Below are 71,013 nucleotides of genomic sequence, written 5' to 3' on the forward strand. Positions count from 1 at the left end.
GAGCTCAAAATAGCATTTGTGGAGATTGTGGGATTAAGCCTAGATTCTCTGTATTGTGTAATAATCAGATAATATGTCAGCAACATAAATTCCTTTTACATTGGATTGTACCATCTATTGCATCCCAAACTGAATCATAATTCTGGAATAGAGTTTAGAAATTTTTTGAAGTCTTTCAAACTTACTCTATTTCTTTGTCCCCTTGAAAGAACGAAATAAGGCAAAAGAGACTATTGTGAAAAATGTATTAAATTCACAGTCAGTTCCTCTTTGAGTTTGGCACTATCTTTTAACAGCTGCAAACTCAAAATACATGAAGATATTTACATGTTACACTCAGTCCTCAATTTGTTTGGAATGTGCTGTAATGTTTAGAGCAATATCTTCCAACAACTATAATATTACGTATGGCACATCACACAGGAGATTGCAGAAAACTTAACAGGTTAAGAATTACATATCAACAACATGCCAGTTAAATGTTTGGCTCATTTGACTTTTGTTAATGTAATGTGGTACTTCAATTTAATTGTGGTCCCAATGTTGCACAAAGTACAGGGTAAAAACAAGGACTGCACAAATTACTGTTTTCACAAAAACGTCAGAAAAGTCCTCACTTGATGCTATTTACATTGTCTGTTCTCACATTCATCTGCAAGGTCTTCTCGGAGACTGGGCATTGATCAGATTGGCTGCTATTAACATCTTATGCCATTTCTTGCACATTTATTTATTGAGACACATTGTGATAATCTTGTCTGACAACATGATGTTCTTTTTGTTCTAGATTACCATGAGGCACATCTTCTAACCAGTGAGTAGAAACTATTTTTCATCATTTTGGGGAATATTGTTTGTTCATCCATATTTATCTCAATTATACCAAGATTATTTTGTGCTTTATTGACTGATTCATTCCGAGTATCCATATTGGGCTTTATACTGATCAACTTACAGTTGACTAGGTAAACAACAGTCGGTTGAAGTTAGCATATTGCAATTGTCTCACTTCTCCAGCAGCTGGTAAACCTGCCTATGTCCAGAGTGAATACTTGACATCTTTCTTGTCATTAATGCAGCAGATTTAGATTGAATAATAATTAATTTTTGAAATCCATTTTCATGGGACCTCCCATTGTTCCTGGCAATTCTGGTTACTATTTCAGCAATAGAGTCTTGATCTTCCAATACATCTTCAGTATGTTTCTGTGTGTGGAGTAAACTGTTTTCCTCTTTTTCCACAGCTTTAATTCCACTTTTAACTCCAGCAGAGGAACCAAATCTGACTGCCTACAATGTGACATTTATTATAAGTAGTCCATCATTCCAAGATATTGAATTAAACTCTTCCAATCAGACAAGCTTGATTGAAAATGAGGTGAGATAATTCAACAAATCTATTTGAAGGGGAAATTTTTGTTTCACGTTTCTTTTGCTTCTTGATGTAAATATGTTTGATTTCATTTCCTGTAGCTCAATGATCTGTTCAAAAACAGCAGCATAAATGCTACGTTCTTCAGTTGCAGATTTCAATCGCTCAGGTAAGAAATATTACAACTCATATGCAATATTGAGAAGGATCTTGCACATGAGTCTTGCACTCAGAACATTACAGTGACTGATAAATTAATAGTTAACCAGAAGGAAGAAGTCATTGTTATTATACGGCATGGATGTGTAATGAAATGTTGATGGCAAAGAGTTTTCTTTGCTGACAAATGATTTATCTATAAAAATTTCCCTCCACTGAAGTCATCATGTTTATTTTGGTGATGTGGTAACTACATCAGATCAAAGTTCCTCCCTTTGATACTAATCTTCTTTCAATGATTTGCAGCATGGTCGATGGTGACAGCAGCACAGTGACGGCAATGTGTTCCTTCAAAAATGACTCTACCATTCAGGAAATTGATAGAGTGCTTGTGTATCATGTGTTTGAAAATAAGTCGAAAGATGCTTCGACATTGGGGCCATACACATTGGACAAAGACAGCCTCCATGTAAATGGTAGTTATCCAGTCAATATTTTGCCTAACAGTTTGTTTATCTCACATTGTATGCATTGACAAATAGGTAAACAGAGTCTCATGCATCATACCAACCACCTCTTGCAATGGAAGGGAATTTGTGCATAGTAACATTTCAAATCCCCTAATATTATCTCAAGCACCACTTGCAATGGAAGGGAACAGGTGCAAAGTCACAATACAAATCCCCTAACATTAGTTGATCAGAAGGACAGGGTCTATGTAGACAAAGAATATCTAGTCTCAAAATTGCAACCATGCAGATTGTGGAATTAAGCCTAGATTCTCTGTATTGTGTTAATAATTTGACAGTATGTCAGCACCATAAATTCTTTTTACACTGGATTGTAACATCTATTGCATCCCAGAACCAATCATAATTCTGGAATTCAGTTCAGAATCCTTTGAACTCTTTTAAAAGAGTGTCAGACAACTTCCTTCATTTCTTTGTCCCCTTGAAAGCAAGAAGACAAAAGAGACTACTATGAAAAATGTATTAAATTCTCAGTCAGTTTCTCTTTGAGTTTGGCACTATCTTTTAACATCTGCACATGTAAGTATTTATATGTTACACCGAGTCCTTAATGCATTTGGATTTTGCTGTAATATTTAAAGCAATATCTTTGAACAACCATGATATCACACATTGCACATTTCACACAGCAGATGGCTGGAAACAATGCAGATTAAAAATTACATTTCTACAACATGCCAATTAAATGTTTAGCTCATTTGACAACTGTCAATGTGATGTGGTTCTTCAAATTAATTGTGGTTCCAACATTGCACAACTGACAGTTTTCACAAAAACATCTGGAAATTCCTCATTTGATGTTATTTATATTGACTGTTTTCACATTCATCTGAAAGGTCTTCTCGGAGACTGGACGTGGATCAGCTTGGTTGTTATTGACATCTTACATCATTTCTTGCACATTTATTTAATGAGACACATTTTGATAGCTTTGTCTGACAGTGTGATGTTCTTTTTGTTACAGATTACCATGAGGACCGTCTTATAACCAGTGAGTTGAAACCATTTCTCTTTTTTATTTTGAAATATTGTCTGCTTGTCCACATTTATCTCAATGCTCTCAACATTGTCTTGTCATTTAATTAATGATTCAGTCAAAGTTTCCAGATTATCTTCGGCATTATACTGATTAATTATAGTTGAATAGGTGAATGTGTATTGTTTAAAGTCAGCGTGCTGCGATTGTAAGCATTTATGTGGTAGCCGGTATGCTTGCACAAATTCAGGGGCAATGATTGACATCCTTTCTGTCACTAATGCAGCAGATTTAGATTGAATAATAATTAACTCTTGAAATCAATTTTCATGTGATCTCCCGTTGCTGCTGATAAATCAGGCCACTCCTTCTCCAATAGGCTCTCGTTCTTTCAATACATCCACAGTCTGTTTCTTTGTGTGGGATAAACTGTTTTCCTCTTTTTCCAAAGCTGCAATTCCACTTGTTACTCCAACAGAGGAACCAAAACTTACTGACTACAATGTGACATTTACTATAAGTAGTCCATCATTCCAAGACATTGAATCAAACTCTTCCAATCAGACAAGAATGATTGTAAATGAGGTGAGATAATACTACAATCTATTTGGAGGTGAAATTATACTTCCAAACCTCTTTCGTCTCTTTACCTAAAGTATGTTTTGTTTTCTTTCCATGTAGCTTGAAGAACTATTCAAAAACAGCAGCATAAATGCTACATTCTCCAGTTGTAGATTTCATTCACTCAAGTAAGAAATATTGCAATTCATATGTAATATTTACAACGATCTTCAGCTTGCATCTTGCAATCTGAAGATTACATGAATGCTAAATTAACAGTTATCCAGAAGGAAGAAGTCATTATTATGACTTGGAGTGGATGTGCAATGAAATGTTGATTACACAGAGCTTTGCTGACAAATGTTTTGCCTGTCAAAACTGTCCTCCATTGAAGTCATCGTCTTTATCTTGATGACGTGGTGACTACATCAGATCAAAGTTCCTACCTTTGATGCTAATCTTCTTTCAATATTTTGCAGCATGGTCGATGGTGACAGAAGCACAGTGACGGCAATGTGTTCCTTCAAAAACGATTCGACCATTCAGGACATCGATAGAGTGCTTGTGTATCATGTGTTTGAAAATAAGACCAAAGACGTTTTGAAGTTGGGGCGATACACATTGGACAAAAACAGCCTCTATGTAAATGGTAGTTATCCAGTCAATATTTTCCCTAACTTTGTTTATCACACTTCCTATGTATTGATAAATAGGCAAACAAAGTCTCATGCATTATACCAAACACCTCTTGCAATGGAAGGGAACATGTGTAAAATCACAGTTTAAATCCCCAAACATTAGTTGGTCAGAAGGATAGAGTCTATGGTGAACCATGCAATGTTTTTGCTGGCAAAGGATATTGTTTATGCAACACCTCTCTGAGTTCAAAATTGCATTCATGCAGATTGTGGGATTAAGTCTAAAATCCCTCTACTGTGCTGACAGTATATCAGCACCATAAATTCTTATTAAACTGGATTGTAACATCTATTGCATCCCAGAACAAATCATAATTTTGGAAGTGTGTTCAGACAATGTTTTGAACTTTTTCAGAAGTATATCAGACACCTCACTCCATTTCTTTGTCCCCTTGAAAGAAAGAAGACAAAAGAGACTATTGTGAAAAATGTATTAAATTTTCAGTCAGTTCCTCTTTGAGTTTGGCACTACCTTTTGACATCTGCACACACAACATACATGAAGGTATTTATATGTTACACTCAGTCCACATTTTGGGTTTTGTTGTAATATTTAGAGCAATATCTTCAAAAACCATGATATCACACATTGCATATTTCACACAGGAGATAGCAGGAAAAATTACATATTAATAATAACATATCAACAACATGCAAATGAAATATCCGGCTCATTTGATTTGAAATTAAATGCGCTCTCAACACTGAACAAGTAAACATGTCCACAAAAACATTTTACTAACCTCCTCAGCAATGTTACTGGCACCTTGACAGTTTTTAGTTTCATCTTAAAGCTCTTCTTGAAGTCATTGACATGATCCGATTGGCTGCTCTTTCAGTGTTAGTTCAGTTGTTACATGTTTAATTAGCGAGATACATTATGCTAACCTTGTGACTTTCTATTGTTTCTAGATTACCATGAGGTACAACTTCTGACCAGTGAGTAAATACATTTCATCTTGCTCAGAAAGATTTTCTGCTTGTGCAAATTTTTCTTTTTCTGTTTGGGAAGTAGATGGTGTGATTTAATGAATGATTCATCAGGTGTATCATCAGGTTACCTTGGCCTTAATACACATTAACCTGGAGATGAGTAGGTAAAGTACTATTGCTTGAAGTCAGTGTGTTGAAATTGACAGTACTGAAGAGGTAGCTGGTTAGTTTCAATGAATTCAGGGAGGATGCTTGTCATCTTTCTTTACATTAATGCAACTGATTTAGATTAAATCATAATTAACTGTTGAATTCAATTTTTACGGAATCTCTCATGGATCTTGTCCACTTAATCTGTCCACTATTTCAACAACAGGCTGTCACTCTTTCAATATATTCTCAGTTTGGTTCTTTGTGTGAGATAGATTATTTTCCTCTTTTTCCACAGCTGCAATTCCACTTGTTACTCCAACAGAGGAACCAAAACTTACCGACTACAATTTGACATTTATTATAAGTAGTCCATCATTCCAAGACATTGAATCAAACTCTTCCAATTTGACAGGCATGATTGTAAATGAGGTGAGATCATTCAACAATGTATTTGAAAAGTAAATTATAGTTCCAAACCTTTTACGTCTCTTTACTGAAAGTATGCTTTGTTTTATTTTCCTGTAGCTCAATGAACTATTCAAAAACAGCAGCATAAATGCCACATTCTCCAGTTGCAGATTTCATTCACTCAAGTAAGAAATATTGCAATTCATATGTAATATTTACAATAATCTTGAGCTTGAGTCTTGCACTCAGAACATTACATGAATGCTAAATTAACAGTTATCCAGAAGGAAGAAGTCATTGTTATTACACAAAATGGATGTGCAATGAAATGTTGATTGCACAGAGCTTTGCTTTGCTGCCAAATGATACACCTGTCAAAATTCTCCTCTATTGAAGTCTTTATCTTGGTGATGTGGTGACTATATCAGATCAATGTGGCGACCTATGGTGCTAATCTTCTTTCGATGTTTTGCAGCATGGTCGATGGTCACAGCAGCACAGTGACGGCAATGTGTTCCTTCAAAAATGATTCTACCATTCAGGACATCGATAGAGTGCTCGTTTATCGTGTGTTTGAAAATAAGACCAATAATGTTTCAAAGTTGGGGCCATACACATTGGACAAAGACAGCCTCCATATAAATGGTAGGTATCCAGTCAATATTCGGCCTACTCTTTGTTAATCTCATATGCTATGTATTGATGAATGGGTAGTCAGTGTTCTAATGCATTATCCCAAGCACCACTTGCACTGGAAGGGAACATGTACAAATCCCTGAACATTAGTTGGTTAGAAGGAAAGAGTCTATGTTGAATTATGCTGACAAAGAATATCATCTATGCAACACCTCACTGAGCTCAAAATTGCATTCATGCAGATTCTGGATTAACCTTAGATTCTCTGTATTGTGCTAATAATCTGGCAGTATGTTAGCACCATAAATTATTTTTAAACTGGATTGTAACACCTATTGCATCCCAGAACCAATCATAATTATGGAAATGTGTTCAGAATTTTTTTTGAACTCTTTCAAAAGTATGTTAGACAATTTACTCCATTTCTTTGTCCCTTGAAAGAAAGAAGACAAAAGAGACTACTGTGAAAAATGTACTAAATTCTCAGTCAGTTCCTCTTTGAGTTTGGCACTATGTTTTAACATCTGCACACACAAGATACATGAAGGTATTTACATGTTACACTCAGTCATTTAGAATTTACTATAATATTTGGACCATTATCTTCTAAAAACCATGATATCATCCAATGTACATTTCACACAGGAGATAGCAGGAAACATTTCAGATTAATAATAACATCAACAACATTCTAATGAAATATTCAGCTCATTTGACTTGAAATTAAATGTGTTCCCAACACTAAACAAATTAATATGTCCTCAAAAAGGCCTACAAACCTCCTCAGCAATGTTATTGGCACTTGACAGTTCTTAGTTTCATCTTAAAGATGTTGTTGGAGTCATTGACATTGATCCAATTGGTTGGTCTTTCAGTGTTAGTTCAGTTATTACACATTTCATGAACAAGAAACATTATGCTAACCTTGTGATTTTCTATTGTTTCTAGATTACCATGAGGCACAACTTCTGACCAGTGAGTAATTGCATTTCATCTTGTTTGGAAAGATTTTCTGCTTGTGCAAATTATTCTGTTTTTGGTTAGGAAGTATACATTGTGATTCAATGAATGATTCCTCAGATGTATCATCAGATTACCTTGGCCTTAATTCTGATTATCTTGTAGAGGAATAAGTAAAGTACTATTGCTTAAAGTCAGTGTGTTGAAATTGACTTAGTCTGTACACAAGTTCAGCAACAGGCTCTCACTCTTTTGATACATTGTCTGATCATTCATGAAGTAACTTTCGAGTGAATAATAATTAATTGTTGAAATCAATTTTCATACGATCTCCCATTGCTCCTGTCAAATCTGGCCACTATTTCAGCAATAGGCTTTCGTTCTTTGTGTGGGATAAACTGTTTTCCTTTTTTTCCACAGCTTCAATTCCACCTGTAACTCCAAGTGGAGAACCAAAACTGACTGACTACAATGTGACATTTGTTATAAGTACTCCATCATTCCAAGACATGGAATCAAACTCTTCCAATCAGACAAGCATGATTGCAAATGAGGTGAGATAATTCAACAAATCTATTTGAAGGGGAAATTTTCATTTCACATTTCTTTTGTCTCTTTGCCTAAAGTATGTTTTGGTTTCTTTCCTTTAGCTCGATGGATTATTCAAAAACAGCAGCATAAATGCGACGTTTTCCAGCTGCAGATTTCATTCATTCAGGTTAGAAACATTGCAATTTATACACAATATTTACAATGATCTTGCACTTGAGTCTTGCTCTCAGAACATTTCAGTGATTGATAAATTAATGGTTATCCATAAGGAAGAAGTTATTATTATTGCAAAGATCAGATGTGCAGAGAAATGTTCATTGCACAGAGCTGTGCTTTGCTGACAAATGATGCACCTGTAAAAGTTGTCCTCCACTGATGTCATCATGTTTCTCTTGGTGATGTGATGGCTCCATCAGATCCAAGTTCCTACCTTTGATGCTAATCTTCTTTCAATATTTTGCAGCATGGTTGATGGTGACAGCAGCACAGTGACAGCAATGTGTTCCTTCAAAAATGATTCTACCATTCAGGACGTCGATAGAGTGCTTGTGTATCATGTGTTTGAAAATCAAACGAAAGATATTTCGAAGTTGGGGCCATACACATTGGACAAAGACAGCCTCTATGTAAATGGTAGTTATCCAGTCAATATTCTGCCTAACTCTTTGTTTGTTACATATGCTCTGTTCTCATGAATGGGTAGACAGTGTTCTAACGCATTACACCAAGCACTACTTGCAATGGCAGGGAACATTTGCAAAGTCACAATTCATGTCTTGTACCATTAGTTGCTCAGAAGGACAGAGTCTATGCTGGATAGTGCAATTTTTTGCTGACAAAAAATAATATGTACAGAATAGCTCTCTTAGCCAGATATTGTATACATTCCAATTGGACGATTGAGGGAAGAATCCATGCACCATTTTAATACTGTGACAATATGACAGCAGCATAACTTCTTATTATGCTGGATTGTATCATCTGTTGCATTTCAGAAGAAATCATAACTCTGTAATTGAGTTTAAACATTTTTGAACAATTTCTGAAGTTTCAGGCATCTTATTCCATTTGTTTATGCCCTTAACAGAAAGAAAGCAAAAGAGATCACTGGAAAAAACATATTAAATTCTCAGTTAGCTCCTGTTTGCACTTGACATTCCTTTTTGATGTCTTCACACACAAAATAAATGAAGGTTTTTGCATGAGATACCCAGTCCACAATTTGTTTTCGATTTCACAATAATATTTATACTAATATTTTCTCAAATTCTTGATCTGGTTTATTTTACATTTTTGATGGAGACTGCAGGAAATGTTCCAAATCAATAATTACATTACACCAACATGCTAATTCAATGGTTTACTCATTTGACTGCTGTCGAGAATGTGGAGCTGGAAAAGCACAGCAGGTCAGGCAGTATCCCAGGAGCAGGAGAATCGACGTTTTGGGCATAAGCTTTTCATCAGGCCTGAAGAACAGCTTGTGCTCGAAATGTTGATTCTCCTGCTCCTCGGATGCTGCCTGACCAGCTGTGCTTTTCTAACACCACAATCTCAACTCTGATCTCCAGCATCTGCAGTCCTTACTTTCTCCTCATTTGACTGCTGTCAAGGTGATGGGGTTTTCAACTGAATGTGCTCCCAACATTGAACAAATAAAAGTTTCCATAAAATGTCTTAACATTCCTCCCCGGATGTTACTGACATTCAACAGTTCTTACATTCTCCATAAAACTGTTTTTGGAGTCGTTGTCATTGATTGGATTGGTTACTATTAGCGCATCAATTCAATTATTGCACCTTTAATTCATGAGAAACATTGTGATAACCTTGTGTAGCAACTTGATCATCTTTTTGTTTTAGATTATCATGAGGCACGTCTTGTAACCAGTGAGTATTGATACTTTTCTTATTGTCAGGAAATGGCTTAAATTCATGAAATTTATCTTTTTTTTGTAAAGATTGTGGTATAATTTTATGAATAATTCATTTGTAGCATCATCATATTATTTTGGCCTTAATATTGATGAATGTTTAGAATAGTAAGTCAAATACAATGGGTTGAAGTGAGTGTGTTGAAATTCCTCAATGCAATAGTTTAGATTATTTACAGTGTGGAAACAGGCCCTTTGGCCCAACAAGTCCACACTGACCCTCCAAAGAGTAACCCACCCAGACCCATTTCTCCCTGACCAATGCACCTAACACTATGGACAATTTAGCATGGCCAATTCACCTGACCTGCACATCTTTGGACTGTGGGAGGAAAACGGAGCACCCGGAGGAAACCCACACAGACATCGGGAGAATGTGCAAACTCCACACAGACAGTCACCCGAGGTGGGAATTGAACCTTTGTCCCTGGTGCTGTGAGGCAGCAGTGCTAGCCACTGAGCCACCATGTGCCCCATGGTTAGCTTCCATGCAACTTGGGAAGAATGCTTGATATATTTCTTGTCATCAATATTCAATGCATCAATTAATGCATCAATATTCAATTACTACTTGAAACCAATTTTCATGCTATATCCAATATATTGGTTAATCTGGCTAGTCTTTCCACAGTGGGGTATTCTTCTTCTCTGGTAAGTTTCTTTCCTTGCGTAGAATTAACAGTTTTCCTCTTTTCCTACAGCTGCATTGCCACGTGTAACTCCTACGGCGGAACCAAGTCTTGTTGACTATAATGTAACATGTATTATAAGTAGTCCATCATTCCAAGACATTGAATCAAACTCATCCAGTCATACAAGAATGATTGTAAATGAGGTGAGATCATTCTATAAATCATTTCTGAGAAGACATTCCTTCCAAATTTCTTTTGTTTTGACCTAAATTATGTTTTTCTTCCTTTCCCTATAGCTCGATGACCTTTTCGAAAATAGCAGCATAAATATAACATTCTCCAGGTGCAGGTTTCATTCATTTAGGTAAGTAATATTGCCACTTATACAAAACATTTGCAATGATCTTGCACTGGACTCTTGCACTCAGAATATTGCAGTTAATGTTTCAATATTAATGTGTGAATTAATTTGCCAACATTGACAAATATTTAGAATGAACAAGATGTCACTTACAAAGAATGGATCTGCAGAGAAAGGTTGTTTTTCTTTGCTGACAAATGACTTCCATCCTAAAATTATCCACTCCTAATTCTTGTCTTTGTTAGAATGATTATTATGTTGCATCAAAGTTCCTGCCTTTGATGCTAATCTTTGTTTAATATTTTGCAGCATGGTAAATGGTGACAGCAGCGCAGTGACAGCAATATGTTCCTTCAGAAATGATTCTACCTTTCAGAACATTGACAGAGTCCTTGTGTATCATGTGTTTGAAAACAAGACCAAAGATGTTTCTAAGTTGGGCCCATACACTTTGGACAATGACAGCCTCTATGTAAATGGTACTCATCCAGTCATTACTTAATTTAGGTTCTGTGTGGTCAGTTCATATATAGGCACAGTTGTTGTGTAGAATACTAAGCATCTCTTCAAATGTGAGGAAATGAATGCAAAGATTTTTATTACTGGTGTCACACATGCTGAGATACAGTGAAAAGTATTGTATTGCATGCCAACCAGATAAATCATACTGTACATAAGTACATCAGGGTAGTAAAACCGAATGCAGAAATAGTGTTACAGCTACAGAAAAAATGCAGAGAAAAAGCAACTCTAGTGCGTGATAGAAGAGAGTGGAAGAGAGTATCATATTTAACTAAATATTATAGTATTTAATAATTAAGATTATTTATGACATGACAATAAGATGAATTGTGGTACCTTCCTGTGACACTTCTATCTTTTTACATTTCTAGATTACCACGAGACACGTCTTGCAAGCAGTAAGTATGCTTAATGATGAATTTGTGAGGAATAATCAACATTCCAGCATAACTACTCTAATTAAAAATTTGTTTTATATTTGCTATGCCATTCTATATTAAACACTCCATTCATGGAAGTTATTTTGGACCGAATGACTCCAGGTTATTCCTGAATGGCAGGACTGATACACAGTGAGAGAGACTGAATCAATTGGGACTATATTCACTAGGGTTTAGAAGAATGATGGGGGTCTCAGGTAAACTTATGAAAGTCTGGCTGTATTGGATTGGGTAGATGCAGGAAGGATGTTCTTGGTGTCCAGGGAGTCCAGAACCAGCCATCACAGGCTGGGGTAAGGATTTGAGAACAGAGATTATTTTGTCACCCAGAGAGAGGTGAATCTGTGAAATTCTCTGCCAGAGTTCCTAAGTTCATTTGATTGTGGCTGATATGCTCCTCACCCCTATTTTCCTGCCTTCTCTCCATATCCCTTCAACCCATTACCAATTAAAAATCTGTCTAACTCCTCCATAAACTTACTCACTGTCCCAGTATCCATCACATTATAGGGTAACAAATTTCACAGATTAGCAACCCTTTCGGTGAAGTAGTTTCTTAACTCTGTTTTAAATTTTCTACCCCTAATCCTAAAACAATGACCTCTCATCTGAGAATGCCCCACAAGAGGAAGCATCCGTTCCATGTCTATTTTATCCATACCTTTTATCATCTTGAATATCTTAATTTGATCTCCTTTCATTTTGCTAAATTCCAGAGTGTATAGGCCTAAACTGTTTAATCTCTCTTCATATGACAAACCCCTCCTCTTTGGGATCAATCTAGTCAACCTCCTCTGAACTGCTTCCAATACCACTACATCTTTCATAAAATGAGAGGACCAAAACTGTGCACAATACTCCAGGTGCCATCTTACCAATATAGTTGCAACAATACTACCTTGCCTTTATATTCTTTTTCTTTAGCTATAAAAGCCAATCTTCCATTCACTTTTTTTATTATCTGCTGTACCTACATTCCAGTTTTCTATGACTCATGAACGAGGACACCTAGACGCCTCTGCACTGGAGCACCTCCCGGTCTCTCCCCATTTAGATAATAAGTCACCTTCCCATTTTTATCAAGTAAACTGCATGACCTCGCACTTATCCAAATTAAACTCCAACTGCCACATTTTGGCCCACTCTCCTAACCTACATATATGTATTTGTGAGGTTCTTATTTCCTCATTGCAATTTACTGTCCTGCCTATTTTTGTGTTGTCTGCAAATTTGGTTATAGTGCTTTCTATCCCCGCATCCAAGTCATGGATTGTAAATAGCTGGGGTCCGAGCCCTATGGCATCCCACTAGTTACATCTTGCCATCCAGAAAAATGCATTTATTCTGTCAGTCAGCCATTCACCTATCCAAGCTAATAAATTAACCTAAAACTCAGATGGTCCAACCTTGTGAATTCATCTTTTGTGTAGCACCTTATCAAATGCCAGAGAAAACATTTGAGGCCAAAACATTGAAGACTTTTAAGAATGAGTTGGGTGGAGTTCTTAGATTAAAGTGATCAAAGCTGGGGAAAACTTAGAACAGGGAACTGAGATGAATGATCAGCCATGATCATATTAGATTAGATTGCATTACATGGTGGAAACAGGCCCTTCGGCCCAACAAGTCCACACCGACCCGCCGAAGCGTAACCCACCCATACCCCTACATTTACCGCTTACCTAACACTACGGGCAATTTAGCATGGTCAATTCACATCTTTGGACTGTGGGAGGAAAAGGGAGCACCCGGAGGAAACCCACACAGACACGAGGAGAACGTGCAAACTCCACACAGTCAGTCACCTGAGGTGGGAATTGAACCCGGGTCTCTGGCACTGTGAGGCAGCAGTGCTAACCACTGTGCCACCTATTGAATAGAAGAGCTACCTTGAAAGGCTGAATGGCCTACTCCTGCTTATATATTGTATATATGATGAGAACAAGTGTCACCATGAATCAACTCTTGCAAGCACTGAGTATAAGTAATTAGAATATGTTTCTGTTCAGTCACAGAGCATCCAAGCATTATATCAAATAAAACATGGAAGTACCTTTAATGTGAGATGTCCAAGTATAGAGAAGTTTTGGGATATCCTTTCTCCACTAATTTAAAATAGTTAATGCTTCTACTTGGTAAAAATACGTACATTTAATTATTTTTGTATTTGCTGAGAACTGAACTATTATTTTTTTCTTCCACAGCTGTGATCCCTGTTTTAAGTGTGACAACGACTCCAGAAAAGAAACTGAGACCTATTGACTATAATGTGACCTTCATAATAAATAGACCAGGATTCCAGCAAATTCAGTCAAACTCCATTTTAGAGACCGTGAAAATTGGAAAAGTGGTAAGTAAGAAAGGTAGGAAATTTTTGGCAGTATCTTCTTGGTAACATCTTAAGCTCCTGCATTTAAGGCATGTTTATTATTTTCTTACAGCTAAATGAACTATTCAAAAACAGCAGCATTAAAGCGACATTCTCACGTTGTTCAGTACATATGCTCAGGTAAGAATTGTCAGCGATCATCGAATTGAACCTTTATCTGTTTGAATCTTATTTCTATAATGCGGAGCTAATTGTAAAATTCACACCTAGCCATAATGTTCAAAGAGTATCACTTAAAATAAATTTGTATATAGGTATGCAGGCTTGGAATTTCTGATATCCTGACAGTCATTAATTCAGTATTGTTTGTAATTGCGCATGGGGACCCTGCACAATCCACACTTTAACAGATTCCAAAGGAATTACAGGAAACTGATTCCATTATGCTTGGAACCCTCTGAAACCTTCCACAATTGGAGACTTTGGACAATTCTAATGAAATTAAGTAAAATAATTACTCAGAAAATGTTGGACTACTAAATACACAGTCTAATTCCTGTGGAACTACTGAACAGGCCCCATATTTACCTCAGGAATCCCCAATTTCAGCTCCACCAGATCCTTTACAATCCCAGATCTGACCGCTTTGAACTGATCCCCTTTCCTGTTTCACTGCAGGGTCTGGCATCCCTCTGGGGATCCAATGCCCCTCCCTGATTTGCATCTGAAACCCCTGTCTCACTCCATTGCTGCAGGTGGACCCAACCCCCTGACCTCCTCCATTGTCACCAGACCCCCAGCCCTGCCAATACTTACCAGCACCTAAACCAGGACCCAAACCCAACACCACATCAGGCCCTCCCTCTCTTCACACCAACCCTGACTTCTGTCACTCATCCCAATATAACTTAAACATTGCAGTGGCAAGGTCCCCTTACACCCTTACATCATGGAATCCTACATACCTTAATCCCTACACACATGCTATCCTACCTCCTACCTAGCAGGCATTCTGCCCAGTTTCCATAGTATGATTATTTTCTTGACACCATTTCTCACCTATCCCTTAGTCAGCTGTCACCCTATTTACCTGGCACACTCCCGTCTAACCACTTTTTACAAATTCATTCATGGGATGAGGCCATCTCCAGTTCTGCCAGTATCCCAAATTGCCCAGAGGGCAGTTAAGGGTCAACCACATTGGTGTGGGTCTGGAGTCACATGTGGGCCAGACCACATAAAGATAGTAGTTCCCTTCCCTAAAGGGCATTAATGGACCAAATGGGTTTTTCTTGACAATCAACAATGGTTACATGGTCATCATCAAACTCTTAATTCCAAATTTTAATTGATTTCACTTTCCACCATCTGCCATGGCAGGTTTTGAACGCGGGTCGCTAAAACCTTACCTGGGAATCCAAATTAACAGTCTAGGGAAAACATCACTAGACCATTGATCCCCAGCCACCACACCCCATGTCAATCTACCAGCATTTTACACCCTACCCACCTGGAATCATCCCTACCTGGCACCTTGATTATCTGGCACACCATCCCCTCTACCCAAATAGCACCTCACCCTCCAGCCAAACATTACAGTTATCTTACATACTTATCTTTTATCAGCAACTGTCAAAGTGGCTGTCTGAACATTTACATTGCAGAAAACAATGATGAAATATAGGCATGGCTGCCCCTCCTCTTCCAGCTCTGTACTGGGAAAGAAGTGTCAGAATGGAAGAATGGCTCTGCTTTTCTGGAAGGGGCCCTGACCAGTTTGTTTGTCAGAAATGTGAAGCTGCTTCCTTTCTGAGAGATTGCCAATCTTTGGGAAATCTACAACATTCATTTCAGCAAGGATCACTTCAATTTGCCTACCAATCAGCTTTGCTTTCATGATCGTATCAACTATATTGTTTCCAAGTACTTCCTGCTAAAATTGTACTTTTGTTTTTCTGCAGCATGATCGATGGTGACAGAGGCAGAGTGACGGCAATCTGTGCATTCAAGCCTTATCCGGAAATTCAAAACGTTGACAGAGTACTTGTGTATCATGTGTTTGAAAACAAAACCAAAGACATTTCTAACTTGGGACTCTACAGATTGGACAGTGTCAGCCTCTATGTGAATGGTATTTCATTGTTTTTTGGAATAACTCTTCATACATCCTTTGTAATTGTATATGCATCATTACCAACAATATGGCTAATATCTAACCTATGTTGCCCCTAATGTTCTTTGAGAGTGTGGACCTCTGAAATCCATGCAATGCATTGATTTCAGCAGAATATTCTGCAGCCATTCAGTGACATCCTGGATTCTAGCATCGGGTAGGAAACATGCTAATCTGAATTGCTAATGAGGCCTGCCAAATCCCTTCAGAACTGAATCCCCAACTCCCTGCTCACACTGTCCAATTGAGTCACCTGTGCTGCCATTGACTCAGCACAGGCTGCACTTCCCAGACAGACCATAATGCTCACTAGTATTGAAAACTGGGTTGAAATTTGGATTCCTGCACTACTCGTGTGATCTTGCATGACCATCTGGGTGTTTTTCATTTCCTTTCTGCCTTCAGAAACCTGGGACCACCTCCATAAAAATTCTGTCTACATAGCTCTTAGCTTGACAGGTATTCCACAGTGACTCCAGCTGTATTCCAGCTCCAAGCATCAGATTGGAGTTGCTGCAGCTGAAGAGATTCCAGGCATGACTTGCAGTTGTGATTTGGAGTTCCTGTGGAGCAAGGCATGTATTTTACAGAATTCCAGTGAGCTGTATCTATTGATCAGGGGGTTCATTAACAACAGACATAAGCTTTGAGAAATTAAAGAAAAACACTAGCAAATTACTGGAGATAAAGGAAATGGTTAAAAAAAACTCCTTCTCCCTCTGCTCTAAATTCCCAATTTTATCAAATTCCCAGCTTTGGCATTGTATTCGTCATATATTCAATGATTCTGGTTGTGCTATTCTTCAACTGCTTCTCATTCAATAGTCACAAATTAAAGTATTCTTGTTATTAAATGATTCAGAAACAGGTTATGGACTATTACCATTACTGTTTTTGTTTTATTTTACTTTATAGACTTAGAGTGAATTGTGTTATTTGTATTAATGATATTATCTTATTCTATTTCTAGATTACCATGAAGCACTCCCACTGATTAGTAAGTCTGCTTTTTTTCTTTAATTGTTGGGAAAGTAGTACTCATCCAGTACATTGTTGAAAATCTAAGCACACTATCTGCTCCTGGACTTTGGTTCAACAAAATTGTTAATGCTATTTTGAGAAATTTTGAAGAATTATTGCCATGAATAGGATTTCTGGTTATTCTGAGGACTCTGCCGGACCAGCTGCATGATGGCTCAGTGAATGCTTTATAGTTCTAGCTTTGTCAACATAGCTTCAATTTGAAAGAATATGCTGATGCAAAATTATCAATACAAACTGATGAAATGCTCTTGAATAGTAATTCCTAACTTCCCAATGGCAAAATGTAGTCATACAATGTTTATGAATTCTTATTAGATCCCTTTACTCCATTTATTTAGGATTCCCCTGCAGACATTATTGTCCTTGATGTGGAGCTTGGAGTAAGTTCTTGGTATCATACTGTTGGTATCATACTTGGTATCAGTCTGTTTGACTGTAATTTACAACGCTTAACAAAAAGAGCACTTGTTTTCTCTTTAATTTTTTTCCTATGATTAAGAGAGGTAATAGGACCTACAGTACAGCAATATTTATGTTTAATCATGTGTTCATCTTCCTTTCTAGCGGAACCACCAATTGTGCCTGTAACAAAAAATCCAATTCAGAGCCAGAGACCATCCAGTTTTAATGTAACTTTCACCATTGATAATTTGCCATTTATGGAGCAGCTACACAATGAAAAATCAGAACTATACAAGTCTGCATCAAATATTATTACTCATAAGGTATTCTGGGGAAACAATAATTATTAACATGTTTTGGTTATTATTTACTATACTCAGCCCACTGAACTCTGAACATATTTGCATTGCAGCTGAATGAATTATATCGTGGTAGCAATATAAAAGCAACATTTTCAAAATGTACTATTGGATCTTTAAGGTGAGTACTATCACTTAATAAATAGTTGCATTGTAATCATGGAAATTAATGGTTTCTATTAGTCTTCAAACATTATGTGTGAAACAAGATTAAATATTTTTATTAGTAATATTTAGTTTATTATGTAATGGATTGTTCCTAGAGCTGATGTCGTCTTCCTTGTTCTGAATATGCTTTTGTTGCCAATTTCGAACTTTTAAGAGATAAATACAACAAGACCTTACTGCTGATGCATAATTGGAAGAGATTACAAATTGTGGACTGTGATATCTTAATTAGGTACTGAGTATTCTGTCTTTGTAAAGCTGTTATAACTTGATGAAGCTCATAAATTATTCCCCGCAGACATAATTCTAGAAAATCAGGAAACATATAAATATTATTAAATATATGAAGATTTGTTAAAAGAAATGCCATTGATTTCTAATGATAATTAATATTATTATAACAAATAGTTAACAAAGACTTTTTTTTGATTGCCAGTGCGACAACCAGTCAGAAGACCAAAGTGTATGCAATGTGTTCTTTCAACAATAATTCTACTGCAGGGAAAGTCAATAGAGTTATTGCATACCATCAGTTCAGTTACAACACGATGAACATCACTACTTTGGAACCTTATACTCTAGACCCGAACAGTCTCTATGTCGATGGTATGAATTGTTGGGATATTTATAAAATATCGTACCCAAGGTGATGTGAAAGTGAATTAGATAATCTGTACGCAGATATTGTTGTGCTATGTATAAACAGAGCTCTTCTTGAACTGAGCTTCTCCAATGGGATTATGGCACAGCAATCTTATCTTTTGACTCTAATGTTAGGCCCTAGCATTACTTGTATTGCAATCTGGGAACCTTGAAAGGAGCAAATGGTACAGCTGCCAACCATGTCCAGCACAGCCTGTGTGCCACCTAGTGTTGGGAAAGGGTAAAAGCACTGGCATACTCATCTTGTGCTGGTAGCATTGCAAATCAATCAGCTATCCTGGCTGACTTAATGTACATCCTTAAAACTCCTCAATACAGACTTTCTTTATCTGTGCAGCTCTCTTCAAGAGGGACATTGAGTGAAAACCAGCTGGATCACACTTTAACTTTGCATGCTGTTTAGTCTCCTGGTGACGAAGCAGCCAGACATCAGAATGGCTCCTACTTGACTGCACACTAGAATCAGGCAAATGAAGAGGCACCAAAAATTTTGCATGCTGCTTATTTTAACAAGACATGGCACAAGGGAGATGGGAATTTTAATTATTTGCTCCATGATCATTCTGGACCAATTATTTATCCCTGGTAACTTAAGGTTTTACCTGGATATAATGCCTAATGCATGAAATATTTCATAGATTGAACAGAGTCCAGTTAATTACAATGTGCTATTTTATTTTCAGATTATCATGAATCAACACCTACAACCAGTGAGTTTTTTAATTTTAATTTGTTAAAATTCCTATTCTATCATCTCACATTTACTCTTTATTATTTCAACAAAGTGCTTCATTTCTATTTGGTACTACAGTGATCTGGATTCAATAAATAATTACTATGTTCATATTCCATGCTAGTCAATTATTTTGTTGGAAACAAAATGTAATAATTTCAATTAAATGTTGCAAGATGCAGATTTTGTTTCTTGTCCTTTTTGTTTACTATGAAATTTGTATAGTACAAATAGAACTGTATAACAGATAAGTAACTGAATATATTAGTTGTTAAATTATATACTTCTCATTCTTTCTAGCACAAGCACCAAATCAGAACCAAGAGTCTGGATTTAATGTGACCTTCACAATTATAAATTTGCCATACATGGAAGAATTGCATGTCAATACATCACGCTTGTACAAATCAGCATCAACTATCATTACTTATAAGGTATACCATTCAAGTTGACATTTATTCAAATGATAATCTGTTAATTTAGTATATTTTTTTGTTGTAACATATAATGCTTTCCCTGCAGCTCAATTCCACTTTTAAAAACAGTGATATAAAAACTGCATTTACAGACTGCAAAGTAATTTCCCTCAGGTAAGACGGTTTTTATATCTTATCTTAATGTTTTAATTGTACCATTAAATCACGGAAGCTTCAGTGCATCCTCAGTCATGTTCTCAGGTTATATCAATTCTGAATCTATCTGCCTGTAGATAGTTTCCCTGCTCTTCCACAACATAATTTAACAGCTTTCTTTCTCTGGTAAACATTTCTATATCTGGTAAATGTCATGATCTTTTCACCTTTCGTGCTTGTTTGTGGTAAGACCATGTACTTTTTTGCTTCAAAATGCTATCACAGAAACCTTAACTGGGCATCACTTTTAGTTTCTGATTCATCAACCAATTGAAATAATTTGTCACTACCTGTATTTGCTATTTGAATCTTTTCAAAACCTGCATAAAAAGTCAATGTTTTATCTTTGAGAATCTGATGAACACAACTCATCATATATTGCCCTGTGAAGAAATATATCCAAAGGGAAAGATTTTTTTAACTTGCTGCCTGACCAATAAACTGGCATTGTCAACCATCGATTATGGTATTACCTGCATTTTATTCCATTAAAATTAATGGAGATATAAATGAAATAGTTTCTATAAAATCAGGTTACAAACTGAAATGTTAACCTTATGCCACAGAACATAGAGTCATAGAGTCCTACAGCATGGAAACAGGCCCTTTAACCCAAACCAGTCTGTGCCAACCAAAATGTCCATCAATGTTAAACCCCCCACTTCCCTGCACTTGGCCCATATCCTTCTAAACCTTTCCTATCCGTGTATTTGTCCAAATGCCTTTTAAATGTTGTTAATGTTCCCGACTCAACCACTTCTGCTGACAGCTCATTCCATACATATGCCACCCTCTATGTGAAAAGGTTATTACTCAGGTTCCATTTTATTCTTTCCCTCTAACCTCAAGCTGATGCCCTCTAGTCCTTGATTCCCCAACCCTAGGAAAAAAGACTGACAACATTCATCCTATCCATGTCTCTCATGATTTTATATACTTCTATCTATAGGCGGCACGGTGGCACAGTGGTTACACTGCTGCCTCACAGCGCCAGAGACCCGGGTTCAATTCCTGCCTCAGGCAACTGTCTGTGTGGAGTTTGCACATTCTCCCTGTGTCTGCGTGGGTTTCCTCTGGGTGCTCTGAGATCGTCCCACAGTCCAAAAATGTGCAGATTAGGTGAATTGGCCATGCTAAATTGCCCGTAGTGTTAGGTGAAGGGGTAAATGTAGGGGAATGGGTCTGGGTGGGTTGCTTGCTCTTCGGAGGGTCGGTGTGGACGTATTGGGCTGAAGGGCCTGTTTCCACACTGTAAGTAATCTATGTAAATCTCTATGTATAAGATTCCCCCTCAGTCTCATAAACTCTGAAGAAAAACATCCTAGCTTGTCCAACCTCTCCCTATAACTCAGGCCATTGAGTCCTGGCAATGTGATCAATTTCATTTCACAGTCTAAGGATAAATCTATCACCTGCAGGTAAGATCTTTTAACACCAATGCACAAAGTCATTAACTTCATAGTTAATTGCTATCTGAGGAATTGTATAGTGAGTGCAATAAATTTTACATTGTCACTAGCCATTTATGCTTTGGCTGAACATGATAAATAATGAAGGCTCTATTGTTGGTTTTGGCTCAAAAAGTAAGTATTTATTTTGTGAGACACAGGCAAGGAATCTTCCTCTGATCTATCAATGCCAACCTGGGACTCCGCAGATTCCTACCTCTGCCCCTCCCTTCATAAACCTCACCTCAGATGTTTCCTTTTCTGTTTCAGAGGCTGCAGGCACCCTCCCTTCCCACCATTATTATTGTGGCAGCAGGTAGTCTGAGCAGGCACTTACAGATGGAGGGAAGACTTTCCAATGGGTCTTGGGTTGTGATTGTAGTCTTTTATGAACACAGTCCACTCCAGGGAGAAAGGAACATTAGGTTTAATGGCTTCCTGGTCTGCCAAAGGGAGACCACCTCTAAGAAGGTGGCAGCATTCATTTGCTAAGTACATGTGAAGGCCACAGATTTAACCTTAACTCAGATTTAACCAATAGGTTTCCTGCTTCCTTGGGAATATCACCAGAAGGTAGGAATAGGCTGGGAAACTGTTCCAAAAAAAGCATAACCTATTTTTCGAGCCTGCCATCACAGTAGCAGGAAACTTATTTCTGGGTGGTCTGGCAGGTATAAGGCCTCAAAATCTCACACACTTTATGAATTTTAATTTTTGTTTCTTTTAAAAATATGTTTTCCATCCTTTTAAATGTTACATTTGAGTAAATATCAATATTCAGTTGAACTTAACTCAATCGTACTTCAACATTCAGTTATAAGATTCATTAGTTGTTTTGTTATTTCACCTTTGGCAGTGGGACAAGCAAGAAGATGACCAAAGTGTATGCAATCTGTAGCTTCAACAATAATTCTGCTGCGGAGTCGGTTGATAGAGTTACTGTATACCATCAGTTCAATTACAACACAAAGAACATCACTACATTGAAACCTTATTTTCTGGACAAGAACAGTCTCTACGTGAATGGTAGGTACTGTCTTGTTATTTTACATTATACTGGATAAGCAACATAAGAATTGAATTAGGGACCTGTGTCTACAGAGAGTGTGGACCAGATGATCTGCATTCTAATGTAGATAATATTGTCAGATTAGCTTTGAATGGAATTCCTTTTAATTGAGCTATGCACTGGAGGTGTGCTACTGCCTTGTTATCTTTGGTATTATCAATTATCATACACTTTCTGGCTTCAATACAATTGAAGAAACATTATGCGTTTTATACTATATTCAGAAAAAGATCAATTGATTGAATTACATTACACTTTTCAGATTACCATGAATCTACACCTCCAAATGGTAAGTGTGATGGCTTCTGTTTCTTCCATTTGTTAACAATTTTGGACGACCATGAAAACTGCCTTTTGACTAACTTAGGAAAGTGTGTGGGCTTCCTTATTAAATTAAAAATTCCTTGTTTAATTCAAGCATACGCTGTTCTGAACAAAACAATGTAAAAGCTAACATTTCATGCCAATATTTATATGTTGCAAATATTCCTTTTATTTTGCATGACTTGTACAACAAATGGAACTATAAAATAGATCAGCAATGTAGTTGCACTATTTATTCCATAAAATAACTCTGTTTTTATTTCATACAATGTACAGTCTCTATGTAAATGGTATGAAAAACCTACTTATTTTATGTTATGTTGTAAAGAACAGTGTAAAATCTCATTGAGATCTATGCTCCTTGGGCTGAATATGGGCTGGCTAATCTGTTTGCCAATAGATTGACATTAATCATTGAATGAATATTGTGAATTCAGCTTCTACAATGGCAATGTAGCGCAGTAATGTTAATATAGTGTCTCATTAAGTGTGCACACTACCTCTGTCTCCAATCAAACAAAAGCATTAAAAGAATTTTGTATCAGCTTCAGAAATTTGCCAATTGATGAAACTACTCTATTCTGTTTTCAGATTATCATGAATCAACACCCTCAACCAGTGAGTATGATGGTTTCAGTTGGTTTTATTTATTAACATTTCTCTTGTCACTCATAACCTGCAGCCCCTGTTATCTTATCAGTATTTACTTTTCTTTTTAATTCTATATTCGCACAATTTATTCTATAATGTAGTAGATTCAAATGATTATTAGAACTGCCTCCTTTCCACACTGAGCAAAGATTGATACATAAATATGAATGTTGGTAATTCAATTAAATGTTGCAGATAATTCTTTTGCTTGTGGCACAAGTGTAATTGTAAATTGGAGCAACAATGGAGCAGCATTATTTATCTTAGTACCTAATTTGTTATGTTTCTAGCGCAAATGCCAACTCAGAAATCATTGCCACGTGGGTTTAATGTGACCTTCACTGTCACCAGTTTGCCATTTGTGGAATCGTTTAATGACAAATCATCACAGCTGTACCAATCAGCATCAGCTGTTCTTGTTAATGAGGTACATTATCAGAATAATATTTATTACAATTAATTGCTGATCATTTATATTTCCATTTTTTGAAACACTGCAAATACATTTCTTTCAGCTCAACTTAATGTACAACAGGAGTGATATAAGTGCTGAATTTACAAACTGTAAAGTTATCTCTTTGAGGTAAGAATTATTTTGTGTCATTTCCCATCTTCAAGTTTTCATTGAATCTTTGAGCTTTTGCTCGAAATGCCTCCATTTGGCTCTTCATCCATATACTTGTATGATTTATAAAGCTATCAATCTCTTTTACATTCACACATATAAGTTAGGGAAAAATTTGGGCCCTTCCAGCCTGGTCTTCATTCAATAAAATCATGGTGAAAGTATTTGGGTTCTGAATTCCACTTTCCCATCTACCTCAGATAACCTTTGATAACTTTGCCGAACAATAAACCAACTATCTCCACTTCAAAAATATTCAATGACCCCACATGCATTGTTTCAATGTCACTCAGCCCTACAAAGAGAAACGAGTTTCCCTCATCGCTGTCCTAAAAGGATAACCCCTAATGTTAAAGCAATGTCCCTTAGTTCTGGATTCGCCCACAAGAGGGAACTTGCAAACCATATCCATGTGGTCTGTGCAGTTCAGGATCTACACACTTCAAACAAATTACCTGTCAGTCTGCTAAACCCCAAAGAAAACAAACCCATCCTCTTTCCTCATAGGATATACCTCATATACCTCAATATTCCTCATATTGAATGGCGGTGCAGGCTCGAAGGGCTGAATGGCCTACTCCTGCACCTATTGTCTATTGTCTATTGTCTATTGACAACCCCACTCTCCGGGAATCACTCTCGTAAAACTCATCTGAACCATCTCTAATGCATTTATATCCTTTCTTAAATAAGGAGACCAAAACTGTACATGGTATTCAAGATGTGGTCTTACCAATACCCTGTTTAATCAGACTCCTCACTTTTATGTTTAATTCCTTTCATAATAAAGAATAGCATTCCATTTCTAAATCACTTACTGCGTCTGGTTGCAAACCTTTTGTGACTCATGCAGTGGAACACATCTTGATCTTGCTGTACCTTGGAATTCTGCAGATGTTCTCTATTTAATGAATAGACTGCTTCTTGTTCATTCTTCTATCAAAGTGAACAACTTCGCAATTCACCATAGTCTATTACATCTGGCAGATATTTGCCCATTCACTTCAACTATCTGTATTGGTCTACTTCATTTGATATGTTAACTTCACAACATACTTTGCTACCTATACACAGAATGTAGAACAATACAGTACAGGCCCTCCAGCCCTCACTGTTGTGCCAACCTTTTATCCTACTCTAAGATCAAACTAACCTACATATCCTACATTTTACTATCATCCACTGCCTATCCGAGAGTCACTTAAATGTCCTCAATGTATCTGAATCTACTACCCTGCTGGCAGTGCATTCCACCACTCTCTGTGTAAAGCACTTACCTCTGACATCTCCCCTAAACCTTCCTCCAATTACCTTAAAATTATGCCCCCTCATGATACCCATTTCCACCCACGGAAAAAGTCTCTGGCTATCCACTTTATCTATGCCTTTCCTCATCTTGTACACCTCTATCCAGTCACCTCTCATCTTTCTTCATTTCAATGAGAAAAGCCCAAGCTCACTCAACATTTCTTTTTAAGACATGCCCTCCAGTCCAGGAAACATCCTGGTAAATCTCCTCAGCACCCTCTCTAAAGCTTTCACATCCTTCCTATAATGATGCACAGAACTGAACACAATATTCCAAGTGTAGTCCAACCAGGGCTCTAGGGAGCTGCAGCATTACCTTATGGCTCTTAAACTCAATCCCCTGGCTAATGAAAACAAACACACCATATACCTTCTGAACAATCCTATCAACTGGGGTGGCAACTTTAATGGATCTATGGATGTAGATGCCAAGATCCTTCTGTTCCTCCACACTGCCAAGAACCCTGCCTTTAACCCTATAACCTGCATTCAAATTCGGCCTTCCAAAATGAATCACTTCACACTTTTCCAGGTTGAACTCCATCTTCCACTTCTCAGGCCAGCTCTGCATCCTTTCAGTGTCCTGTTGCAACCTACATCAGTCCTCCACACTATAATTTAACTTCACTGAACATACCCAGTAAGATTTGAACAGAAACACAAAAGACAGAAATTGCTAGAGAAACTCAGCAGATCTTGGCAGCATCTATGGAGAAAAAAACTGAGATGATACTTCAAGTCCAGTTTGAAGAAGTGTCACTGCACCTGAAACCTTTCATTTTGTTTTCTCTCGACAAATGCTGTCAGGCCTGCTAAATTTCTCCAGTAATTTTTGCTTTTTATTCCAGCATGCACTTTTCTTTGTTTTATTTTAACATTTCAACAGTAATCCATTTCAAATAATTATCTCATTTTTCTTGAAAAAATACTGATTGCCATTTGGCACATTACTTCCTGTTGTCTCAACTAGGTTCCCTTCAAAATATCTCTGCAAGCTGCTTTCTTTATAGTTTTGTGCTATTCCTACATTGATGATTACCCTTCTTTAATGATTCATCAATTATTAGACATGCATAATTTCTCATCCTAAACTTTTTACAAACCTTTCAGACTTCCACTAAACAAGAATTTATGTTTCTGGACAATCATTGCGAATACATTTAGATTCCTGTATCTCCACTTTCTGTATGCAACATTGCTGTTCTAAATCATAGAATGTTATTCAAATGATGGTATATTTTTGTGGGTAATGACTTTCTTTTCTCTGCAATCTTTCTTTTGAAAGTATAGACAAAATTGCATACTATATGTTTGAATGGCATTCATGAGGTGGTATTATTCTGTAAAATGATATAACCTGACCCTGTAGTTGGATGTTTTTAAATAATGATTAATCACTGGTATGTCACTGACAGGATTTTGCTATCTCAGTCATTGAACGAACCTTGCAAAAAATTGTCACAAGGGATAACATTATGTTCTATATAAATGCTTTGAATATTTTAAAGGATATTGCTTCAGTAAACCCGCTGGTTCAGATCTTTGATAAATAAATATCAGTTGTTTTTGGACAGTCGTCACTGATAAATCTAGATGTCTGTTATGGAGTCTTAGAGAAGTACAGTACAGAAACAGTCCCTTCAGTCCACCTCATCCTTGCCGACCGGTAGCCTAACCTAATCTAATCCCATTTGCCAGCATTTGGTCCATATCCCTCGAAACCCTTTCTATTCACATACCAATCCAGATGCCTTTTAAATGCTGTAATTGTACCAGCCTCCACCACTTCTTCTGGCAGCTCATTCCATACACGCACCACCCTCTGTGTGAAAAGGTTGTCCTTTAGGTCCCTTTTATATCTTTCCCCTCTCACCCTAAATTTATGCCCACTAGCTCTGGACTCCCCAACCCCAGGGAAAAAAAACCTTGTTTATTTATCCTATTCATGCCCCTCATGATTTTATAAACCTCTATTAGGTCACCCATCAGCCTCTGGAACTACAGGGAAAACAGCCCCAGCCTGTTTAGCCTCTCCCTGTAGCTCAAATCCTCCAACTTTGGCAACATCCTTGTAAATCATTTCTGAACCCTTTCAAGTTTCACAACATCCTTCCAATAGGGAGGAGACCAGAATTGCAGTCAATATTCCAAAAGTGGCCTAACCAATGTCCTGTACAGCTTCTTCACATTTTACTGCAAACAGTGACATGCTGTATTACAAAATGCGAATCAGTTGATTATACATTTCTGCTGATAAATATTACTTCACTCTAAATTTCTGCTATTTAAAGGCTGCACATAACTTTGCATGTTACACATTGTAATGCAATTTATAGGATTATCTCAATGTATGAATAAGGGATACTATGCTCGCTTTGCAGTTGCAGCATATTTACATGAGAATTAATATCAGGCAATATCAACACTCTGTCACTGGCAGGATTTTGTTATCTTAAACATTATACGAACTTAACTAAAAGTGTCAGAAGGAACATGATCATGTTCAATATAAAATTTCAGAATATTTTGATCCTTATTTTGAAAAGTTATTGCTTCAGTATAAAAAAAAATCTCTTTAGGCATTTAAACAATGAATTGATATATTCTTGTGAAAAGCTTTGTATTTGACTATCGTCAGTGTTATGTCACAGTTCTATTACATATTGCTTTAATTCTTTCATTCTTTTTATCTTTCATCTTTGACAGTGCGACAATCAGTGAGCTGACCAAAGCTTACGCAATTTGTTATTTCAATAAGAAGTCTGCTGCAGAACAAATTGATCGAGTTACTGTGTACCACCAGTTCAATTACAGCACAGAAAATATCACTAAGCTGGGAATTTATTCATTGGACAGAACCAGTCTCTATGTAAATGGTATGAATGGCAAGCCTATTTTACATAATGCTTTAAAGAACAATCTAAAATTCCATTGGGACTGATGATCATAGGGAATGTGGACTGTCTAATCTGTATTCCAATTGAATGGAATTTATCTTCCACATGGACACTGTTATGATCAGTCCCTAATCAAGGTTCCCCAATTTGTTATAATTCTGGACAGGATACTCCCAAATGAGGAGAGATTATCTGCCTCCTCTTATTTCAACTCATCTCTTGTCTGTTCTCAAACCAGATTCATTTAAAATGAACACTACTTTCCTGGATGCCTTTTCCAAATCCAAATGAATTTGGAGTCAAAGTAACCAGGCTTTCTTGATTTAAAGAAAGATTAAATCTATGAGCCACTAAACGCTTGGGCAAACAATAATATGTGGCACACATTCGCATAGTTTACAAAAGTGAATTGAGTAAAAAGATAACATTTGAAAAAAATATACAGTTGTCTCTGGGTTCCATGAAGAGTAGATGGTGGAATGTTATTATCATTAAGCTGAATGATACCAGTAACACTGACAGTTGATTTCAAGATTCTTGGCTCTCCAATTATCTGCCAAGCCTTTGTCCTGTTTCCTTTTTGATAATAACTTCACTGGTTTGTTTGCCTTCATGTTTTATTGTGAGTGAGGTCTTTCTTCTACCTATGGTGTAAATTTACCTAATGGCTGTCCTCAAGCTGTGACCTTCACACTGGCACATCAGCCCTCTGATGCACACAAACCAGAACTTGCAGTATTTTTTAACCCTTTTTTTGTATATTCCTGGAAGAATAAAACACAAACATGTCTGTACTTTGGAACATAATCTGAAAATGATTGCTTTCTGCTGAGAGATCAGCTCTCTTTATTTCTTCCCTTTACGTCTCTCTTTTGAAGTTCCCTGATAGTCCATAGGTGTGACACTCCATGGGTTCACAGATAGCTTTTCCAGAAAGCCACTGAACCTACATCTGCAGTCATCCTTTGATTGTATGTGCTCTGTTAAAAACCACATGTTGTAATTAAAGTTCAATATGTCCATAAGCAATCCTGGGTTGTGATAACTTGATAATAATGTTGTAAATTTTACAAGAAGTCGCATCAAGTGCTCAAACCTTTTCTGCCATCATTAAGATTATTGTATCAAAAACATGACACATTTGGCATTATATTCAGATTTCCAAATGACTCCAACACATTATTCTATTTTCAGGCTATCACGAAGCAATACCTCCAACCAGTGAGTATGATCATTTCAGTTGGTTTCTTTGTTAACACTTCGATATTTGCAGTCATCATACAGCTTCAGTTGTTTTAATCCAAGTATTTTCTGTTTATCGTTCCACGGTTATTTCTGTAACATCAATTCTAACATTAACATTTCACATTGAACAATGAGCGCATAAATATGAATTTTGAGATTTCAGTTAAATGTTGCAAGTATCTCTATTTGTTTTGCATATGTATGGTATAACATAGATCAGCATTGGAATAGCATTGATCATTCCAGTCCCTAATTATTTATATTTCCAGTGGATACATCAAATCAGGACCAATCTTCACCTGAATTTAATGTGACTTTCATTATAACCAATTTGCCATTCACGGAAGCACTACATAACCACTTATCACCATTGTATCAATCAGCATCTTCGATTATTACTTATGAGGTACATCATCAGAATGAAATTTATTCAAATTAATTGCTGACCATTCATATTTTCCTTTTTTTAAAAAAACTGAAAATATCTTTCTTTCAGCTCAACCTAATGTACAGCAAGAGTAATATAAGTACTGAGTTTACAGACTGTAAAGTAATCTCCTTAAGGTAAGAGATTTCTTATGGTACTCAATCTTCAGGTTTTAATTGAATCCATGAAGCTTAAGCACAGAACACTTCCATTTGGCTCTTTATCGCTTTGTTAGTATTACATCCAAAACAGTCACAGGTTATTTCACTGAACATGCCCAATAGGTTTGAACAATATTTTGCTTCAAGTGATTATCTCAGTTTTCTTAGAAATCTCATTGCTATTTGTGACATTACTCCCCATTGTCTCATCTAATTTCCCTTCAAATTATTTCTACAAGCTGCTTCATTTATGCTTTCTATGACATTTCTACATTGAAGCTCTGCTTTCTAATGATTCAACAATGAATGGAAATTGTTCATCATTATTCACCCTTCGATTCTTAAACATCTTTTTGATAAACTCATCAAATAAAAATTGTTTCATTTTGGACAGTTGTTGCTGATACATCATTATTCTTATATTTTTACTTTCTATATACAAATATTTATGTTCTGCATCACAGAATGAGACTCAATTGATTGTACTTCTCTGCATTTTTTAAAATTTGCTTTCTTCATCTTTTATAAATATAGACAAACTTGCACAATATGTATGTGAAATTTTTTTTAACACATGGTAACTTCACAGAAATCAGTACACTACAATAATCCTGCAGCTGCAGAACATTTAAACTACTATTAATATCTGACAACATGACATGTCTGTTACTGACAGGATTTTGTAATTTCAGTACTTACATAAACTTTCCAAAAATTATGTAGCATTTTGTACAGAATAAAATTACTGAATGTACTGTTCTTTTTAAAACCTATTGCTTATGATGTTTAAAGAATGAATTAATAAATTATGGGAAGCAACACACAGTTGAGCAACTCCAGTTTTACTTCACCATTCATTCAGATGTTTCTAAATTGTCATTACTATTTTCCACTTTTGCAGTGCCACAAACAATCAGGAGACCAGAGTGTTTGCAAATTGTTCCTTCAATAATATATCTGCTGGACATGTCGATAGAGTTACTGCATATCATCAGTTTAATTCCAACACAAAGAACATCACTGAATTGGGACCTTATTCTTTGGAGAAAAACAGTCTCTATGTAAATGGTATGAATTGCCTTATTATTTTGCATTATACTGAAGAAACCACTGATGGAGTGAACTGGGGACCTGTGTTCACAGGGAGAGTCGGGCCAGATAATCCTTACATTTATATTGATAGGGTTTAGTTTATCTTAGTCACTTGGATGGTTGGTTTGTAATGCAGAGTGTCACCAACAGTGTGGATTCAATTCCTGTACTGACTGAGTTACCCTGAAGGATTCTCCTACTCAACCTCACCCCTGACTTGGCATTGTGACCCTCAAGTTAAACCATTGTCTCTCTCCAATGAGAGAGTGATCCTGCAGTGTTGTAAGACTATGCTAACTTTACCTTTACTGTAATTGAATGGAGTTCCTTTGAATTTTGTTCACTCTCTGTAAGTCTGACACTATTTATCCTGTCTTTTTTACTGCTGCAATATATTTACTGTACTTAAACATGACACATGTTGTACTATATTCAGAACAGTATCAGAATTCAATACAAATGCATTAAATTACACTACTTTCTTTTCAGACTACCAGGAAACAACTGGTTCAAATGGTGAGTATGATTTCTGCTTGTTTCCTTTGTCAGTGTTGAATAATCTGTACTTCCATTTTGTCACAATGAAGAAACTCAACACCATTCCTCTTGACAAAATTGCCCATTTGCTTGCCACACTGGCTGCCACCTTAAAAGTTAATTCGTTCAGAAATGACATACAGTGGCAGCAGAGTTTATGACCTCCAATACACACCGCAGCAATTCACCAAGGCTCCTTTGAGAGCACCTTCCAAACCTGGGATATCTACCACACAGCAGAGCAAAGGCAAAAGATACATGGGAATACCACCATCGGTAGCTTCTCCTTGAAGCCACACACCAATCCTGACTGAGACATATATCACTTTTCTTCCACTGACACTGGATCAAAATCACAGTTCTTCCATCCCATCAGCACTGCTGATGTACCAACACCAACCGGAGTGTGTCAAGGAGAAAGCTTATCACCACCTTCTCAAGGACAATTAATAAATGTTGATTGAGCTAATGATATCCACATCCTGTGAAAGGATACAACAAATGGTCTTGTTATATTTATTATTTTAACAAATCTCTTATAGTTTTCCTCATCATTCAATAATTATTCTGGAATATCATGAGGAATTGTTTTTTCATATTAAGTAATGTTGGTTTCACTGTCAATGCTTAATTAAATATGCTTGATGTGTGGGATGTCAGTGGTATAATGGTAATGTCACTGAACTATTAATAGTATAAAAAGGCCAACTGCTTCACCAATGTATTTTTGGAAGACTCAATCTATTATACTTTAAGTCCAGAATCTCAACAATGTGTTTGAGTTTAAAATACTCTTTCAGATGGTCAAGCATGCTGTTAGGTTCAAAAGTAATTCAGGATCAGTGTTCAAAATGCATAAGGATGGCAGGTGAATTCTCCCTCAGCGGTGGCCAAAATGTCTCGGAAATAAGAATTCTAGGGGTGACCAAGGAGATAAAGATTTTCCCCTGATATTGAACTGAGAGACATTGAAATCAGCAGCTACTCCACTCACAGGCTCTGAAAGCTAGTGCTTCCAATTAAACCTGTTGGACAATAACCTGTTGTTGTGTGATTTTTAACTTTGTACACCCCAGTCCAACACCAGCATCTCCAAATCCTTGCAAATCAATCTGCTTTTTATGTAGTGTGTTATTTAATAAGAAAGGCTTTGTTGCTCATTTATTCTTGCTGTCTGGTGTCACTTTAAGTATTAAGTTGTCACAGCAATTAAAGTTTCTCTTGTGTGTTGTGGCTTTAAGATTAATGGCGGTTTGATGATCATTGTGAAACTGATGAATTCATCTCAGTTTCATTCTGTGAATCTAAATACTCTATCTGTCAGCTCATATAGAGAAGGTAAAGGAGTTAGTGAGAATGCAAAATAGCCCTCATGAGATCTCCAGACAAATGTTCAAATTTTCTTTTGAATCTTGAATATTGCTTATATAGGACACAGTTTGGTGAATTTTTTTTTGCACTGCACATATCAGGACAATTCACAAGAATGCTAATTCAAGGGTATGACCAGCATTTATACAGCACAAGAGGACAACTGAATTGAATTGAATTGAATTTATTGTCACATGTACTGAGGCACAGTGAAAAGCTTTGCCTTGTGAGCAATACAGGCAGATCACAGAGTTAAGTAGCATAGATAAGTAAATAATAGGTAAACAGCAGCAAAAACAAAAACACAGGTACAAGCAAATGTTAAGAATTTGTGAGTCCATTCAGTATTCTAACAACAATAGGGTAGAAACTGTTTTGAAACCGGCTGGTAAGTGTGTTCAGGCTTCTGTACCTTCTCCACGATGGTAGAGGTTGTAGGAAAACATTGCCAGGGTGGGATGGATGTTTGAGAATACTGGCGGCCTTTCCTTGACAGTGGGCCTGCTAGATGGATTCTATAGATGGGACGTTGGCTTTTGCGATTATTCAGGCCGAGTTCACCACTGTCTGTAACCATCTCCAATCTTGAATGGTGCAGTTGCCATAGCAGGTAGTGATACAAACAGACAGAATGCTCTTGATGGTGTACCTACAGAAGTTGGCAAGGGTATTTGCCAAATTTCCTCAGGTGCCTGAGGAAGAAGACATTGTTGGGCCTTGGTAACCAGTGCATCCACATGAAGAGTCCAACAAAGCTTGTTGTGGATGACCCTCCCAGGAGCTTGACATTCTCCATTTGTTCCACCTCTGTGCTTTTAATGTGTAGGGGGGCATGAGAAACATCCAGCTAAAAGTCAATAATGAGTTCCTTGATTTTGCCAGCATTGAGAGCTAGTTTGATTGGTTGGCAAGTGGATCCTGACTGGCAAGTGCATTGCTATGACAGTGACATACAAACCTATAAAACTCTCATATATTACCAAATTACTATTCTTACTTTTGTTTGGAATGACATTGCTAGTGGTGTACACATCTCAAACATTTTTTTTGAAAAACCTGAGTTAATTTAAGAAAATGTTTTGTTTTCTCATTAATTTTATATTTCCCCAGTTAGTTATATAATTTATTCAACTGAGCAATCCTAAAACACAATGCTTTTCATGCTTAATAATAATTGTCAGAATTAATATTGACACTTGCAAATAAATGTTGTTTTGTTTTGAATGACTTGTTTATAGCATGATTGGAACTGAAAATGTATTATTATAGCTCCATTGTTGGTTTTGAATATAATTCTGTATACTTCTACTCAAAGCAGCAAAACTGAACCAATCTCCATCAGAATTTAATGTGACCTTCACTATAACCAGTTTGCCATTCGTGGAATCTTTGCATGACCACACATCATCACTGTACCAATCAGCGTCAACTATTATTACTCATGAGGTACACCATCAGAACAATATTTATTCAAATGATTTGCTGATCATTCATATTTTCATCTTTTGAAACAATAAAAATGTATTTCTTACAGCTAAACACCTTATACAATGAAAGTGAAATTAGCTCTGAGTTTATTGACTGCAAAGTAATCTCCTTAAGGTAAGAGATCTTCTGTATTATCCCTTTCATTCAAACTAAGCAATCTTTTAAGCTATGTGTCACTTTGTCTGCACAGGAAAGTATTATTTTCATTTCACTGATCTTGTCCCACATCATTTGATTATTTCCTTTTCAGTCATTCTCACATATCTCTTAAGAATACCTGATTGTCCCATTTGAGGTGTCTTTTTGTATAATCTACTGACTGTCTAGTACACAATATTACCTCAACTCTGTTTCATTTATGTATTTGCATCTTCCAAATGTGTAGCTTCCTCTGCAATGGTCCACCCAACCTGTCAAAATTATTTGTCATTATTTACTCTTGAAAACTTTTAAAACTTTCGTCAAGTAAAAGGTTTGTGATTTGTGACAGTTGCAGCTGACCAAATCAGATTCTAATTTATTCTATTCTAATATATTAACCTCTTCTGAATTCTAGATTTTGTGAACAATTATATTCCATATTACAGAAAGTGATTCAATTGTTTGCATTTATCTGGTAATAAATGCTATTTGTGTCTCCATCCTTTAAGAGCTACGCACAAATTTAATGTACTTCGTACCTAAATGTCACTTAAAAACTAATCTTCCAGTATAAACTAAACTTCTAACTTTTGGTTTGTGATCACAGCACACATCTTTTTACTTCACAGAAGTTTTAAAAGTTTTGAAAAGTTTGAAGAGTAAATAATGACAAATAACTTGGATTGGTTTGGTGAAACATTGGAGAGGAAGCTACACTGTTAGACTTGACAACGTAATAAAGCTTTGAAGGTAGCACAGAAGTTGTCTCAATGCATATATGAACCTCCTAATAAATTGTCACATAGAATTGCATTGTTTTCTATTCAGTTCTGATTTAGCAAAATATACATTCAAATTGGATCCAGTGTTACTTCAACATCGTGTTGCATATTTCTTTAATTGTTTTTTTTATTCTTTGGCAGTGCCACAAGCAGTCAATTTACCAAAGTGTATGCAATCTGTTCCTTTGCCAATGATTCTGCTGCAGAACAAATTGATAGAGTTATTGCATACCAGCAGTTCAATTACAGCACAATAAACATCACTACTCTGGGACCTTATTATCTGGACAGTAACAGTCTCTTTGTAAATGGTATGAACATTTTACAGTTTGCTTTTTGGGTGTGAACATCACTGACAACGATATATAGGTGCTGGTGTTGGACTGGGCTGGACAAAGTTAAAAATCACACAACACCAGGTTATGGTTCAACAGGTTTATTTGGAAGCACTTGCTTTCGAAGTGTGGTTCCTTCATCAGGTTGCTGTGGAGCAGAATCTTTTACTATAAATTCTGTGTCTTATGATCCAAGCTACGCGATGAAGGAGCAGCGCTCTGGAAGCAAGTACTTCCAAATAAACCTGTTGTACCACAACCTGGTGTTGTGTGACTTTTAACTTTTATCACCGGCAAAGCCAGTGTTTATTGTCAATCCTTTATAAAACCTTCTAGTTATTTTACATCATATTTAAAAGCCAATCTAGAATCTCCTGAGTGCAGTTGTGTTCACAGAGGGCATGGTTCATATTTTGCATTCTGATATTGTAATGCTGCCTCAAAATGGAATGCCTGTTGAATTCAACTTTTCTGCAGGGAATATGCCACTGCATTGTTCCTTCTTATATTGGATTAAATGCTCCAAAGATATTCAACTTCGTTTTTGCGCAAGGCATATGCACTATTTTAGGGGAATATAACAGGAAAGCTTCCATTGTGTTATACAGTGGATCTAATGGAGTCCACATCACATTAAATTCTATACAATCTGAGGATGTCTCCAATTCATTGGGAGGAGGCAATTGCAGCCTATTCTGAGAGGAGCTGTTGTGTTTTCCGTAGCTCCTGATAGTCCTTCGTGATTATGTCTAGCAAGTTAATGTAAACTACTTATTTCTATCAGGCAATATCTCTCATTATGTGAGGCAAGTGTCTCTTCAGTTTATACTCATCTGCAGTCTATCCTCCACCACTGATAGTGAGGTAGATTTTAGAGTCAGTTTAGAGAGAGGAGATTGCTGGCAGTGGACTACTCAAACCAGAATACAACAACTTCTAATTGACTAATTTAACTCTGATGTACTATTCTCTTACAGGCTATCACGAGCCCACCACTCAAATCAGTGAGTATGATTTTAGTAATTTTGCTCATTACTTCTCTAAAATACTCTAACATAATAATATCTTTAAGATCTAGTGATTTATTTCAGTTTACAAGTTATTTTAGGTAGGAAGACTGCATGTATGTTGCAGTATTTCAACACATCCATTGTTTTATTTCTGAGTGTGAAATGTCATATGGGAACTTATCTCCAATTTGAATATTGATTTCTGTGAAAACCTATGTTTCATTTAAAGTTGTTTCACTTAAAGTTATAGTTTTCATGAATCTAACTATAACTTAAGCAATTACAGTGATTGGAAAATTTAAATGACCTGACAATCAGATTGCAGATGTCCTCTTTCTTTAATGATCTTCACATTTTAGTTGCCCCATCTCACATAATTATGAAATACATCTACATGGCTATGAAAAGAATTAGAATAGATAGCCATTTCTCTATGCAGCATCTTACACAATCTTCACAAAATGGCTATAAACTCCCAGAAAGTGTTACGGAGAAGGAAAAAGTCCATGAACAGGAGTTGCAGGTCATGATTGAGGCCATAAACCTATTTTTTTGTGACCAGGCACACCATTGGGAGGGGCTCAAAGTAAACGTACTTTAGCAGAGTCTGAAGATGGAAAGTCACCACCTGGGTGCAAAGGCACATCCTGCCTTCACTGCGTCTCCAAGAAGGAGATGCGGTGCCTCAGCAGTGCAGCCATTTGTACCAGAAGATGTAGATGAGCGTCTTCTATATCTTTATGACAAACGCCAGAAGAGGCATCAAAGGGGCCAACCAATACCATAACATGGCAGTGGTCAGCTGGTTTATGGCCAACATTTGACTCCTGTAGGACAGCACTCACAGCAGTAATGTCCAGCGCCCTTGGTGAGTAACGAGTTTGGTTTCTGGCTTTTGCCAGTTCACCAGTCAGGATTCTACAGCAGGACTGAAATGGAGTAGAGGAGATGGGTAGTAATCAGGCAAAATGCCTGAGCTTATCAGGCTGACAATTCATCTAGCACTGACTGACCAGGAGTCCAAATCTCATCTGACTACGTTCTCTCAGTCCTTAGTCAAACAAAGCTCATACCTTGTGTTTCTTTAACAACATAATCAACTAACCATTAACAAAAGTTACTTGCTTGAACAACACAAGTGATGGCATGGAAATTGGGAAATGTACTCAAGCAGCAAATTCATAGAGTTAATTATCTAATGTCCACATCACCTGATGTTCAGGCTATTTCACAGTCTTTTGGCACCATCCTGTGGTGTTTCTCTTTCCAGGTTTATAGCTTGATTGGATTGAAAACTTGCCAAATGTAAACTTAGTCTTCTCTTATGTTGCACCTCAACTGTATCATGTTTATACTTTTAAAGACTCGTATGCATTGCTAATTCATGAAGATTTGTTAACCATTCTTATATAGTTATTTCCTTCACTCCACATGGAAATTATTTACATATGTATCAGGATGCCTGGAAAATAGCCCAATCCAATATTGAGTCAGATGTCTTTCAAGCATTCTTTATTAACATGTCAGCCCTCAAAGTTTTCTCTTGGTGTGCCTGTTTTAGAGTCAGCTTGTACCCTTAATATAAGTGAAGAATGGAGGGCTTTTGTGGTCATGACCCCTGAGCCAGGAGACTTAGGTTCAAGCCCCACTTACTGCAGAGATGTGCTATAATGTCTCTGACCAATTCTGAGGCAGGGTCACCAGACCTGAAGTATAAACTCTGACTTCTCTCCACAGATGCAGCCAAACCTGCTGAGCCTTTCCAGCAATATTTGTCTTTGTTAAAGTCTCGAACAAGTTGTTTAAAAAATATCTATAACAGGAGAACATTGCTAACATCCAAACTGTTATGAGCCAGCAGTTTTAAGGAAGCATTATTTCTGTAGCAATACTAATGATTCAGTTTGAACGTAAAAACTCATCAGAATCAAAATTTTGAAATGTGGAAACTAAGATTAGAAAACAGTGACATTTTTTCTCCATTTTTTACACATTGCTGAAATGTTCACACAATGGCTTCAAACTGCCTCAGTTTTGTTTCTATTGTAAAATGTAAAGAATAAAGATCTGAAATAAAGCTCTCAATGTATTTAATTCTGCGCTCGCTATCTTTCCAGATGAACCACCAGTCATGCCTGTGACACAAAATCCAATTGAGGGCCAGAAACCTTTGTGCTTCAATGTGTCTTTTGGCATCACAAACTTACCACTCAATCCAGCCCTATTTGATACCACTTCACCATTGTATCTGTCTGCATCAAGTACTATGATTCATCAGGTATATCTAAATAAGCCAAAAGAATATTTATTAAAAAAATTATCTTAAGTAATGTCAAGATCTTATTAAATCGTGATTTCTTTGCAGCTCAATAACTTATATCGCAACAGCAATATAAATGCAGCATTTTTAGAATGTACAATCACCTCTTTAAGGTAAGAAATCTTCTTTAGCTGTTGCAGATTTGATTGTAAATTGAAGAGTACGTAGAATTTAACTCCTTTATATCTTTTACCTTGTTGCTGATGTATCTCAAGAGCTTCTTACATAAACAACTTTTTTATTTTAAAATGAAGACTGGAATAAGAAATTTTTTATTTAGTGAATGGCTCAATGTTAAATTGTATGATTTGTTCCCACAATGTTGTTGTACAACCTGGCGTCCATGAAGAAAGAGTCTGTTTATAAAAAAGAAAATCACAAATACTTTTAGATTTTTACAGTCATGAATTTTTAAAAAAATGAAAACAATATTCACATAATTCCCTTTAAAAATCTAACTTTATAAGGTAAATATGGATCAGTGAAAATAAACATTTCTAATGTTATGAGACTGCATGAGTCATTTTTATCAGCCAAGATGAATACTTCAGGACCAGTGCAGTTATGCATAAGCAAAACATGGTTAAAGTTAATAAGAACAAGGAAAATGCTGGAAATACTCAGTAAAACTGGATTCTAATGAAAGGATATTGATCTGAACTAGTAACTTTTGTACATCTCCCCAGGTGTTACTGGATCTGCTGAATATTTCCAGCATTTTCTGTTTTTATATCAGATTTCTAGTTTCCTTAATAGTTTGTTTTTGTGAGTAGATTTGGTTTCTTTGAATGCATCATTCCAAAAGTGAGTTCATAACGTGTCTTAAGAACTATTCCATTCTATTCTGAGGAATATCAAGGAGGGATATTGACTGTTTATTTCCCTGATTTTTAAAAATTCAGTATATATGAGGATAAACATTCATTTGACTGGTATATGATATTTTAGGAATCACCACTAAGTATTTTAAAATATATTTGCCTAATCAAATCCTATCACTAAACCGTCATCAAGGAATGGGAATGCATTTTGATAGCAGCAAATTCATGTCTATTGGCCTTTACACTGTGTGTCATTGAGTTGGGTTTGAGTTTGAAATCAGTCCAAAGTGGTTGACTTATACCCCAAAATAGATCGAACATGATCTGACACTTCCAATAAAGTTCATTTTAAATACCTTTAAATTTCAACTTACTTCAATTCTTTCTGTTGATGATAATTGACAGTGGCCAATTGGAGTGCTCCCAACTGGTCTCTAGGCAGAATACTATTGTTACCTCTACTGGGTCAATCTCCTAATATCCTTTCCTGAAAGAATTTCAAAGTAAAATACTATGCAAACACCTGACCCTCCTGCATGTTGTGACAAGCAATTATTGACCAGCAGAGTTAAAATATATTTGCACTCTCTATTCAAAAGCAATAATAATTTAAGCCATAGAGTCACAGAGTCATAGAGATGTACAGCACGGAACAGACCCTTCATTCCGACTCATCAGTGCCAACCAGATATCCCAACCTTATCTAGTCCCAGTTGCCAGCACGTGGCCCATATCCCTTTAAACCCTTCATATCCATATACCCATCTATATGCCTTTTAAATGCTGTAATTGTACCAGCCTCTGCCATTTCCTCTGGCAGCTCATTCCATACATGCACCACCTCTGCAAAAAAGTTGCCTCTTAGGTCCCTTTTATATCTTTCTCCCCCCTCACTCTCCAACCTTCTTTTAGATATTTGTGATATGCATGTTAAAGTTAAAGTTATGCAATTCATTCAAATGGATTAACTGAAATCTATCTGAAGATGAATATTATTACTTATGAACTGTGATTACAAATATTTTTGTTTCTGGCAGTGCTACAAATGAGATTTACGTGAAAGTACAAGCAGCTTGTGCTTTCAGAAATGGTCCTCAGAAAGTTGATGAAGTTATTGTGAAGCAGGCATTCCAAGAAAGAACAAACAATACCTCAACTCTAACAACGTACACACTTGAAAGCAACAGTCTCCTGATAACTGGTAACTAACTATTGACAGTTTAATTTAATCTCTATCTTAACAAATGTCCTTCGTATATTTCAATCAGACTATCCATATCAGATACAATTTCAGCTGAGATAACTTGTGCGAGCAATGTTCATTTGCTTCGTCATTTATTGAACCATGTTCTCAACCAGCGAACTAGTATGTTTGTTAGTTGCTAAATTACAACATTTATTCATTTAAGAAATTAACTAAATTTATTTGTAATTTTTCATTACAATGCCAATGGGCAGTATTTGGAGAAGAGTCCATTGTTCCACTGGTCTCTATGTACAATTACTAACTATTGACCTACTGACCGCTGGATTATTATAATCTTGTTTTAGATTAATTTCACTGTTAGGTTGCTGCATTTAAAAATAAATCTTGTGTATTCTGACACAAGAGATGTTAGCATTTGGGATTGGAGTTTCTCCTCATTTTGAGCCAATGTATAAATAACCCACATTCCCTGGTCACAGGTTTTGAAGAAAAATGTTTCTTTTACTCTAACTTAATTATTAGCCCTGAATTAACATATAAGTATAATGCGTTTTGAGAAGATTTGTAGCTCAGGTTGAGGTTCTGGATCATTTTCTGGCTCAGCTGGAAGGATCATTTTCACACGTTTTGTCACCATACTAGTTAACATCATAAGTGAGCCTCTAGATGAAGCGCTAGTGGTATGGCCCACTTTCTATTTATGTGTTTGGGTTTCCTTGAGTTGGTGGTGCCATTTCCTCCAGTGATGTCATTTCCTGTGGTGATGCCAGTTCCTATTCTTTTTCTCCTGAGAAAAAAGATCAGGAAATGGCATCACCACAGGAAATAGCATCACCACAGAAAATGACATCACCAACTCAAGGAAACCCAAACACATAAATAGAAAATGGGCCATACCACCAATGCTTCATCCAGAGGCTCACTGATAATGTTACCTAGTATAGTGACAAAACATCTGAAAATGAACCTTCCAGTTCAGCGAGCAATGACATCACCAACTCAAGGAAACCCAAACACATAAATAGAAAATGGGCCATACCACCAGTGCTTCATCCAGAGGCTCACTGATAATGTTACCTAGTATAGTGACAAAACATCTGAAAATGAACCTTCCAGTTCAGCGAGCAAACCTACATCCATATGAGTATAATGCTGGAGTGGGGATATCATAATTTCCCTGATACAGACTGTCATTTTGATATCTAGTAAGAAATGGGTTCACATAGTCCAAAAGTTATTTTTAATAGACAAGAAGGAAACAATTTTTTAAATCATTTTATTCAAAGGCAGATCTCTCAAATGAAAGAACTGTCCGCAAACTCCGTTTCATTTTGTTCATAGTACAGATAGTTAATTTAAGACTTTGTTGCAATTTTATTATTATCAATTTACAGACACTCAGTTGAAAGAATTGATACATGTTACAAATAATACTTAATATTGAAAATTCTCATGCATGATTTTTATCCCTTCGCCATCTCACTCAACAACTTTGGAATCTTAAATGATGTATACAAATCATAGAATCCCTACAGAATGAAATCAGACCATTAGGCCCATCAAGTCCACACAGACCCTCTGGGGAGCATCCCATCCTGACCATCAATCCCATGACCCAGAATTTCCTATGGCTAACCCACCTAGCCTGCACATCCCTGGACCCAATGGGCACAGTCAATCCACCTAACCTGCACAGATCTTTGGATTATGGGAGGAAACCAGAGCAAACCTATGCAGACATGGGGAGATGTACAAACTTCACAAAAACAGTGCCCTAGGCTTTGGTTGAACCCAGATCCCTGGTGCTGTGAGGCAGCAGTGCTAACCACTGGGCCACAGTGCAGCACCAACTCAGTACTCTCAACATCTGTCCCAAGTGAATTTTGGGCACTGGATATTGAAAGACTATCCAACTGTAGAAGCCAATATAATTAGACCCAATACCACTTTCACTCAGTATCCAGGTATATAAATGTTGCTGGGTAGGGTGTTGACTACATAGACTTCAGTGATTTCTCTCCCTGTAGCATTAGGAATTTGAGACCATTTGTGGGACCTTCATCACAACTTAACTGAGGAATCACTTCAGGAATCAGTATGGGTCCTTTCCAGTTTGCGTTATATGACTGTTTGCAGAATAAACTCACAGTGCCATCAGGAAACTACAGCAAGCGAAGTGCTTTTTTGGCAACATTAATAGAATAGTTCTGCTAAACTGTTAAACTGACAAGATATCAGAATATAACTTCATCTTGTTTGTCTGCTTGAAAATCATGAATTATCTGAAAATTACGTAATTCATTGTTAACATAAAATTAGGTTCAACTTTAGAGTCCTTTACATATGCTTATATTGCAGAACTAGGGAAAACAAGTTTCTAATTTCAGCTTTAATTTTTTATCTACATTTATTAGTTTATTTAAAAGAACTGTTGGAGGCATTTATATTTAAATGTTTTAAAGATTTACTAAGCAAATCTTTAAAACATTTAAATATAAATGCCTCCAACAGTTCTTGATTTGCTTTACTTTCCAACTGGTCTTATGTAAACTTTTCCTACAGTCTTTATAGTCAATTACAATTATTGTTGCATGAGTTTTGGAAAACATTAAAAATGCACTTTCTTTTTAGGTTGTGAGCAACTGAAAACTACTGTGGAACCTGCTACACCTGTAGAACGAGAGCTGCCAGTAATGTCAGAAAAACAGGGAGATCTCACCTTTGAAGTTAACTTCACAGTAATAAACTATAACTTTACAGATGGACTCCAAATTCCAAGTTCTGCTGAATACAGACACATGACAACAAATCTTATGCGAAACGTATGCACTTTGTTTTTCACTAACAGCATTAACGTTAGAATATTTATTTAAAATACCTGTATATTAAATAATGGTTTCCAGAAAGCAAATTGTTTGCACTTGATTTAGTTAGTTATTCAATACAGACTTTGAAATATTTTTCAGTGTTACAAACAAAAGTAGAAACTATATTTTAAACTTGCTGTTCTAAGTTATTAATTGCTGTTTTAAGTATAACTTTATATGTTTTGAAAAGAGAAAATTTACAATTACTCTTATATTTCTTCAGCTCTCAAATTTATTTGAAAACAGCATGTTAAAGGACAGTTATAAATTTTGCCACATTACTAGTTTAAGGTAAGATTAAAAAAATTACTATTCTTATATAAGCTGAGTAAAATCATTTAGGTCAGTAATCCACTACATGAAATCTCATTATGGTCAGAGCAAAAATAAATGTATAGCCTAAGCAGTGGGAATGTGAGGGATAAAGAAAATAAGTTAAAATTATAAAAATAAAAGCTATATATCAGCAGTTACCAAGACTCTAAAGTAAGTATCCTTTATTCAATGAAATGTGAAAGAAGATCTAGTTTTAACTTCAGAACTTCAATAGTTTGTCTGTTTGTTTAATCCCTTCCTCAAAATACAGTGAATGCAGATTTTTTTAAAAAGGCAGAGGTAAATAGATTCTTGATTATCAAGAGGATGAATGATTCTCGAAGGTATGCAATAATGTAGAGCTGAAATCAAAACCATATCAGCTACATTCTTATCGAATGGCAGAGCAGGCCTGAGGGGCCAAGTGGCCTATTCATTTTTCTTTGTCATGTATCTTGGCATTTAAGCAAACGGCATAGAGCCTTTTGTTTTTTAACAGGGTAATCGCAAAAAAACGTTCAGAATTTGAAGCATTATAAACTGTTAGAAGTGAAGCATAAATGAAATAAAAGAAGTTTACTTCAAAGGGTCTTGAGTGCAGAATGGCAAAGGTCAAGATTTTTACGAATGGAGGATCAAGATATTTGGGGTATAACTTCTATTGAGATAGTTCCCTTTTGACCTGGCCATAAAAATACTGGGAGGGCAGAGGCACATATGTTGGCTTATTCAAGACATAAATTATTTCCATTCTGTTTTTAAAATTGTGATTATGGTGGTGAGCATCTTTGGTCTGAGGTTTCCCTTTAGGTTCTAAGAAAGCTTCAAACATTTATTAAGAAAAAGTAGTCAACTGTGGGAGAATAGTTAGCTTCAACAAGGTTCATGCCTCTTTTTCTGTTGGTGCACGATGTAAACAATTTAACAGTTTGTTGTTCAGATGCTTCTAAGTGTTTTGAAGGAAGGCAGTAAGGTCAAGTCCAGCAATTACAAACCACTCAGTTTTACTTCAGTGGTGAAGAAGCATATAGAAACAACTATTCAGCATAGAATTTATAGTCGCACAGAAGAGGTTGTGTTGATTAGGAAGAGCCAGGTGGATTTTTAAAAGGACAATAGTGTTTAAATAACCTGCTGGAATCCTTTGAAGAGATAATGGAAAGGCTTAGTGATGAATGTGATATACTTGGAATTCCAGAAGGAATTTAATATTTATGTCATACAACTGACCTATGAAGAAAGATATTGATTGTGGAATAAAAGGGAAACAAAATTGACTGAGTGATAGAAAGCAAAAACTAATGGTCAATGTATTTTATTTTGAGGTTGGCTTGTGCAGGAGTTTGCATTGGGGCCCTTGCTTTTCATGACTAACATTAATGATGTAGCGGACAACATCAAAGACAATGGATAATATAAGAATTGAAACTTTTACAAACTGTGTGGAGGAAAATATACAACTCCAGAAGGACATTGACATGTGGCTGGAGTGGGCAGACAGGTGGCAGATAGGGTTTTAATACAGTGAGCTGTGAGGAAGAACAATAGAAGATAAAGCAAAATAGGCAGTAGAGTTCTAAAGTTAAGGGGGTGGGGCAGTGGCAGTGGTGGGGGGGGGTGGCGGGAGGGGGTGGTAGGAGGAAGGAGCAGAGGGGCTTGGCAGGACAGGCTGAGATAGCCTCTCATGAAGCCAATGCGATCTTGGCTTTATTAATCAGGGCATAAAGTACAGCAGCAAGGAAGTGATGTTGAATTTGGATAAGATACATGTTAGACCTCAGTTGGAATATTGTATACAATATTGAGCGCCACATTATAGGAAGGATATGAATGTATTGGAGAGAATGCTGAAGCAATTTACAAGTACAGTTCCAGGGATGAGAAATTTCTATATGAGGATAGATTGAAAGAGTTGGGTTTGTTGTTCATGGAGAAATGAAAACTATGAGAAGGTCTGATAGATATTTTCAAAATTATAAGGGGTGGATACCATTGATAGAGAGAAACAGTTCATGCTTTCAAAAGGATCAAGAACCAGAGGGCATATATTTAAAATGATTTGCTAAAAAAACAAATGTGAGATGTGAAAACTAATAGTTAGGGTAAGGAATGCACTGCCTGGATTTATGGTGGAGGCAAGTTCAATTGAAGCATTCAAGAAGGCATTAGCTGATTATTTATATAGAAATAACATGCAAGAGTATGAGGGTAAAGCAGGAGATTGGCAGGAGGTAATGATGCATACTTGAAGAGCCATTGTGAACATGATGGATCTAATGACCTTCTCTGTGCCTTAACATTTGTTTCCAGAATTGCACTGGCTACCTGAGGATCCTATGTGATTAAACTCATTCCAAGACCCATCTGCCTGAGGACTCCTGTTCCACCCCTTATTAGACCCCAGATCCTTCTCTCCAACTTTTTTCTCACTAGCAATATCCCCAAAGCCCTCATAAAATTCTAGAACAAAGAGTGGGAAAATAATAAAAATAGAAACTGTTGGTCTGGCAGCATCTGTGGTGAGAGAAACAGAGTTAACATTTTTAGTCCCATGACATTTCTGTGAATTGTAATGTGGGATTGAAAGAGAGAAAAAATGATTTCATTTCTATATGTTGAAACACCAATAATAATTAAAATATAAAATAACTTCCAGTAGGTGCACACTTGCAGTTAAATGTGCAATCTGGAAAATAGCACGTGCGCACCTACTGGACATTACTTTCATGTCTATGTGTCCCAAATTACAATTTCCATTTTCAATTTTTAATTATGAGGCTTTCTGCTTGCAGTAGCATTATTTTTAACCAATCTAATTGTCTATGTTAACCATATATATATGCTGTGCAAAAGACTTCATTCACTATATAATTAAGATTTTATTTCTATTTTAATTTCTGGTCTGTTTCAACAGTCCAGGATCAATCAAAGTTTCCACTTCTTGCTACTTTGATCCTTCAAAATCAAACAGACCAATCCTTGCAAAAGAACTGAGATCAGAATTTGATGTTGGAACAAATGGATCAAGATGGCTTGGCAGATCATTTCAACTTAGAAGTGATAGTGTATCTGTGGGTATGTATCAGTCCTGCATTGTTATTCTGAATTGATTCACATATTTTATAATGATTTTTATTAGCAACGAACTGTCATTCTAATAAACATAAAGGCGTGCAATTTGCTGTGAAAGTTAATTGTGATGCATAAATTTATACTGTGCCTTAAGGTGGGATAAATTAGGAATATCAAATAAATATAAATGTTTTCTGCATTTTATTCTCATGCTACCTCCAAAATATAACATGGGAATTAAAGGATACAATATATCATAACACAGAACTATAATTTCATAGATCTTTGTTCAACAATTGTTCTAAAATGTGAATGTTTTCTAAAACTCCTCCAGTCTCAATTTGTATCAATTTGAACCAATGTTTAAAAGAGCCTAGAAAGAGTTTGTGGTCAGCAGGGCTACACATAGTTTTACACACTGGATGCACCAACAGGTTGATGCTTAAGTACATTATTGGGAGAAGGAGCAAATGCAAGAAGAAAATAGGACAGGCGATGTTCAGAGACCTAAGGAGACAGTTGGACTTTTAAAGGCTTGGTGGTATCAAAAAGTGCTGAGAGTGCCACATATATTTCAATAAAGATTAGGCATGAAAAACGTGCTTAAAATGAACATTGGTTTGTTGACTTCCTTTAACTGAAACATGTTGCTAAGCAGCACCTTCTGTGGAATCTAAAGTGATTATCCATTCAAATCTGATGGACCAGAGCCTTTCAGGTTTCAGCTTGGAGAAATGATTTGAATTCACTACTGCATCACAGCAAAAGCAAATTCCCTCATTCAACACACTTTATATTGTGTGATTCAAACTCTTTGAATCAGAAGCAAAAACAGAAATTGCAGGAAAAGCTCAGCAGGTCTGGCAGCATCTGTGGAGAGAAATCAGAGCTAACATTTCTGGTCCAGTGACCCTTGCTCAGAACTGGACCCAAAACATTAACTCTGATTTCTCTCCAGAGATGCTGCCAGACCTGCTGAGCTTTCCCAGCAATTTCTGTTTTAGTTTCTGATTTCCAGCATCCACAGTTCTTGTGGTTTTTCTTTAAATTGATACTTTAACATACAGTCCCTTTTGGGAAAAAAATCTGCATTCTTACCTGGTCTGGCCTATATGTGATCCATAACAGCCAGTCTTAACTCTGACCTGCACTCTGGGCAAGTAGAAATGAGCAATAAATACTGGCCTTGCTAGTGATGCCCAAATCCCATGTACAAAAAAGTAAAACAAAGTAGCATAATGTTCAAGTCCAGGATAAGTTTTGCTACAATACGAAAACAAGCTGTTCATACTTTGTTCTAAATTAAGCCCTCATCACTCTTTACCTTGCTCTTGAACATGCACCCTGGTTGCTGGACACCTAAAGTCCAGCACAATGTTAAAACAAGTCTTGTTTTCCTTTTATAGCTTATCGTAATGCTTGCCCAAAAATATTGAATATATTTTCTATATGCTTAAGCATAAGCTATAATTGGAATATATTTATTGGTTATTTTCATTATTATTGTATGTACAATTGTATTTTTATATTGTGTTTATCTCCATGCAGACCCCATGGCTCCTGTCTTCTCTGATCGATTTGAATTACCGTATTGGGCCATCATAGTTATAGTATTTGCCATTCTGCTTGCTCTGTTCCTCATTACGATTTTAGCTCTCTTGGTAAGTATATTCAGTTGCCTTAATGATATTGTATTACAAAATTGTAGACCAGCTATCACATTAAGGTATGCAGGTTTGTTTTGCCTGTTTACTAGTTGCAGAATTACTTGGCCAAACTAAAGTTCTGTTAAATAATTGAAGAAGTTACCTCACATATTTACTCAGTAATTTTTCAAAACTATTGATGGAAAAGATTATCTAAAACAACTCAATAATTTCTCAAACCAGTATCAGAGATGAAAGATGTATTTGAATATTTCTATTCCAGAAATGTTCTCAAAACCATTTGCAAAAAATGCTTTTTGAAGCTTTCACAAGCTTAATTTGTTAGTTCAATGTTTTTGTTACATCCTTTTGCCACATGTTGACATCCCAATGCCCAGATTATGGAGAAATGTGTTATTGACTGCAGTATTGAGATGGTGATGTGTATCATGATGTAATAATGATATCAACAACCATAGGGTCACACAGCACTGAAACAGACCCTTCAGTCCAACCAGTCCATGCCGAACGTAATCCCAAACTAAACTAGTCCTACCTGCCTGCTCCTGGTCCATGTCCCTCCAAATCTTACCTCTTCATGTGCTTATCCAAATGTCTTTTAAGCATCCATCCCTTACATCCACCACTCCCTCGGGAAGTTCATTCAACACACGATCTACTCTCTGTGTAAAAATATTTGCGCCTCATGACTTTTTTTTCAAATCTCTCTCCTCTCACTTTAAAAATGTGCCCCCTAGTCTTGAAATCCCCCATTCTAGGAAAAAGACAATAATCATTAACTCTATCTATACTGCTTATTAGTCATTTGCAAGACTATGAGAAAAATCATGAAATAGTCTATCCAAGAAAGAGATGCTTAGATGTACTAGGTTGTAAGTAATGGAGTCTGAGGAAACATACCAGTGTTTGATCCAAGTTGTTCATGGATAACAGAAAACATACCGAATCCAATCTATAAGTTACCTGAGAATATCTAAATAGTATTCAAATCCAAATCAAACCACAAACTAAAGGTAAATAACAATAACAAACTCAAAACTCAATAGGGCAACTAAAGTCAAAGATTAGGAATGAAGGCAATGTTGGGATGGAACAGTACAAAATGCTGCTGAATATTGCCATGTTATTATGCTGTTTTAGTTAGTTCCCCAGATATATTGGATGATGCCTGCATCTCCAACCGAGAAAATTGTATAGAGTGTCTGGGTGTGAGGGGTATTGGGTGCATATATGCTATTTCCTGGTACCTTCAGATTTCTGGCTGCAGGAAGCGCTGGATGCAGTCTCGCTCTAACCTGCAGATTAATTAGGCCAGATAGACCAAAGTCAGAAATTACAACTGCACTATAACAAGAAAAATAATCAAATAAAATCTTCAGCTCAAAATATTACATCAAATGGCCTTTCACAGACTGCTTTTTCAATTTGTTTAATTAATTTGTTTGAATGTGGCATGTGTCTCTTGTACTCACAATACTGACAAATTGTAATATTTCACATATTACAGCTTCACAAATAAACATTGTGGAGCACAGAAACTAGGGGCAGGAGTTGTCCATTTAATCCTTTCAGCCTGCTCTGCCATTCAATATGATTATGGCTGATCCTCCATTTTAATGCCGTTTTCCACTTTCTCCCCATGTTCTTTGATGCCTTTAAAATCTAACATTCATCTGTCTCTTTCTTGAATATATTCATAAATTTAGCCTCCACAGTCTTTATGGGGAAAAGAATTCTGCAGTTCATAACCCTTTGAGTGAAGAATTCTTTTCTGATCTCAGTCCAAAATGGTCTACCTGAGACTGTATCCCTGCTTCTAGACCAGGAAAAACACCCTTCTTCCATCTACCCTTTCCAGCTCTGTTAGAATTTTGTATGTTTCAATCAGATCCTCTTTCATTCTCTTAAACTCTAATGAATATAAGCTCAGTTGAACCAATCTCTCCTCATAGGACAAGCCTGCCATTCTAGAGATTAGCCGAGCAAACTTCTGCAGTACTCCTCTACAGCATCTTATACTCTCTTTGAGAAGGAGACTAAAGCAATACCCAGTATTCCAAGACTGGTCTCACCAATGCCCCGTATAATTGCAGTAAACATCCATACTTCCGAACTCAAATCCTCTTGCAATGTTAGCCACCATACCATTTGCCTTCCTAATTGCTTGCTGTTTCTGTTTACTTCTAGATTGCCTTATGTGTAAGGAACAGATTTACTGGTTTCTACAACATGTTACAAGATCCTTTTGGAATATACTATACACATCTGGAAGGAAAATAGTAGTTCTGCAGCAATTCAACATTACAATGATGACTAACAAGAAATGAATGGAATAATCTTTGTGGCTTACAGAGAAAAAAAAATGAATGTACTGCCAACCCATCATCTTGACTTTTGAGGACTGCTCACCATTTCCTCAAAGATTTTTATTATTCCTTGATTGTATTCTTGGTAATCTATCTGCTTGGTTTACTTGGATATGCATGCAATTTTTCTGTGAAGAGTATTTCAGAAACAGACCTTAAAAATCAGACATTTCTCAGAGCAAAACATAACTTTCAATCTGTCTCCAAAGTTTCAAACATAAATGATATACCACTACATCCTGAAAATTAGCTTAGGAATTCCAGTATCTTCAGGCTTTGAATTTACTCCGATATATATGGGACAAATATTAGCTACACAAGGAACAATTATACTTGGAAAACTATTTAAAATTAGCTTTAAATTTCCACTTCAGTGGCTTCATAGATGTACTAAGAGCCACTACCCATCCAAAAGTTATCTTCTCCATTTTTATTTCTATCCATCACACAATTCTTTTTTCTTTCAAAATATATTTTATACATAAACAATGTCTAAATAGAAACAGATATATAGTCAAAAATACAGTTCAGTACTGTATAGTGGCATATCAAAGAAAAGAACAAACATGGGAGTTTGGCTCCATCCAAACAAACTACAGCCATCTCTTACTTGAACCTGACTATGTTTACATGCATTTGAGGCACCAGGAGGGTCCAGTAACTGAATAAACCCCTATCTAACTTCAGCAAAACCTATGACACAATTCTCTCCAGCTTCTGACAACCTGCTTGTGAGCTGCCTCAAGTTTAGAGACAAAGGAATCATTATACCTCACCTGGATAACTTCCCATTTTGGACATGCTAGCTTTCTTTGCTAATACTAAGGAGATAGAGAGAGAGAGAGAGTGGGAGAGAGAAAGATCAAAGAATGCAAATATATTAAGCTCTTTGAACATTAGCTATGAACACTGAATGTCATTAACACTTATTGTACTTCTTAAAATCTGTCCAGGCATTTTCTTCTTACAAATCATTACTCTGTACTTTAACATTGAAAACTGTTTGTGATTTTGCTGTTATCTATTTATATGCAATTATCAGGGTGGTTATTCATACTGTCACTGCCAATGACAGAATTCAAAAGAAATGTACCTCGGGAAACTGTGAGCACAAAGACCACACTGGCAGTGATAGATTATGGCATTAACTATTATAGATGTAAATTAAATATAATAAGTTTTGATAGTCTAGGAATAAAAAGTAAATTTTACATAACTACTATATATTTACATAAACATTATTTTTATAACAATTAACTTAAGATTCTGCCATTAATCATTGTGAATTAACTGACACTCAATAAATATACTCAATAAATGTCATCTTTTTTTCATATTTCGGTAAATTACAGTACGTTATAAGCTTACATACAAATATTTTCACAATGTTATTCAGTGTCAAATTCATAGATAATGAAAGTTATTGGAGGTAGTATTCACCTATAACCTAAATAAAATCTTAGTTTGAGTGCTATGTGCCTGTAGATCATAGGAAGGAGTTTAATGACATACAAAGACGATCTAGCAGATTCACTTGGTTGGTATCAGTTTGAGCAAAAATAAAAAAAAATTCAATAGCCTGTAAATGATTATTGGGTTATGGGACAAAAGTGGGACAGGGTTTGTAGAATTCAGAGGTCATGGAATTGATCTCCAGAGTTAGTAACTGGGGCAGGAATTATCTGAACATACAAGATTCTAGTTTAAACTGATCAAGAAAAGCAGTTGAAAGGATGAGATTCTATCAGAAATATTTACCCACTGGATAAATGCAAACCAGAGCTGGTTGAATGAACAGGTATGTTCCACTGTGGATGGAAGTGCTGACTTTCACCAGTAGAAACTGCAAATGACCTTGCAGGTTGATTCTGAAAGCTCTTGATGGAGAAAGTCTTCCTCATTAGACACTTAGAGTGGGTCCTGTCTTTCATAATGCAGCTGAACTGGTAAACCAGGTGACGAATGTCAAGTGAATGATGATTTTAGCCACCTCCTGCAATCCACACCATATCAGTTTTCAGCTGATTAGATTTACTGCAAGTGATAATCATGATAAAAAAATGTATTCTGGAACAATGCTCCTTTTCAGGTACAGCTCTGAGGCTCCATGCACAGAGCTCAGCGAACACAAATTGTTCACAGTACTGACTTTCAGTTCCATAAATCACTGCCATTCACAGACCCTGGAGGTCTCCGTAGAAGAAAATATATTAGCGGACCCGATGCTCTGGACACAGCAAAAGTTGCAGATTCCAACCAAATTCCAACTGTGCTACAGAAGACTATTGCTCCAATACTAACCCATGCTCCAGACAAGTTGTTCCTACACAGCTACAACACTGCCACCTCTAAATATCCTCTATAAACTATCAATGAAACTGTGAACTCAGGACTCCTGCTGAGAGAAGTGAAATTTCGAAACTCAAGCAAGCAGTAAAAATCACAAAATAATAGCCCTTGCTGAATCATTCAGGGCAGCATGGTGGCTCAGTGGTTAGCACTGCAGTCTCACAGGACCAGGGACCTGGGTTTGATTCCAGCCTCAGGCAACTGACTGTGTGGAGTTTGTACATTCTCCCCGTGTCTGCGTGGGTTTCCTCCGGGTGCTCGGGTTTTCTCTCACAGTCCTAAGATATGCAGGTCAGGTGAATTGGTCATGCTAAATTGCCCATAGCATTCAGGGTTTGTAGGTTAGGTGCATTAGTCAGGGGTAAATGTGGGGGAATGGTTCTGGGTGGGTTACTCTTCAGAGAGTTGGTGTGGACTTGTTGGGCCGAATGGTCTGTTTCCACACTGTAGGGATTCTATGATCTAAAGACTCTTTGGAAACTGTGAACAAAAGCTACTTTTTTCAAACTTGCAGCAGATGACCTGGCAGTCAAAGTATTTTAACATCAGTTTTACTAATTCTGAATGATAACTGAAGACTTGTATGTTAAGTTTAAAGAGCATGGAATTTTAAAAAATGTGTAAATGTATCAATTATACAGATGATATTTGTTCATCATGCAGTTTTACATCTATTCTTTCTCATTCAGGAACAATTCCATAATCAATTTTAATGGACCTCTGACATGATCACAAAACAATTCAAATGGCATAATGCTTTCATTTTCAGTAATAATCTTTCACAATCCACTAACACTTGGCTGAAAACTGGTATGGCTAACAAAAGTGCTCATCTGATTACATGCTGGGTTTTCCTAGTGGCATGTGTGTGCCATGTTGTGCAGAACTGCGCTGCCCATTTATGAAGTATAGGCCTATTAATTGATGCCTGCATTTTCCAGATTCCTCTATTTCCTGTCATAGGTATTTCATGTGTTACTGGCAATATCTCCGAATGACATCTGGGTAGCATCATTACTTAACAAATATCTATCTACTCTTCATTCATAGGTCTGTCGGAATGTCTCCACTTCCTCATCAGAACTGTTTCTAATATAATAACAATCTGGAACTCTTTCAGCCTTAGCTTTAGTGTAAACTATCTGTGTTAACTTACTGGAGGTTGATGCTGCTTCTGGGATTGTACATGCATGTGTTCCTCATTCACAACATCCTCGGTGCAACAGACACAGGGATGGCCCTAGTTTCTGTTCCTTGTGATGGTTCTAACGAACCTAATGAGGCACTATTAGAAGGAAGGCAATCCTTCAGTCATGTAATCATTCAACACACACGTAACATTTGAACAGCATTGTCCAAACACTGGGACATGGCAGCCCCCAACAATGTTTCGATATGGATGTTGCATATCATTGTCCTGATTCAGACATCTGTTACTTTTAGGTGTACTTACAGTAGGAAGGTTCCAACAATAATGAGAACCTCTCCCAATCTATACAGTAACCAAACCATACATACATGTAGGATAACAGTATAAACATTTATGATCCAAAATGTGAAGGGAGCAGCTCTTGCACCATGTGAGGGCCATGGGCTCGTGGAAGGTGATTGCTGCTTTGCTAATAAAGGTGAATCTTTCCAGGCAGCAAAACATTGCTTAAGCCTCACAGTCATTGGAACAATTGATTCATAATGTTGCTTGACGTAGACAAGAGTGCTTAAGGTCAGGAATTTTAATCAATACCGTCGGTTAATGTGCAAGATTTTATGATTACTAATCCCTCCAACAAAGCCAGGTGGTGCTGCCTGTTAATGACCACCACCCCCACTACGCAGAACCTCTTTTGCTCCCATGCTGTATCTTCCCACCTCCCCATATATGTTGAGGTACCCCTTTCTTAATTACTATCCCTTCTGCATCGCAGCACGCTGTCTCCAATTTCCACAATTGAGTCTCCCAGCTATCCTGCCACACAGAGGTCTGTGAGAACTCTCCTGGATTATCAGTGGATACATCACCAGATCCAACCATGGTGCAATGCCTGACTAATTTTGAGAGACAGCAACGACTGGTAAATGAACAGACCCCTGACTAATTGCTGTGCAAATCTCCAGCTGACTTGTGATTCCCCAGACTGATTACACTGGACCTACAGGGCTGAGCATGGCCCATACTCTAGGATGGGAGAGGTATAAGACCCCTGATTGCCCCAAATAGCCAAGTGATCATGTCCAAACTCCTGGACTGTTATCTGATGACATCCTTGATTAACAGTATCAGCCTGTCAACAGCAATCCCCTCCCCCTCACCCACCCCCATCCCCAACTATCACTGAGGACTACCCCCTTTGGCTTTGAGACATGACTGTTTGGTTAAGTATGTGCAGTGGAATTGTCATGCTCATTAATGTCGTGTTGTGCAACAGATTCACCCCTATGACTGATCACTGCAGAAAGCCATGACAAGCTGCTGACTTTGTGTCCATGCTCAGACAAGGCAAGACAAAAGTACTGCAATCCTTTAAGGTCAGGCTGAGGGGTCAAAGTGAAAAATGTCAATGTCACACAAGAATGTGGTAAGCATCAAAGTAGATGGAAAATGATTGAGTGTTAGATAACCTTGAGGCCCAGTCCATAACTTGAGTGACCTGGCAGCAGCATTACTCTGAAATGTGATGGTGTGCTCCAAAATGAAAGGTTGAAGTTGAAAACTGTATAATAAATGGGTCAGAGATGTTCCACAATGATACAGTGAGGCCAGTACTTGCCCAATGCTAACCTCCATGGATGGGGATTGCAGGTAGTTACTGCCCATGGCTTGTGCCCTGAGATATTGGTGACTGTTGTCCAAGATACAGCCCCAGAGGAGCAGGCAGAAAGCTGGAGATGTCAAATACCAATTTTTACCTTCATGTCAGGATTGTCGTCGTCCAGTTTCTCTCTAGATTGTGGGAGAATCTAAAAATGTGTATCAATAAGATGAGATTAGGTTAAATATCAATTGAATGTTTTTGCTGCAAATATGACTCTTGCGGCTTAACATATTTTCACAACTGTCTTACCATTGCCCAACGTCATTAAGAGACAATTCCATCCATTTGTGAAGTAATTATTTTTGCTAACAACCGCAAGTTGGAATTTCTTTTTAAAGTTAGTGGTCTCTCTTAAGACTACAACAAATTAATGTTTTTCAAGCACTGTTTGATGCTACTAACCCATTGTCGCTGATTGCTTATAAAAATTGACAATTAGAAAGAGCTCATGCCTATTTCTACAGTAAACAAGAACACAGCACGTTTGTAAGCCAAATAGCTAGTTGACTGCAGTCTAACAGGTTTTATGAATTGTTTTGGCTGTTGCAATAACATGCGTGCACAGCGGCATTCAACGCTGTCAGGAAAGTGGCATAAACAAAGCTGCAAAATCAGAACAAATCACAACAGTTTTGAACAAGACCAAGCATGTTGCTCTTCTGTCACAAGGTGTGGACTTCTCATAATACTGACATTGACTGTAATATTTGCTGCATGAAATCTCTGAATACTATTGATTCTCCTAATGCTACAAAAAAGCTTGTTAGACCCAATCAGGACTGCCAAACCAGAATATTGATCGGGTACCTTGGTACTGAGTTCCACTAATGTGAAATATTTAACATTCATCAAACACATGTTCTTCACCTACCTTTAATTGCTTTCTATACCTGCACTAATAAATAAATACTGCTCCCATTTGGACATTATCATGTCCAATTACATTCACTGTGAGAATATGAAAACCTTCAAGCTACTCACTATCCTTCAAGCTACAGTATATATTTAAATATTCTTTTTTGACATCTCCTATTCATACATCTGACACCACTACCCACTCTTCTGCCTATCATTGGCACAGTGGTTAGCACTGCTGCCTCACAGCGCCAGAGACCCGGGTTCAATTCCCGTCTCAGGTGACTGACTGTGTGGAGTTTGCACATTTTGTCCGTGTCTGCATGGGTTTCCTCCGGGTGCTCCGGTTTCCTCCCACAGTCCAAATATGTGCAAGTTAGGTGAATTGGCCATGCTAAATTGCCCGTAGTGTTAGGGGTAAATGTAGGGAAATGGGTCTGGGTGGGTTGCGCTTCAGCAGGTCAGTGTGGATTTATTGGGCCAAAGGGCCTGTTTCCACACTGTAGGTAATCTAATCTAATCATTACCATTTGTCATGCCTCGACAGCCAGGCAGCTCCTAAATACCCCTGAGGCTCCCAGCTTCAGCCCTGATGAAGGGCTTTTGCCTGAAATGTTGATTTTCCTGCTCCTTGGATGCTGCCTGACCTGTTGTGCTTTTCCACACCACACTATCAATCTCATGTTTAAGTCCACCTCTTATTTTTGTCCAAAAATTCTGGTATTTTTCATATACCTCATGTGTAGGTTGACCCTAGTTTTTCGGGGATCTCTTCCTGACCATATATGCAGCCTTAAAGGGCATGATTTGCATATTTTTGTTTCAAATGAAATAACTGCATCATCACATGATAAGCGCACCGGTATATATTTGCACAATGCGATTTTCAAATGGTTAAATTGAATATTGATAACTATATATGCTGTATATATTTATTTATGTAATATTTACATATGTATATTTGACCTGTGAATGCAAATAACTGCGACACCCTATGGCAGCCCTCGGCCTTGTCTTCCCGCTGTTGCCTCAGTTTCTTAGAAGTAGGTGTTGTGTACAGTTGTGCTTGAACTTATTGTAAAACTCCCTCAAACTTTTCTGACAAAATGGCATCACAAAGAAACAAGTATACAGCATGGTTTAAACTAAAATTTATTGAAGATGCAGAGAAGACCAACAATAGCATAGCAGCAAGAGAGTTCTGTTTCTGAAAAACTTGTTTGAGATTGGAGGAAAAAAGCCACACAGTTAAAAGCTCTGCCAAACCAGCACTACGCAAACTGAGGAAAGCTGAACAAGTGACCACAACTAGAAGAAAAGATTGCTGACTGGGTAATTCAGTGTCATCAGAACGGAAACATAATGACTCAACAACATATAAGAATATGTGCTAAAAACAAAGCAAAAAAAGATGGATTCAGTAACTTCAAAGCCAGTGCCGGATGGGGCTTTATGAAATGGTATGATTTAGTGCTTAGACAGAAAACCAAGATTGCCCAACGTCTACCAGCGGAACTTAATGACAAGTTAATTGGGTTCCATCGCTTTGTAATCAGAAATTGGAAGAAAAATGAATACAGGCTCTCATACAATGGTAATATGGGTGAAGCTCCAATGAAGTTTGATATGCCAAAAACAATTTTGGTTAAGACTACTGGCCATGAAAGAAGCCGATTCACTTTGGTACTTGGTTGTATGGCAGATGGAACAAAGTTAAAGCCTATGGTGATTTTTAAACAGAAACTCTGCCCAAACAGCAAATTCTGAAAGGCATTGCTGTCCTCCTCCATGAAAAAGGGTGGATGGATGAAGGTGGCTGCAAGATTTGGATAAGGGAGGTCTGAAATATGCGACCAGGTGGACTTAGAAAGGAAAAAAGCTTACTGGTATGGGATATGTTCTGATCAGACAGAGTGAAGTGTTATCAGTGAACTTCGAGCTAACAATACTGACATTGCATTGACTCCTGGAGGCCTTACGAACATGGTGCAGCCACTGGATGTTAGCAACAATAAACTTTTTAAGGACTTAGTATGGAAGAAATGGGACACTTGGATGCAAGAAGGGGAAAAATCTTCACAAAGAGTGGCAACATGCATGTGAGTGGATTGTTGAGTCCTGGAAGGAGGTGAGAACTGAAATTATTGTGAAAGCCTTTAAAAAATCTGGAATTTCTAATGCTTTAGATGGTACTGAGGATGTCTGTTTATGGTCAGATTGAAGTGATGACAAATCAATTGATGATTCTCTTGAGAATGCAGATGAAGATGATCCATACAATGATATGCTTGACCCAGGCGACTGGAATGAATTATTCAGTGGTGCAACTGATGAGGACAGTGAATTTGAAGGATTTTAATGGACTTTTGCATGTACTGGTAACTTTTGTTTTAAACAGTCATCCCATAATATTTGTGATATACTGTGAGAAGAGGTTTTTGCTGTGAATATAAGTTTTTTGATGTGGTGTGTTTATCATACATTATAAATAGTTTCATGCAGTCTTTTCAAATAAAATAATATCAAACTTTTTTCTTGTTTTTACTGCTCCTCTGTTTTTATTTCATGAATTGTGTGTTATACAAATACCCCCGGTAGATGGCCTGACCACCTGCTGGTATGCCTATTACCTTTTGTACATATGTGTAAACCTACATGCACTTTAAAGTACTGTTAACTGGAATACTTTATGACGTTACCATTCTACCATAGTAGGCAGAATGGAGACAGTTATTTTAGAACATAGAACATAGAACATTAAGCGCAATACAGGCCCTTCGGCCCTCAATGTTGCACCACTCTGTCATACTAATCTGAAGCTCATCCCACCTACACTATTCCATGTATGTCCATATGCCTGTCCAATGACGACTTAAATGCACTTAAACTTGGCGAATCTACTACCGATGCAGGCAAAGCATTCCATACCCTTACTATTCTCTGAGTAAAGAAACCACCTCTGACATCTGTCTTATACCTATCTCCCCTCACTTTAAGGTTTGCCGTCCCCATACTTGGAAAAAGGCTCTCCCTGTCCACCCTATCTAACCCTCTGATTATCTTGTATGTCTCTATTAAGTCACCTCTCAACCTTTAACGAGAACAGCCTCAAGGCCCTCAGCCTTTCCTCGTAAGACATTCCTTCCATACCAGGCAACATCCTAGTAAATCTCTTCTGCACCCTTTCCAAAGCTTCCACATCCTTCTTATAATGCGGTGACCAGAACTGTACACAAAACTCCAAGTGTGGCCTTACCAGAGCTTTTTACAGCTACAGCATAACCTCCTGGTTCCAGAACTCAATCCCTCTATTAATAAAGGCCAAAACACTGTATGCCTTCTTAACAACCCTTTCAATTTGGGTGGCAACTTTCACGGATCTGTGTACATGGACACTGAGATCTCTCTGCTCATCTGCACTCCCAAGAATCCTACCATTAGCCCAGTACTTTGTATTCTGATTACTCACCTCACACTTGCCCACATTAAACTCCATTTGCCACCTCTCAGCCCAGCTCTGCATCTTATCTATGTCTTTCTGCAGCCTACTACATCCTTCGTCACTATCCACAACTCCACCGACCTTAGTGTCGTCTGCAAATTTACTAACCCACCCTTCTAAGCCCTCATCCAGATCATTTATAAAAATGACAAACAGCAGTGGACCCAACACCGACCCTTGCGGTACACCGCTAGTAACTGGACACCAAGATGAACATGTTCCATCAACTACAGCCCTCTGTTTTCGTTCAGCAAGCCAATTACTGATCCAAACTGCTATGTCTCCCACAATCCCATTCCTCCGCAGTTTGTATAATAACCTACTGTGGGGAACCTTATCGAACGCCTTGCTGAAATCCATATACACCACATCAACTGGTTTACTCTCATCTACCTGTTTGGTCACTTTGTCAAAAAGGTCAATAAGATTCGTTAGGCATGACCTACCCTTCACAAAACTGTGCTGACTGTCCCTGATCAGATTATTCTTTTCTAGATGGTTATAAACCCTATCTCTTATAACCTTTTCCAACACTTTACCAACAACTGAAGTGAGACTCACTGGTCTGTGATTATCAGGGTTGTCTCTACTACCCTTTTTGAACAAGGGAACCACATTTGCTATCCCCCAGTCCTCAGGTACTATTCCTGTAGACAATGACGATTTGAAGGTCAATGCCAAAGGCTTGGCAATCTCTTCCCTTGCTTCCCAGAGGATCCTAAGATAGATCCCATCCGGCCCAGGGGACTTGTCTATTTTCACACTCTGCAGTATTTCTAATACCTCTTCCTTGTGAACCTCAAAGCTTCTAGTTTAGATGCAAGAATCTTTGTATCTTCCTCGCCAACATTTTCATTTTCTATAGTGAACACTGTCGAAAAATATTTATTTAGTGCTTCCCCTATCTCCTCTGACTCCACACACAACTTCCCACTATTATCCTTGATTGGCCCTAATTTAACTCTCATCATTCTTTTATTCTTGACATACCTATGGAAAGCCTTAGGGTTAACCCTGATCCTATCCACCAACAACTTCTCATGTCTCCTCCTGGCTCTTCTGAGCTCTCTCTTTAGGTTGTTCCTGACTTCCTTGTAACCCTCAAGCACCCTAACTGAGTTTTCATATTTTGTCCTAACATAAGCCTTCTTCTTCTTCTTGATCAGGGATTCCACTTCCTTAGTAAACCATGGCTCACGCGTTCTCTATCTTCCTCCCTGCCTGACAGGTACATACTTATCTAGGACACACCAGAGCTTTTCCTTGAATAAGCTCCACATTTTTAATATGCTCATCCCCTGCAGTTTCCTTCCCTATTCTACGCTTCCTAAATCTTTCCTAATTGCATCGTAATTTCCCTTCCCCCAGCTGTAACTCTTGCTCGGTGGAGTACACCTATCCCTTTCCATCACTAAAGTAAACCTGACAGAATTGTGTCTCCAAAGTGCTCACCTACTTCCAAATCTAACACCTGGCCAGGCTTGTTACCCACTACTAAATCTAAAGTGGCTTCGCCCCTTGTAGGCCTGTCTACATACTGTGTCAGGAAGCCCTCCTGCACACATTGGACAAAAACTGATCCACCTATAGTACTCGTACTGTAGTGATCCCAGTCAATATTTGGATAGTTGAAGACCCCCATGACAACTACCCTGCCTCTCTCACTCCGATCGAGAATCATCTTTGCTATCCTTTCATCTACATCTCTGGGACTATTTGGAGGCCTATAGAAAACTCCCAGCATGGTGACATCTCCTTTCCTGTTTCTAACCTCAGCCCATACTACCTCAGTTAACGAGTCCCCAAACATCCTTTCTACAACTGTAATATAGTCCCTGATCAACAATGCCACACCTCCCCCTCTTTAACCATCTTCTCTGTTCTTACTGAAACATCTGGTAAATATTCAAAATTGGCCATAATACTGTTCCCTTTTGTTGTTTATTATTTTATATAGACATCTGGCTCTTTGTCCATTTTTTGACTCATGCCAAGCATACATTTCATTCCTTTGAAAGCAATAACTCGTATATAAGCTGACCCCCTAATTTCAGCTTTAAAAATGGTCTTCAAAACTTGACCAATACACAAGTAAATATGGTACATTTATTTTAAACTTGTATCGGTTTTTTTTTAAAATCTTTCAATAACTAGTCCTCCCATCACCTGCTGCCGACAACCGAAATTTATATTGTGTTTTAAATATGCAAGATGAAAGTGCTAAATGCACTTTGCAGGGATCAGAATGTCAAACAAGTGAAAATAGTTTAGGAGGATTTGATTCAATTATTTCATGGGTTTTATTGGCAATGCCAACATTGATTACCCACCTAACTAAGTCAGATAACTGGGACAGTAGAGAAGAATTTAAACTAAATAATGGAAGGGAGGGATTAAGTTTGGGAAGGTTCACTGGATGAGGAAGCTCCAAAAACCCCATCAGGTCTTTTTTTGTGACTCAGACTTGCTTCAGTAACACATCGCCCTGTTCCCTGGCCAACATCTTTGTCTCAGGCTTCCTGCAATGCTCCAGCAAAGCTCACCACAAGCTGAAACAACAGCACATCATTTTCCACTTGGAGACTGTCCCTCCCTCCTCAATATCGAGCTCAATGATTTTAGATCCTGATCTCTCCCATGCCCGAGCCCCCTACCCTACACTTGAGACTTTGTTGCCACATGGGCTGCCATTACACATTATCTACTGTTCGTCGCTAACAGGCCCCATTAACAACTATTCACCCTCCAAGCCAGATTGTCATCCATTTCTTTGTCTTTCTAACTGTTCTTCTCTCTCTTTGAGCTCTATCCCCACCTATCATTTACTCCTTACCCCTCCCTCCACCCTATCTTCTGCATATGAATGGATATTTTCCTTGCTACCATCAGCTCTGAGGAAGGGTCACCAGACCTGAAATGTTAACTCTAATTTCCCTTCACAGATGCTGCTAGACCTGCTAAGCCTTCCCAGCAACTTCTGTTTTTGTTTGTGATTTAGAGCATCCACATTTCTTTCAGTTATAACTTTGTCTCGTTGTTTAGACCTCTTAGCTAGGTATTATTTTGGCTTCCCCTCTTCTCTATTGTCACTAAATAGTGGGCATCCTTAGTATAGCACATCATCCAGAGTTCCACAGCAATTCCATAATGGCCATTACAATATCTTGTATAGATTCCTTCATACCTTCTGTTAGGATATCTCCTGTTTCTCTAGTTATAGATTTCAAGATCCGTATAGCTTTTCTGATAGTGCAGACACACATTGTTTTTTCATTCAAACCTCTTTCTATGTCTCAGACAATTGCTCCAGATTGAAGATAACTAGCTTCCATTCCAGGTCAATAGGTTTTGAGATGGCCAGTAAATCCAAAGCATAATCTACAGACTCTATCATATGTGGGATATCTGCAAATTGAAGAGTCAGATACACGAATTGTTGGGAGGTTTGTGTGCTCTCTCTGCTTTTTCAGCACTGCCTTTGGATGTTCTTGAGAAGTACTTTGATGTACCTTCCTGAATAAATCCTCTCTGTTTGGCTCGGTCACATGCGAGGGGCCCCGAAGACTTTTGACCTCTTCATGGATATCCCTAAAGCTTTTCTGTCATCGTCTGGGGAGTTTCCAGTCAGGAACAAGTTCTGAGTAAATTTCTTCATAGAATTCCTACAGTGAAGAAAGAAGCCAATCAGGTGATTCAGTCTGTACCGACAATTTGAAGAGCATCACACCCCTTACTTGTGACCTCACATTGGGTTTTTAACCATGACTATCCCACTTGACCTGCATATCCCTGAAGATCACAGGGCAACATTTACCATAGCCAATCTACCGAACCTGCAAATCCTTGGACAATGGGAAGAAACTGGAGCATTCGGTGGAAATCCATACAGACACAGGGAGAATGTGCAAAGTCCACACAGACAGTTACCCAAGTCTTGAATCAAACCTGTGTCCCTGGTACTACAAGGCAGCAGTGATAAGCACGTTCCTTGCAAAATTAGGGTCAGACATGCAAACAACGTAACTTACTCTGTGGAACTGGCTCTACATACTTAAAGGTTTCAATAGGCTATTTGCCAGCACCCAAAATGATCTCCTGCTAATATTGAAATGAACATGTTCAGAGATGTTGTTACACATCTCTGGAATACTGAGGCTAAAACACTGGCCTCCTGGCTCAGAGATATGGACACTAACACAGGGCCATGAGATCTCCAAAGTTCTCTTCTGTTCTCTGTTCTTTAAACCAGAGGCAATTTTCCCTTTTTTTTGTTTGTGTGGGGCAGGCATGTTATCTTGTGAGTATCTTGCTGTCCTCACTGGAAAGACATCAAACTATATCGCCTGTCAATCAGATCATGAATCGCTGAGCTGAGTATGTCTCCATCAGAGCCCTCAATATTGTCAATTCTGGGTCCTAATGCCCACTGCTCATTCCCACCACACTCCCTGAGAGATACAGCAGCAAGAAGAAACCTTTTCTTTCTTCTCTTAGGGTGTGTGTCCCTGGGGAGGAGGGTCAAAGAGTTAGAGTCGGAGACAGAGAGTTGGCATTCAGAGGCTGCACCCTTTTCCACCATCGATACCTTCGATTGTCCCCAGAAAGGGAACGTGGTGAGTTAAGACTCTTAAATGACCATCAATTGAACCTTAGGTGCTGCTGAGTCCAGAAAGCCGACCACAGCCCTTCTCAAACAGAATTAATTGCAGAGGTAACAAGAAGATAGTGAGTTTCTCTCCAGGGCAAAGTCACTCAATTATTTCCCCTTCTTGCCACCTCTTTTGCTATCTTCAGAGGAAGGTAAATTCCATTCAAGTTCTTCAGACTGCAATCACTACCATTGTTTTAGTTTGACGTGGATAGGCATAATAGCTTATACATGTGGTAAGCCCATGTACAGAAAGTTCAAGATGTGAAGAATGACTCAAATTTTTTCAGCATTAACATTTAGGAAAGGAAAACAATGGCCTTCAGCTTGATTTAGGGTGGAGCCAAATCTCCACACCTTTTATTTATGTCTGTAGCTATGGACTACTGAAGATATTCAGCACAACATCCAGTTGTTTCAGTGTGCAAAATAAGGTGTAGCTATTTGAAAATATCATACATATTTTCTATTGATCTTTACAGAATGTTTGTTCCGACTGAATGGATGAGTAGAAAAGAGCTTGGTAGCATCACAGGTAAGAGGTTATGACAAGTGTCAGGTCTTGTCTTGAATATTCTCTCATGCATTGAAGCAGTAAACACTTATAAGTGTCAAATGTCGGGGTTTTGAGGGCATTTAGTATACATTTACTATTTTGCACTATTTTGCATTATAGCATTTGGGGTTTTTTACACTGCTCAATATCTAACCATATGATGGCATAAAACAAAAACGTAACAATCAAACTCTCACGATATAAATTGAATATTCATGTCTTCTACAAAATGCTCCTCAATATGCATCTTCAAATTTTTAAGAGCTAAGAAAATGTTTTCTCAGAACAAGATGACATACATTTGTTATTGCTCTAAGAAGCCAACATTTAATGGCAACTCTGCCATTAGATAGCACCAGTGAAGAGCTGACACTTATCAGTTGCTCAGCAGCATCAGAGCACATCTTTGAGCCACTTATGACTTTTGCATAGCTGCTTTCTCAGGGCTGCTTGCTTATATCTAACAACAACTCCCAGATTTCCACAAATCCAGAGTTTCTGTTCATTTTAGAATCATAGAATCCCTACAATATGGAAAGAGGTCTACCCTGCCTCCAAAATTACAATGGCTAATCCATCCAGCTGGAATATTCCTGGACACTTTAGCATGGCCATTCCTGCACATCTTTGAACTATGGGAGGAAACCAGAGGAAACCAACTGTCTGTGTGGAGTTTGTCCACACAGACAGTCACCTGAGTCTGGAATCAAACATGGGACCCTGGCACAGTGAGGCAGCAACCGTGCCACTGTCTTACCCATTTGCCTTGCAATGATTCACATGTAATGACAAAATCTAACACAGCAGCTGAGAAAGTCCATGGCTGGAATAATCAACAACATTCTTAAAAAAAGTTCATTCATCCTATCTGCATGTATTAATGGATCCTTTAAAACATTCCAGCTTTTGTTAAAAACTAACCTGTTCTTCATTGGTCTATACCCTGTGTGTGTACCATGTTTGGTTGAAATTGTCTATTAGTTTTTTGTTTACATTGCTTCTGAATAAACTGAATCAAAAAATACCTTCTTCCACCTTCGATAGTAAAAGTAAAGACTTTGAAATATGCCATAGCAAGATAATAGAAAAGTCTCAATGGTCTGTAAAGAGCCCAAGTGTCAGCTAAAAAAAATCTCCATAATGGTTAAACCTAGTTATCTCAAAACTGTGCAAAGAGGAGAATGAACTGAAGAGGGAGGAGGAAAGGACAGGCATTAAAGAGCAGCTAAAAGGGGCTTTCTCCAAATTGGGGAATTATATGAAGGAAGTATTTGACTTTGGAAACTCATGGCGCTGAAGAGAATTTCTACAATTTTCATTCATGGAAATGTTTTGAAATTTGTTATCAGAATCCAAAACATTTAGACATTCTGCTCATTCTCCACCCAGAGATGATTAATCAAGGAGATATTAGGGAGGAGTGCTACAAATTCCTAAGAAGTTTGGAAATGTTGTTCCCTTCTTTGCAATCTCCAGAAACAGAAATACTATTTTTTGCTTAATCAGGTCAGAAATAAGGGGTTTCCTTTCTTATAAATACACTTAAAACTGACAGCAGTGAAAAAAGAACTTCTTGAATTAGAATCATACAGAACAGGAAAAAAAAATCATTCCATTTAGCTCTGTGAAGGAGTTTTCACTTAGTCCTACCTCTAGCTCTTTCCCTGAGCGACAGAAATTAACACACTTCAAGGGGAGGCGGGGAATGTGTGGGGAGGGTTGATGGGTTGTATTCCCGGAAAGGAAGTTAGCTTGAAGCTGCTTTTATATTGGAAACCTGCTGCCATGGGAATATATGGCCACTGGTCTAAATGGACGAACTGTGAGACTTCTGCTTCAGAGAGCTCTCACCCTTGGGAGCTGTTGGTCAATCTCATTGTCAACACCAGCAAGTGTGTGCAGCCATTACAGCTCTCAGGCTGCTTAGAACTTGGCCTAAAGTACTTCCAAGTATTGGGCATATTTTGGTGTGGGCAACATACTTATTTATTATTGATTTGCTTTTGCTTTCTCTGCGTTGTAAGCTGTATCCTCAAAACCTTCAGTTATTCATGCACTGGGACACTCAGATCTCTCCCGATCTTAGGCCTCTGAAACCTCTCACCATTTGGATAATTTATCTGATGTCATCACCCTTTCAAGCAGTTCATTTCAGACCATAACTTCATATCTCAATAAAATTATCCAACATTCCTCACTGATTCATTTCGCAGCTGTATAAAATCCATGTCCACCAGACACTGATTTTGTCCTCAGCAGAAGCATTCCTCCCCTTTCTTTGCTATCAAAATGTTTCATACCTTTATTAAATTGCCTCGAGATCTTTAATGCACCTGGGAAAACAATCTCCCTGCTCTCAAAATCTGATTTTCATTCCAGTAAATCTCTTCCCCACTGCCTTCAAAGCCTTAAAATCTTTCAGAGTGCTCCACCCATGTTAGATCACAATTTCCCAGCTCAGGCCTACAACCAGAAGATTGTAATATTTCACATAATGTAATTGGTTTTGCACTCTATGTCTTTATTCATAAAGCCGATGATCCCATATAGTTCAGTAGCATATTTATTCATCACGTTCAATGTAATTGTGCATTCCAAAGCATTTAATGCACATGAACATTATGAAAGAAAGTATGATGGAGAGCTACATAAGGTGTTGTTATGTCAGTTAATCAAGAGGTTGATTAAAGAGGTAGATTTTAAACAGGGCTTTAAAGCAAGGGAGTGAAATAGAGGTGCATAGAGTTGTAGAGAGGTTAAGGGACGAGTAAAATGCTGGCAGAGTTGGCAGGGTAGTCAGCATTCTGGCTCCTGAGCCTGTCTGTTCCCCAGCACCAGGCCACCACAGCCTTCTTCCTCCCTTTCTACTTTTGTCTTTCATCTTCATAGTTTTCTTCTTTTTGGCAGCGATGGCAAAAGAAGGCGGCATCAAGAGTGGAAGCATGCAGCGCAGGATGGTGAGAACAACAGCAGGCAGCAAGGGACAGCAAGGGAGAGACCAGGCAGGAAGGGACGATGAGGGAGGGAATAGGCAGCACAGGATGGTGAGGGAGAGGGAAGGCAGAAATGGACAGAGAGAGAGAGAGAGTAAGCAGCACGGGACGGTGAGGGAGGGAGTAGGCAGCATGGGACGGTGAGTGGGGGAGTAGGTAGCATGGGACGGTGAGTGGGGGAGTAGGCTGCACGGGACAGTGAGGGAGGGAGTAGGCAGCACGGGACGGTGAGTGAGGGAGTAGGCAGCACGGGACGGTGAGTGAGGGAGTAGGCAGCACGGGACGGTGAGTGAGGGAGTAGGCATCACGGGACAGTGAGTGAGGGAGTAGGCATCACGGGACGGTGAGGGAGAGAGTAGGCAGCATGGGACGGTGAGGGAGGGAGTTGACTGCACGGGACGGTGAGTGAGGGAGTAGGCATCACGGGACAGTGAGTGAGGGAGTAGGCATCACGGGACGGTGAGGGAGGGAATAGGCAGCACGGAACGGCCAAGGAAAGAGAGCAGGCAGCATGGGACGGCGAGAGAGAGGTTAGGCAGCAGGGAACGGTGAGAGAGAGAGTAAACAGCACGGGACAGTGAGTGAGGAAGTAAATAGCATGGGATGGTTACAGAGGGAGTTGGCAGTACGGGATGGTGAGAGAGGGAGTAGGCAGCACAGGAGAGTGAGAGAGGGAGTAGGCAGCACAGGACAGTGAGAGAGTGAGTAGGCAGCACAGGACAGTGAGGGAGGGTGTAGGCACCACGGGACGATGAGGGAGAGAGTAGGCAGCATGGGACAGTGAGTGAGGGAGTAGGCAGCACGGGACGATGAGGGAGAGAGTAGGCAGCATTGGACAGTCAGTGAGGGAGTCGGCAGCATGGGACAGTGAGAGAGGGAGTAGGCAGCATTTTTTTTAGATTAGATTACTTACAGTGTGGAAACAGGCCCTTCGGCCCAACAAGCCCACACCGACCCGCCAAAGCACAACCCACCCAGACCCATTCCCCTACATTTATCCCTTCACCTAACACTACGGGCAATTTAGCATGGCCAATTCACCTAACCTGCACATTTTTGGTCTGTGGGAGGAAACCGGAGCACCCGAAGGAAACCCACGCAGACACGGGGAGAACGTGCAAACTCCACACAGTCAGTCGCCTGAGGCGGGAATTGAACCCAGGTCTCTGGTGCTGTGAGGCAACAGTGCTAACCACTGTGCCACCGTGCCGCCCAGCATGGGACGGTGTGGGAGGGAGTAGGCAGCATGGGACGGTGAGTGAGGGAGTAGGCAGCATGGGACGGTGAGTGAGGGAGTAGACAGCATGGGACGGTGAGTGAGGGAGTAGGCAGCACGGGACGGTGAGTGAGGGTGTAGGCAGTATGGGACGGTGAGGGAGAGAGCAGGCCGCACGAGACGGTGAGTGAGGGAGTAGGCAGCA

General features: G+C 37.9%; 3 protein-coding genes across 3 annotated transcripts in view; 2 read left to right on the forward strand and 1 right to left on the reverse strand.

Annotated features, from left to right (window-relative positions):
• The window catches only part of LOC122565559 (mucin-16-like), a 30,199-nt gene extending 29,270 nt beyond the window's left edge, over positions 1-929 (reverse strand). Inside the window, exon 1 of the mRNA XM_043673939.1 lies at positions 813-929. Coding sequence (XP_043529874.1) covers positions 813-929 — 117 coding nt within the window. The remainder of the gene's footprint in view (positions 1-812) is intronic.
• A 193-nt stretch (positions 930-1,122) lies between these two features.
• On the forward strand, positions 1,123-15,840 carry LOC122539218 (mucin-16-like). The gene is made up of 22 exons (XM_043673940.1): positions 1,123-1,198; positions 1,245-1,378; positions 1,474-1,541; positions 1,838-2,007; positions 3,026-3,052; positions 3,489-3,622; positions 3,719-3,786; positions 4,078-4,247; positions 5,209-5,235; positions 5,678-5,811; positions 5,908-5,975; positions 6,266-6,435; positions 7,375-7,401; positions 7,807-7,940; positions 8,037-8,104; positions 8,402-8,571; positions 10,574-10,707; positions 10,801-10,868; positions 11,175-11,344; positions 14,032-14,177; positions 14,269-14,336; positions 15,783-15,840. The coding sequence occupies exons 1-22, from the start codon at positions 1,123-1,125 to the stop codon at positions 15,838-15,840; spliced, it is 2,289 nt and encodes a 762-aa protein (XP_043529875.1).
• Positions 15,841-17,915: 2,075 nt separating this feature from the next.
• On the forward strand, positions 17,916-53,165 carry LOC122539219 (mucin-16-like). The gene is made up of 29 exons (XM_043673941.1): positions 17,916-18,098; positions 18,188-18,255; positions 18,739-18,908; positions 19,649-19,675; positions 19,999-20,132; positions 20,221-20,288; positions 22,635-22,804; positions 23,110-23,136; positions 23,763-23,789; positions 24,113-24,249; positions 24,338-24,405; positions 28,462-28,631; positions 29,847-29,873; positions 30,167-30,303; positions 30,394-30,461; positions 31,387-31,553; positions 32,067-32,093; positions 34,801-34,931; positions 35,020-35,087; positions 36,038-36,207; positions 37,209-37,235; positions 39,359-39,519; positions 39,607-39,674; positions 41,420-41,583; positions 44,221-44,411; positions 44,680-44,747; positions 47,686-47,846; positions 49,392-49,504; positions 51,698-53,165. Exons 1-29 carry the CDS (start codon positions 17,916-17,918, stop codon positions 51,788-51,790), a joined length of 3,090 nt encoding a protein of 1,029 aa, XP_043529876.1. The 3' UTR covers positions 51,791-53,165.
• Positions 53,166-71,013: the final 17,848 nt, after the last annotated feature.

Source organism: Chiloscyllium plagiosum, chromosome 31 (assembly GCF_004010195.1).
Source record: "Chiloscyllium plagiosum isolate BGI_BamShark_2017 chromosome 31, ASM401019v2, whole genome shotgun sequence".
NCBI classification, from domain to species: domain Eukaryota; kingdom Metazoa; phylum Chordata; class Chondrichthyes; order Orectolobiformes; family Hemiscylliidae; genus Chiloscyllium; species Chiloscyllium plagiosum.

What these genes read in the sequence shown, in the direction of transcription:
- LOC122539219 (XM_043673941.1), top strand. Translation starts at nt 17,916, where the DNA reads ATGTGTTCATCTTCCTTTCTAGCGGAACCACCAATTGTGCCTGTAACA. An exon ending in TGAATCAACACCCTCAACCA is followed by an intron (nt 23,790 to 24,112) that starts GTGAGTATGATG and finishes TTATGTTTCTAG; the next exon opens with CGCAAATGCCAACTCAGAAA. An exon ending in AAACAGTCTCTATGTAAATG is followed by an intron (nt 31,554 to 32,066) that starts GTATGAATTGCC and finishes CTTTCTTTTCAG; the next exon opens with ACTACCAGGAAACAACTGGT.
- LOC122539218 (XM_043673940.1), top strand. Translation starts at nt 1,123, where the DNA reads ATGGGACCTCCCATTGTTCCTGGCAATTCTGGTTACTATTTCAGCAAT. An exon ending in TGAGGCACAACTTCTGACCA is followed by an intron (nt 7,402 to 7,806) that starts GTGAGTAATTGC and finishes TTTTTTCCACAG; the next exon opens with CTTCAATTCCACCTGTAACT. An exon ending in CAAGCATGATTGCAAATGAG is followed by an intron (nt 7,941 to 8,036) that starts GTGAGATAATTC and finishes TCTTTCCTTTAG; the next exon opens with CTCGATGGATTATTCAAAAA.